Source organism: Phyllobates terribilis, unplaced genomic scaffold (assembly GCF_046119375.1).
Source record: "Phyllobates terribilis strain yellow unplaced genomic scaffold, ASM4611937v1 Scaffold_7__3_contigs__length_470593459, whole genome shotgun sequence".
Classification (NCBI taxonomy): Eukaryota; Metazoa; Chordata; class Amphibia; order Anura; family Dendrobatidae; genus Phyllobates; species Phyllobates terribilis.
In genome coordinates, this window is record NW_027362767.1 from 394,575,862 (window position 1) to 394,631,889 (window position 56,028).

Genomic DNA, 56,028 nt, shown 5'->3' on the forward strand with positions numbered 1-56,028 from the left:
CTCCAATTCTATACAGAGATTTTTAACAGAATCCAACAGAAAATCATTTTCCGTCAGATTCCAGAGGTATGGAGGTATCCTCCCATAGAGAGAATACTTATAAATGAGAACCTCTGTTAGGCCAGGTTCTCATATTCAGAATTTGGCCAGTATTTTTCATAAGTATTTGGAAGCCAAACAAGGAGTGGGTGAAAAATGTGGACGTTGTGCTCATGTTTCTATAATACTTTTGTTCCACTTCTGATTTTGGCTTACAAATACTGATGTAAAATACTGACCAAACACAAACTCTGATGAATGCCACTAAGGCCACATTCACACATTCAGTAAGTCACTAAATGAAGGTTGCGAAGCACAGAAAAGTGCCATCTAGAGTGGGGCAGACTGTTTGAAATTCATCAGCTTCATCGAATTTTTCTCAAAAATTTCTGATTAGCAATGAACAAATTTGCCGCAAATAGCAATACTGAAAAATTGTGTGTGTATCACTGTTGAGTTCTCCTAGGTGTATATGAATCACAGAGCATTCAAATTTGCGGGGACCTGCAAAATTCAAGAAATTAATTCTGAAGTCGATCCCCTGCAGATCAGTCCGCTAATCTTTGTCTCTATGACGTACGTTACCTTTGATTACAATGAGATCACACCCACCAATAGGTCATGCGGTAAACTTTTAATATAAAGTAGGTTTTTCATTTAAAATAATATCCTTTTATAACAAACATCTCTTAATCTTAATTTAATACTATGGTTAATGGAAAAGCAAATAAGGAATGGTTTCCTAGGAACACGTCCGTCATCTGGGAGTCACATACATCTGGTAGGTTCTTGGTAGCATTCCATTTTTATTTGGTTCTGGGGTGATTTCAATATCCTTGGGATCTACTACTGAGTTTAGGTTAAATCTTTGTAATATGGTTATAAGAAAGATAAATATTTCCATCCGTGCCAGACTCTCTCCAATGCAATTTCTTTTGCCTGTGAAAAGGGGATACATAAAAGGATAAATAATCAATCTGACATTTATGTTATATATTGATACATACTTTAAAGGCCTGAACCTCGCATCAATAATTTGCATTAGAAAGTGTAATACTCCTGATAGCTTATCACATTGTGATACTTGCACCAATTGCAGCTTCAGATCCAAGGCTTTGATGTTTAAAGGGGATCTACCAGGGCAAGATGATTTTCTTAAGCAGGCAATGACCATGTAGAGCAGTTTTAACCAAGAATAATTATACTTTTCTTCCCAAAATTCATTGGACTTGTGTAAAAAGAAAAAAATCCAAAACTTAAAGTTGTATGCAAATTAGGTTCACATTGCACTTGCTTTACCCAGAGTTCGTCTGCCCATCTCTGCCACCCCCCCCCCCACTTGATTCATAGTGCAGGTGTTACTTGAGTGGGCACTGTCCTGAGTGAGCACTGCTGAAATCCTGCACATCAGAGCTGTCAATCACAGAGAACCTACAGTACACTGACAAACACTGTTATACACTCTTCTCATTGAACCATTTGATCATTGCAGACAATCAATATTATTATGATGGTGAAATTGGGAATTCATGGAAAACAATGGTATATCAACTTATGTAACAGTAATCATAAACATTACCTAATGAGAAAGGCACAAACGCCTCGTTCTTCCGGAAGCTGCCATCATCATTCAGAAAGTTTGTGGGATCAAATTTTTCTGGGTTCTTAAAACATTTGTGATCTTTTAATACAGATGTTAACGTAGGGAAAACTATGGTGTCCTGCAAACATGGATATGAGAAAATTAATTTTGCAGCTCAAATAAAAGAACAATTATCAACACCAGTATCGTATAGAGTTTCCTTTCACTTGATGCTACTGCTCATTTTCCTGTCAATTTGTCAACATGTGGCTCATGTTTTTCTTACTTTGACCTTCATAAAACATTTTTCTTTGGATTTAAGTCAGACTCATGGCAAAAATAAAATAAATGTTGCTAAAAAATGCCACACATCCCACACCCCACATTGTGCTCGCAGTTCTCTTGCTTCTGACCTTGGGAATGTGGTATCCTCGAAATGTTGTGTCCTCAACTGTTGCCCGTATCAGTCCCAATGGTGCAATGTCCGCAAACCTCAGAGTTTCATGTATAACGGCATCAATGTAAGGCATCTGGACTCTATCTTCTCCAGAAGGACATTGATTCTGACCAATCACACGATCGATCTCCTCGTGAATCTTACCTTTATGGGCACATATTACAATTCATGCTCTAACGGGATAACCAAGATATAAAATTTCTCCATTGTCTATTATTGCTATGATATACAGTGGCATGTAAAAGTTTGGGCACCCCTGGTCAAAGTTAGTGTTATTGTGAACAGTTAAGCAAGTTGAAGATGAAATGATCTCTAAAAGGCCTGAAGTTACAGATGACACATTTCCTTTGTATTTTAGGCAAAAAATATATATTTTTTAATCTTTTACATTTTAAAAATGACAAAAAAGGAAAATGGACCAATGCAAAAGTTTGGGCATCCTGCATGGTTAGTACCTAGTAGCACCCCCTTTTGAAAGTATCACAGCTTGTAAAAGCTTTTTGTAGCAAGACAAGAGTCTTTCAATTCTTGTTTGGGGGATTTTCATCCATTATTCCTTGGAAAATCCTTCCAGTTCTGTGAGATTCCTTGGTCATCTTGCATGCACTGCTATTTTGAGGTCTAGCCACAGATTTTCATTGATGTTCAGAAGAGGGGACTGTGAGGGCCATTGTAAAACCTTCAGTTTGCACCTTTTGAGGTAGCCTATTGTGGATTTTGATGTTTGTTTAGGATCATTAACCATTTGTAGAAGCCATCCTCTTTTCAACTTCAGCTTTTGTACAGATGGTGTTATGTTTGCATCAAGAATTTGTTGAAATTTCATTGAATCCATTGTTCCCTCTACCTGTGAAATATCCCCTGTACCATCGGCTGCAACACAACCCCAAAGCATGACTGATCCACCCCATGCTTAATAGTTGGCGAGATGCTATTTTCCTGAAATTTGGTGGCCTTTTTTCTCCACACATACCTTTGATCATTGTGGCCAAAGACTTCTATTTTAACCTTTTCGGTCGACAGAACTTGTTTCCAAAATGTATCAAGCTTGTTTAGATGTTCTTTTGCATACTTCTGATGCTGAATTTTATGGTGAGGCTGCAGGAGAGGTTTTCTTCTGATGACTCTTCCATGAAGGTCATATTTATGCAGGTGTCTCTGAACAGTAGAACAATGAAACACAAAGCTAGAGTCTGCTAAATCTTTCTGTAGGTCTTTTGAGGTTAAGCAGGGGTTCAGATTTGCCTCTCTAGAAATCGTACGAACAGCTCTCACTGAAATTTTGCTTGGTCTTCCAGACCTTATCTTGACCTTCACTGTTCCTGTTAACTGCCATTTCTTAATTACATTTCAAACTGAGGAAAGGGCAACTTGAAAATACTTTGCTATCTTCTTTTAGCCTTCTCCTGCTTTATGGGCCTCCACCATTTTCATTTTCAGAGTGCTAGGCAGCTGCTTAGAATAACCCATGGCTGCTATTTTTTTGGCATAAAGTTAGAGGAGGCTTGGTTTTTATAATGCTGGGAAATTTTCCTCACCTGGCATTTCCTAACGATGGTAGTGAACAAGCCATAACCCTAACAGGCTAATTAAGGTCAGAAATCTTGGTCAAAATTATCAAAGCACACAAATCACCAAGGGTGCCCAAACTTTGGCATAGGCCCATTTCCCTTATTGTAAGTTTTTAAAATGAAAAAAAAAAGACAATATATATATGTATTTGCCTAAAATACAACTGAAATATGTCATCTTTAACAATATGCCTTTTAGAGATCATTTCATCTTCAACTTGCTTAACTGTTCACAATAACAGTGATTTTGACCAGGGGTGCCCAAACTTTTACATGCCACTGTATGTATTATTGTGAAGCATTGTAGGATTATACTGTAGAAAATGTAGGAAATAACCAGAAATTATGAATTTAAGAAATACACATTCCCAGTGTTCCATTATGCTGGAGTCCACAAGTACTAAACAGTTCCTGTTGATTGGAGGGCTCAATGACCATTATCAATGGCATCAGGTAATTGAATACAATATCTACTTGGATTTCAGGATTTATATGTTAACAGTGTTATCATCCAAGATAATTAAGAAGGGGTTACTACAAAATCCCCTCAGTTTTTCCATTCTGCAAATGGAGGCTTGAACTAAAGTTCAACTAAAATAGTTTTCTGCTGGTAGAAATGTAAGATGATTGGAAGAGCTATGGCTCTAAAGTTTGGGACTGTAAGGAAAATAATTTAGAACCTATAGTTTTTACTATACTTTTTTAACCCACATGAGTTTAATTTATTAAATTCCTACTTGTTTTAAGGATCCCTCACTTAAAAATAAATTGATCATAAAGTGTCAACCTGGTCTGCTGGAACCAAAGCTGTTTATGGAGGGGAAACCCTGCAGTGAGTTATTATTGAAAGAAAATATGGCATTACACAATGCCCATTCCAATGAATGGATAGTGCAATGACAGTGCGCTCTGTTGCTGGCTTGTAAATTCTCATCAGAACTGGTGAGAGAGTGCATTGTCACTGTTAACTGAGAAGAACAGTGCACAAACATCCAACTGACCACACGTCAGAATTGACAACCAGCACATGCTCATTATATCAAGGATCAGCCCAGCCCCTGAAATGGACTTTACTAATGACATTTTATTGCAGGGAGGGGCCCCCCTGATGATGACTCATTTGAGTATCTCAGCATTCACTGAATGAAGCATCATCAAAGAGGAAGTAGTAGGTAAAAAAAAATCAGTGTAGTGAGGGAAGGATAGGAAATTTTTAATTAAAGTATATTAGAAAAAAGATTAGGTTAGGACATTAAATAGATAGATATTTAGGAGTAAAAAAAAAATAAGTTTCAGACCACCCATTTAATGCTGGGCATGACAAATCCTACAGGGTATGAGACTCTCCTATTAAGACTACCTATCTTCTCCCTGCATAAAATCAGATATTCACACAAGCTTTAACAACCCTCTGTTAAGATACAAAGAAGTGCTTACCTTCCACCTCTGGGTATTTTAGAAGATAGAGTAAACCATATCTCAAGACTGTACTTGTTGTATCTGTGCCAGCAAAAAAAAGGTCCATGACTGTGCCAAATAAATTATCAGAGTGGAATTCTGTATTTGGATTGCTCTTTTCCTGCAAGGTCATAGAGTATTTGTAATTATCAGTATACCTTTGGCATTGTGATTGGTCATTTTTTTAAAATCAAATTGAATATATCACCTCCTCCATCTTTATTAAGAAGTAGTCAATGAAATCCCGAGGACAATTTGGATCAAGTGTTGCTTTATGATTTTCCAAGGCCTCAAAGACAAAGGCTTTCAGTTTCTCAATATGTGTGAATATCTTTTGGTGGGGTCCGGGAATAAAGCTGAAAATCTTGGGGAAGAGACTGAGAAGCTGAAAAAATAAAATGAGGAAAACAGAAGGGTCAGCATGTTTATTCTGATTTACTACCATTTTTGAGGTTAGATATTTTGTAATCCTTTGCTACAGTAGAGAAAAGAGCCGGTACAAAGAGTGTTGTCAAATATTAACTTACCATTCCCCAAAAGGAAGACATAAGAAGGACCATTTCTTTTAGTAAGGTAACAAGTGTCTTAAATTTGACATCTTCATAGTCAAAACGTTCTCCAAACACAATAGAGCAGATAACATTGGAGACAGCCAAGGTCAGCACGTGTGTTGGGTCAAAGGGGGTGCCTGCAAGGAGATGTCCATATGTTGAATCAACGACCTAGGAATGCAGATGTATTCCTCTTTACCTTCACTGTTGGTTTGACATCTACTGAGATGTTTTGCACAAGATAACCAGTATAAAAAACATAATCTCAAGGTACTTTGTCATAGGATGTCTATGCTTTATGTATTACCATCCAGAGGTGGTGATGTGGAGTGCAGCAAGTCAAGTATTTTTTGTAGCACGTTATGATATTGTGTTAAACTTCCTTATATATGAGGTACATTAACCTTATATTTTGGGTCCCAGTGTTTGTTGCAAGCTCACGACAGCATCTTCCAATAACAGCAGCTCTGTTTAAGCTCTGTTAGCCTCTTAAATGCTGCTGTCAATCTCTGAAATGATCACAATAATAAGGCTGATGGACTCACTGTGTATTCATCTGGTGGTGTCCATCTTTATACATCCTTTTAGTGCAATAAAGGGTGGCCTAAAAAGATAGGATTAAGTCAGAACAGAGGCCACACAGAGTCGAAAGTGACTTAGTCTGCCACATTATAGTGTATGGTTTTATCTGGGGGTTCGTATAATTCATATTCTTTTTCAAATTTAGATAAGAAAAAGCAGACATAATTGCTCAGTGTTGAGCACAGGTTAAATATGAAATTTACCTTAAAAGAAATAAAAAAAAATGTTGTGTACGCCAAAATGCTACCAATAAAAAATGGCAACTAATTTGCACGAAAAACACAAATCTCTGTCGACAGAAAAATAGGGGGTGTGATGCTGAATCACTTCTCTTGGACAAACCGTGAGTCGGGATAGTCAAAGAGTCAGAGGTCAAAAGCCAGGAGGGCAAGTCATAAACAGAAGGAAGAGACAAAGGCATAGTCAGGTCATGGTCAAAGGTCAAAATACCAGGAGGATAACGGACCAGAACAAAAACAGACTGATGGTCAGAACGAGGTCCAACATCAAGCAACGAAAGATTAATAGTGATGAGCGAATATGTTCAAAATCCGATTTCCAAACTTAAGTTCGACATGAATGTGGCACATTCAGATTTGGGATTGGAAAGTTGAGCAAAATTTCTTAAATTCGGGAAAATCAGTAACGTGTATGATGAGCGGGGAGACGTAGCAGATGAGTGGGGGGGGCTGGTGATAGTTCAGAACAGTTTAGATCAGCAGCAAATTATTTTTTTTCCTGTAGGCAGTAACTTTAAGTCAGGAAAGCGCGGCTAGCCAATCAGAGCGCAGGAAGCATCCACAGTGTCCCAGACAAGGGCTTCTGCAATTGGCTGCTGAAATCACATGTCCTCCCTATATAAAAAGCGACCATGTTCCCTTGTTCCCAGCGCCATTTTATTCATGTCACTCGTGTTAGAGGCTGCTCCGGCACCCAGCTCCTGTGTAATGAGAGATATTAGCTAGATAGATGGGCGCTTCTATGGAAGTCAGATAATGTAGTCCTGTGCTATGCACCTGTTCAATCGACCTTGCAGCCCTTTTTTTTTGTTTTTGTGCAATTTCTGAGATTCTGACAAAGAGCAGGGTCTATGGCTCAGAACAGTGTTGTGCACCAGTTGTACTGTCTTGTCTCCATGCAGGGGTATACCTTCAATCTATTTTTTCACTTGCTAAGGTGATAAAGCAAGCAAGCAAGCCCTTGTAGGCCACTTTTTGATTTTGTGGGGTTGAAATTCAGCTCTCTGCAGAGGTTGTCAGTGAAGAGCTTAAAAAACTTTTTGTTTCATTTGCTAATGTGATAGTGCAATCTGTGTTGGCCCAGTTTGTCTTTTTTTTGGTGCGTGAACTTCAGCTGCATGCACAGTAAAACAAATATTTTTTCTGTTGGCATACAGAGTCCACCAAAGATTTTTTTGTGTCGCAGACGTGTTACACTCCGCTATATGCCACTTAGTGCTTGTAGTAGCGGTGAACTCTGCTATACGTCAGCTACTACGTTAGTGGTGGTGAACTTCAGCTGTTTTCAGAGTAATAAAATGTATTTTTTCTGTTGCTAGTCAGAGCCCCCAAAAGATTTTTTAGTGTCACAAACGTGATACACTTTGCTAAAAGCCACATACTATTTTAGTGGTGGTGAAATTCAGCTGTATTCAGAGTAAATAAATAATTTTTTTTACTGTGACTAACGTGATACAGCAGGCTAGATCTGAGTTTGAAAGATCTTGGATATTCTATGATATACAGGCCTCATCCACAGTCAAAAAATACTTTCTTTGATTTCTAACGTTATACAGCAGGGGTTATCTCAGATTGAATTAGTTTGGATAATATCTCGTATTTTATACATACCTCATCCACAATAAGAAAATACTTTCTTCTGTTACTAATGTCATACACTGTCATCTCAGGGTGCCAAGGGAGGGTGGTTCACTGCGATTCAGGGGGGTTGGCGATACCAGAAAAACTGTTAGTGAAGGTGTTAGTGAAGTCGAGGAACAAATGGAAGAGGAAGAGGTGATGGGCAAGCAACAGTCAGAACATGAAGAGGATAATCATCCCCTCTCTGTTCATGTTTGGTGGGAGGGGACGGAGGAAACAAGCATCAGAATTACCCAGCCACCAACACTGCATGGGCTTGAACCTCATGAAAGAGCCTGACATATGAATGTGTGTAGAACGAGCTAAAAAGCTTGTAACAGAACTTCAACATGACGTTTCAAGGATGGAGCGAGACTGCCATCTACTGGCCAGAGACAGTCAAGCAGAACCAAAATACACAAAGGAAGTTGCAGGCAGGGGAGATTCAGAGGCTGGACCCGATCAGGTGACTTCCAGGAAGGAGTTCAGAGAGATAAGAGGCCAGCGCGCCAAACCTGAGGGGTCTTTGGCGCCAAGCAGCAGAGAGGAGCAGACGTGCTCCCTGCGTCCTGAGAAACCCCGTGTGACAGGCCAAATCCAGAGGCCTGAGAGGTGCTCCAGCCGGGCACCGGTAAAAGAGCTCCGGATCCCTCACAGTTGTGACTCGAGTGCTGTGCCTGCTGAGGATACTAGGAACCTGATCGCTGTGCTGAGTGAGTTCGCGGAACCCGACGTCGGCCGCCGACAGACGAGGCCTGGACCCCCCTATCCAAGGCTCGAGAGACTGCCCCCAACAGCCAAGCAGAGAGGAGCTGCATACGTGAGCAGGGCCGTCACTTCCACTGCTCACCCACGGTACCGGGGGCAATTGGGTTTAAGTACTCAGGTTGGGAGGGGGACGGTTGGGGCTAAAGTAGCACAACGTGATTTAATTGAATTCATCCGGAAAGAGACTCACGGCCTAGCGGGAATAACAGGTGACCCCCGCTAGGGCCAAATTCACGGTTAAAGAACTTGTGTGGTGCTTCTCATGCTTGAGGGCATCACCTTATTTTAAGAGACTGCGCCTTATTTTAAGAGACTGCGCCTTACTTTAAGAGACTGCGCCTTATTTTGAGAAATTTCGTATTTTTCTGATATTTCAAACCACTGTTCATTACCCTTGTTGCTAATCCCTTGTTTCAGTATACCTGTTGTATAAAACTGTTTACAAACATTTCTGACTGTTCTCGCCTTGTGTCTCTGTGCGTTGCATTCCGGCACCTGCATTACATTTGGCGTAGTCGGCAGGATGCAACATTCAGACGCAGAGATGGCGGATCAGTCTATGGCTGGGTCCGGCCGGAGCCATATACCCCTGGGGGCTATGCTCAGCCATCTTCCCAAGTTTACAGGGGATGGCATGTCACTTTGGGACTGGGCAGAAAGACTGAGAAGTATGCTACGTATGTATCCCCTTGACCCTCTAGCCCAGGCGGAGTTGGCCCTCCTAACCCTTGATGGAGAGGCCCGACAGACTGTGATGTACCGCCCACCTATGGACCGTGACACCGTGGATAAAGTGATAAAAATTCTAGAGGACATGCACGGTGACACTACAGATTTGGGACACTTGCGCTTACGGTTGTTTCAGCGGGTCCAAGGGGAAAATGAGACAGTAAATCAGTATCTTAATGCATTACAGGAAGTGACGGCCCATATCACTAAGAAAACTCGAGATGGGAACCGAGGACTGGGACCATTGGATGAGGTGTTGCGTGACCAACTGATTGCTGGCTTGAAAGACCCTTCCCTGAGGCAGATCCTGAAGGAGCGGCTGCGACTGAGCCCTGATATGGGCTTCCTGGAGGTAGGGGCTGAAGCTAGAGTCCTGGAGAGAGAAGTTCCTGTTCTCAAAGCCACAGTTAGAAGTCATGAGGCAATTGCTCCTGGATTCACCAACCAAGAGCCTGATTGGGTACGGGAAATACGTCAGGAAATTCGAGACATTCGGGGTGAGCTGAATTCTATTAGGAAGACTCCTACTGCCCCCTTGCCGACGGACCGTACTGCTCAACGCGGACGGAGACCAGAACGAGAAAGACGTTCCTATCCGGCCCCAGCACGACATGTACCCGACCTATCGGCAGAACGAGGACCGGAGTGCTGGACCTGCGGAGGTAGGGGGCATATCTCCAAAGACTGTCCCAACCGAGAAAGGAGGAGGAGGGGACAGCCGTTAAAGTAAAATGCCCCACGGTTGTGGAGCATACCGTGGGGTCTCGAGCTTCAGAGAGTAGAAGAGGGAGCTCTGAAGACATTGTCTCCGAGAGGCCCATTATCTGGGCTGAATTCAATGGGCAGCGGATCCGTTGTTTGATGGACACCGGGTCTCAAGTGACCACTATGCCTGAGACGTACTTCCAAAGTCACTTTCCTGAAGTCGCTCGTTCCTGCCGGGAACCCACTGTCAAACTGGTGGCGGCTAATCAACTACCTATCCCAGTAGCGGGAGTAGTATGGATGTCTGTGCGGGCATGTGGAAAGGACCTCGGTCGAAAAGGGATTGTACTGACCACCGGGCCCGGAGGCGATGGGCCCATTGTAACCCTGGGCATGAATGTGCTGAAAGAAGTCGGACAGTTCCTGGCTGAGGGCTGTAGCAAAAACAACTGGACCCGCGCCACTCGAGACCCAGCTAACAAGAGAGTGTTCCAGCACCTCGTGCGGGTCAGTCAGATTCAAAAGTTGCCCACTACCTCCCAGTACCTTGGTAAGGTATCGATACCGCCCGAAGCCACAATAACACTGCCGGTGGGACAGACTGTACTCACTTTGCCGGTGCTGGCACATGTGTCCTTAGAGGGCGTAGACATTCAAGTTGAACCAATGGAGGGAGAAGAAGCGCCCTCTGGACTCCTGATTGCTCGAACTCTGGCCACCGTGCGGCACGGTCGAGTACCCGTGCGCTGCATTAATTTAAGTGGCACCAGTTTACAGTTGTTGCCCCGACAAGAGGTGGCGCGAGTGTGCGTAATGCCGGAGGCCCTTACTAGAGCTGACGCTATAGGGCTGGCACCTGTGGAAGGAAAACCATGGACCCTAGAGGTGTCCCTCAATAGCCAGGAACATGGAAGAGAACCGTTGGCTGGACGCCACCTCCTGGAAGAAATGGAAGCTAACCTGACTGAGTTTTCTGCTGGACAAGTGAGGCAGATCGAACAACTTCTACAGCGATATCAGGGAGTGTTTGCACAGCATGAAGATGATTTCGGGTGCACTCGGGACATTCAGCACGAAATACCCACCGGAAATACTGCTCCCATCCGAGAGAGATATCGGCAGATCCCGCCTCAAATGTACCAGGAGGTGAAAGAGCTATTGGCCCACATGTTGCGGAACGGTGTGATCCGTGAAAGCCAGAGCCCCTGGGCGGCTCTGATCGTGCTGGTCCGAAAGAAGGACGGTACCCTGAGATTCTGCGTAGACTATCGGAAGCTGAATGCCTGTACAGTACGGGACTCCTATCCACTCCCCCGAATCGAAGAGTCTCTATCTGCACTAGGGAGCGCCAAATTCTTCTCCTCCCTCGACCTGGCCAGTGGCTATTGGCAGGTCCCAGTAGCTGAGAAGGATCGTCCGAAGACAGCTTTTGTTCTCCCTATGGGCCTGTTTGAGTTCAATCGAATGCCGTTCGGACTAACAAATGCGCCAGGAACCTTCCAATGGCTGATGGAGAGATGCTTGGGGGACCTCAACTTTGAAGCCACTTTAATATATCTGGACGATATAATTATCTATTCCGCAACGTTTGAGGATCATCTCCGCCGATTGGAACAAGTGTTAGAATGGCTACAAAGGCACGGCCTGAAAATTAAGCCTCGTAAGTGTCGTCTCTTCAAACGAGAAATTGAATATCTGGGGCACACTGTGTCCAGTGCAGGGGTGCACCCCACTGCGGAGAAAGTAGCTGCCGTGCAGAAGTGGCCCACGCCCGCCAATCTAAGGGAACTAAGGGCATTCCTGGGGCTCGCTGGATACTACCGCAGATTCATTAAAGACTTCGCTAAGATTGCGAACCCGCTCAATGAATTGCTGAGAGGAACAGCCGGGGGAGCCAAGCGGCAGCCCATTCAGTGGGGCCCATGACAAGAAGAGGCATTCCGAGCATTGAAAATGGCGCTAACAGATGCCCCGATTCTGGCCTACGCTGACTTTTCGCAGCCGTTCATGTTGTACACTGATGGAAGCTTGCATGGGCTGGGAGCAGTGCTGGCTCAAGTACAAGGAGGGAAAGAGCGAGTGATCGCGTATGCCAGCAGGTCACTCCGAGATATGGAGAAGAATCCGGACAACTACAGTTCGTTTAAGCTGGAGCTACTAGCACTGGTGTGGGCCATGACCGAGAAGTTTGCTGAGTACCTGTCAGGGTCAGAAGTGCAAGTGCGGACAGATAACAACCCTTTGGCCCACTTGGAGAACGCCAAACTGGGCGCGTTAGAACAGCGGTGGGTCGCAAGGATGTCCAAATTCCAGTATAAAATCGCCTATCGGTCCAAGGCCCTGAACACACATGCAGATGCCCTGTCCCGGGTCACTCAGGCGGGGCCTTAGAAGGACAGAGATGAGGAGCTCGAAGGCGACGAGATCCCGGATTTCAGCCAGTTCGCCGCTGCTGTGGTCGACGCCCAAGAGACCAGAGGGGAGCCGCGGCCCACTCAGATTCTGGGACGTTCAAGAGACGAATGGATACATCTGCAGCAATCCGACCCGGAGCTAGCAAAGTTGAGAGAATGGGTCGCCCTTAATCAGAGACCCGACCAGGAAACCAGAGCCGCTTCACTTCCAACTACCCTACAAATCCTAGGCCAGTGGGAGAGGCTCCTCCTGAAGGATGGCTTGCTATGCCGAAGAATCCAGCTGCCTCGAGAGTTTGATGTTACCTGGCAAGTGGTAGTTCCAGGAGCACTAGTAACACAGCTAGCCCAAGAAGCTCATAGAAGAGGTGCTCACTTCGGAGTAGAAAAGACCTTCCGGTGGTTGCAACGGCTGGTGTATTGGCCTCAACTGCGACAAGAAGTCGAGGGGGTCTGCCGAACATGTCGCCAGTGTGAGTTGAACAAGCCCCCGGAGCAAAGAGCTCCCATTCAGACCATCCGAACTTCTGCCCCCTTGGAAGTCTTGATGATTGACTACTTGATGGTAGGAACTTCATACAACGGTTATGGACACTGTTTAGTCATGACTGATCACTTCATCAAGTTTGCAGTAGTGACGCCCACTAAAGATCAGACGGCAGAAGCCGCAGCCAAGGCCATCTGTCAAGATTTCATCCGGATTTATGGGTGCCCGAAGCGAATACATTCTGACCAGGGGGCCTGCTTCCAAGGACGAGTGATGGATGAGCTATACCGCATCTATGGGATCGACCGTTCCCGGACAACGCCCTACCACCCGCAAGGGAACGGGGCTTGCGAGCGCTTTAACCGAACCCTGTTGCAAATGTTGCGAACACTGGAAGCGGACAAAAAGATGAAGTGGCCCGAATTCGTGTCCGAGCTGGTGTGGGTGTATAATAATCGAGTTCATGCAACCACCGGCTACACCCCCTACATGTTGCTGTTTGGAAGAAGTGGCCGAGAAATCACTGAACTGGAGCTAGACTCAGAAGACCCCGGTCCGGGCAGTAGCCCAAGTACCTGGATTCGAGAACACCAGCGTCGACTCCATACCGTGAGAAGACTGGTTGCTCAGAAGTTTCAGGAAGTAGAGCATGCAGTTCGGCCCCCGACCACAGGTGGATCGCTTCAGCCAGGAGACCGAGTGCTGGTGAGGGCTAAACGATTTGGGAGTAAGCTGGACCATCGTTGGGAGGCAATACCATATCGGGTGGTGAAGAAGGTTCACCCAGACAACCCCGTCTACGAGGTTAGGCCCGAAGGGGATGACACCGCGACATCCAGGGTGTTGCACCGTAATATGTTGCGACCTTGCTCCTCTGAAGCAGAAGTCTGTAACAGGGCTGGGCCCTCAGACGTGTTGGCTGAAGTGCCACATACAGGAACCTTGGGGGATGAAGAAGGGTGGGCCACAATGCAGTTGGGCCCGTCAGAACCGTTGGTGCCACTCCCGAGTGGAAGTCAGAATGAGTCAGGAAATGATTTGCAATCCCCAGTAGTTGATTCCTCGGATCTCCCGGAGTCTCCTCCGCAAGAAGAGCCCCGCAGAACTGAGCGGGCTAATGCCGGAATTCCTCCTAACCGGTATGCTCAGGAAGAGTTTATCTGGTCTCGAATCCAACAGAAAACGCAGGAGTGTGCCCAACTCCTGTCTGAGCTTGCACTGCCTGGAAGGAGACATCAATTCTGCGAGGAGTCCACTCGCCCGAGGACTGGCGAGCAAAAAGGAGGGAGGAATGTAGAAGAGCTAAAAAGCTTGTAACAGAACTTCAACATGACGTTTCAAGGATGGAGCGAGACTGCCATCTACTGGCCAGAGACAGTCAAGCGGAACCAAAATACACAAAGGAAGTTGCAGGCAGGGGATATTCAGAGGCTTGACCCGATCAGGTGACTTCCAGGAAGGAGTTCAGAGAGATAAGAGGCCAGCGCGCCAAACCTGAGGGGTCTTTGGCGCCAAGCAGCAGAGAGGAGCAGACGTGCTCCCTGCGTCCTGAGAAACCCCGTGTGACAGGCCAAATCCAGAGGCCTGAGAGGTGCTCCAGCCGGGCACCGGTAAAAGAGCTCCGGATCCCTCACAGTTGTGACTCGAGTGCTGTGCCTGCTGAGGATACTAGGAACCTGATCGCTGTGCTGAGTGAGTTCGCGGAACCCGACGTCGGCCGCCGACAGACTAGGCCTGGACCCCCCTATCCAAGGCTCGAGAGACTGCCCCCAACAGCCAAGCAGAGAGGAGCTGCATACGTGAGCAGGGCCGTCACTTCCACTGCTCACCCACGGTACCGGGGGCAATTGGGTTTAAGTACTCAGGTTGGGAGGGGGACGGTTGGGGCTAAAGTAGCACAACGTGATTTAATTGAATTCATCCGGAAAGAGACTCACGGCCTAGCGGGAATAACCGGTGACCCCCGCTAGGGCCAAATTCACGGTTAAAGAACTTGTGTGGTGCTTCTCATGCTTGAGGGCATCACCTTACTTTAAGAGACTGCGCCTTATTTTAAGAGACTGCGCCTTACTTTAAGAGACTGCGCCTTATTTTAAGAGACTGCGCCTTATTTTGAGAAATTTCGTATTTTTCTGATATTTCAAACCACTGTTCATTACCCTTGTTGCTAATCCCTTGTTTCAGTATACCTGTTGTATAAAACTGTTTACAAACATTTCTGACTGTTCTCGCCTTGTGTCTCTGTGCGTTGCATTCCGGCACCTGCATTACATGTGTTCTTGCTACACTATCTGCAACATGATCCCAGTATAGTTATGATTCGAAATAGTGCTGACTACTGGGTTGCCAATCTGTTAGATCCACGTTATAAGAGTAAATTTTGCCAGATGCTTCCTGCTCTGGAAAGGGACCCGCGAATGCTGGAGTATTCAAACACGCTTTTATACAACATTAACATAGGTTTTCCCGAAGCCAGTATAGAGGAACACAGAGATCATCGCAGCTATACACTTCCAACCACCGGCATGTCAATTCGTCAACACTAGTGTTGAGCGAACATGCTCGACACTGCTCGGTACTCGCCCGAGCATCACGCTACTCGGGATTTTCGGCGAGCACCGAGCATTTCCGGGTTACTCGGGCGGGAGCTCGGGTCTCCGCCCTGCATGTTTGGCGCTCTTTACAGAGCCAATGAACATGCAGGGATTGCCAGCCAGTCACTGTAATGCCGCAGCCATGTTGGTTGTGGGCATTACAGTGATTGGCTGGCCTCACAGCGTCACCTCGAGTATTTAAAACTGGGCGCCGCCATCTTGGACACAGTCGCTCAGGATCAGACAGTGTAGGGACAGCGCTGCTGATTTAGGGAGAGCTATAAACTGCGAAATAGTTAATGTAGGGTCTGTAAAGGCTGCCAGATCAAACAAACAGTCCTTCTCAGGACTAATATCCATCCCAGATATCAGGCAGGCAGGCTGTATAGGAGACGCAGTGGTTATACCAGCAAACGCTGCATTACAGTACTGTGTGCGGCTCCTGTTGCTGAAATTGCTGGACTTAGCTCCAGGTCTCAGGGGACAGGAAAAATCCTTTTTTTTTTCATCTAAATCCTCTTTTTTTTTTCCTCCTTCACACTGTACAAATACCCGTCTTATTAACCTTTTGGTGTCTCTGATTTTTCAGACACAAATATATCTGTTGAAAATAGTCAGGTGTAGGCTAGAGAAACAGAAGTGTTGTTTTGCACTTCCACGGTTCAAACCTCTGTATTATCCACTTTTGTGCCATTTGTATCTAAAAAAAAAACAGTTTGAGTGTGTCGCTCACTGTTCAGCCGCAAATCTATATATTTAAAAAAGTCTGGTATACCCCAGTAAACAATAACTGTGGTTTTGCCATCCCACGGTAAAAAATCTCTATTATTCAGGTTTTGGTATATTTTCCGTAAAGAAAAACAGTAGTGTCTCCTGACTGTTGTGACACAAAAATATATCTGTTGAAAATAGTCTGGTGTAGGTTCGACAAATCTCAGTGTGGTTTGGCAGTTCCATGGGTCAAATCTCTGTACTATCCAGTTTTGGGCCTTTGGTATCTAAAAAAAAAACAGTTTGAGTGTGTCGCTCACTGTTCAGCCGCAAATCTATTTATTTAAAAAAGTCTGGTATACCCCAGTAAACAATAACTGTGGTTTTGCCATCCCACGGTAAAAAATCTCTATCATTCAGGTTTTGGTATTTTTTACGTAAAGAAAAACAGTAATAGTTTCTCCCTGATTGTTCAGATTGTTTAAAAGAGTTGGGTGTAGGCCAGAGAAATAGAACTGTGGTTTTCCTCTTCCACGGTTCTAATCTACTTTTTATTACCCTTTTTCCATTAATAGTGCAAGTGTAAGCTATTTTACTTCCTTTACAATGGGCGAGGTGCATGGCAAGGGACGTGGAAGTGGACGTTCTGGTGATGGTTCGTGCAGAGGACAGGGCCGTGGCCAAGGTGAAAATGTGCCACAACCAACAGTCACATCTTCTCGCTCCCACTTCTTGACCGAATTACTAGGGAAGCACAGAACAACACCAGTATTGAGAACTGATCAGTGTGAACAGGTTATTAATTGGATAGCAGATAATACTTCCAGTTACCTGGGCACCACCACCTCCGGTCTGTCTTCCACATGGTAAACTCTTAGTAGCCGTGAGTCTCGACCGCATACTCCTCCTCACCCTGATGCTCCTTCCTCCCACCATGCCGAGAGTCGTCAGAGAGCAATTGATCCCACACTTGGACACTCTGAAGAGCTGTTCACTGGTCCATTTCCATATTTGTGCCCCTCGACTGGTACGCTTGAAGTGGTGGAAGAGGAGATCCCATGTAGCAATGCTCAAATATTTGAACAGCCACGGCCACAGGAAGTCGACGCTGGCAATTTGTCACAAGAGGTGGACAATGACGAGACACAATTGCCAGGAAGTGAGGAGGAGCATCGTGGTGAGCAAGTGGAAAAGGAGGAGGTGGTGGATGATCTAGTAACTGATCCAACGTGGCAGGAGGACATGCAGAGTGAGGCCAGCAGCACACAGGGGGAGGGAGGCAGAGTACCCCAACATGAAGGAAGAAGCAGTGTGGTGGCCGCAGACAGAAAGCGGGCAACCGTTCCCCGTAACACCAACACGAGGGACGTTGCCAGTACAAGCGGTAGGTCTTCCAGAGTCTGGAATTTTTTTAAAGACTCTGCTGATAACCCCAAAAAGGCCATATGTTCCACCTGCCATGCCAGCATCAGCAGGGGTGACAAAACTACCAGCCTGACCACCACCAGCATGATCAGGCACATGGCAGCAAAGCACCCGACTTTGTGGGGCGAAACCCAGGGTCCACGACCTGTGTCAGCGGGTGTCACCACTGCTTCTTCCACTGTTGTGCATGCAATAGAACCCCCTGTTGTGTGTGCAAGGCAATCCCCTGTCCATACAGCATGAAAAGATGCCCCTTCCTCTGAGTCATCACTTGTTATGGCAGTTTCTCAAGAAACAGCATCAAAGTCCACGTCCACGTCCCACCGCAGCGTTCAATTGTCCATATTCCAAAACTTTGAACGAAAGTGGAAATTCGCAGCTAACGCCCCACAGGCCACAGTCCTAAATTCGCACATTTCACGACTGCTTGCGTTGAAAATGCTGCCTTTTAGGCTGGTGGAGACGGAATCCTTCCGCAATCTTATGGCGGTGGCCGTCCCTCGGTACTCGGTCCCCAGCCGACACTATTTTGCCCGGTGTGCCATCCCCGCACTACACAAGCACGTGTCCCAAAGCATCTGCCGTGCCCTCAACAACGCAGTTCCTGGGAGAATCCACCTGACAACGGACACGTGGACAAGTGCTTGTGGCCAGGGATGGTAGATCTCTCTGACGGCACACTGGGTAAACATAGTGGAAGCCGGGACCCAGTTGGACCTTGGGACGGAACAAGTCCTCCCCACACCGAGGATTGTGGGCCCTATATCAGTCATAGTTGCCCCCACAGTTTATACCTCCTGTGCATCATCCTCCTCCTCCTCATGTTCAGCCTCCATCTCAGATATCACCACATCAGTTACAAGCTGGAAGCACTGCAGTACTGCCTCCGCAAAGCGGCAACAGGCTGTGCTGAAACTCATAAGCTTAGGTGATAAACCTCACACTGCTTGTGAGTTGTGAACAGCTGTGAAAGAGCAGGCCGATCTGTGGCTGAGACCGCTGAACCTACATCCAGGCATGGTCGTGTGTGACAATGGCCGTAACCTAGTGGCGGCTCTGAGGCGAGGTGAGATCACACACGTACCATGCCTGGCTCATGTGCTTTACCTCGTGGTTCAGAGGTTTCTTAAATCGTACCCCGAGTTGCCAGATCTGCTCGTGAAAGTACGCCGCCTGTCAGCTCATTTTCGCAAGTCGGCAACAGCTTCCGCCGCCCTTGCTGTGTTGCAGCAGCGTTTGCAGCTTCCGGCACACCGACTGGTGTGTGATGTCCCCATACGTTGGAACTCTACCCTCCACATGTTGCAAAGGATTTGTGAGCAGAAGAGAGCAGTTGTGGAGTACCAGATGCAACAAGGCCGTCGATATTCAGGTCAGACTCCACACATAAGACCTCAGGAGTGGACCTGGATGTCTGACATATGTACCATCCTGACAAACTTTGAGGAGGTCACCAAGATGGTGAGTGGTGATGACGCCATCATTAGTGTCAGCATCCCACTTGTCTGTCTTTTGCAACGCTCTCTGCAGAGAATTAAAGAGGAGGCATTGCAGCCAGAGTATGATGAGATGGATCAAGAAGCCGTAGTGGGCGATTACACACAGCCCAGCCTCATCTCATCCCAAGGTGCATTGGGGGACAATGAGGGAGAGGAGGAGGAGGAGGAGGAAGAACAGGAGCTGCTATCTTGCGCTGTAGACGGTAGTACCTGTACAAGTGTCATACCGTCGGTTCAGCGTGGGTGGCCTGAGGACAGGGGGGAGGAGGAGGAGGAAGAGGAGGAGGAGGAGGAGAGCATGGTCAGTCGTCATCTTGGTGAGGACACGGAAATCTTGCCCATTACAAGTCTGGCAGGCATGGCTGACTTTATGTTACGCTGCCTTAACTGTGACCCTCGCGTTGTCAAAATGTTGGGTGACAGTCATTACTGGTTGGTGACACTTTTAGACCCCCGCTACAAGGAGAACTTTCACTCTCTTATTCCTGAGGTGGAGAGGTCTACAAAAATGGGGCAGTACCAGATGGCCCTTCCTGCAGAACTCTTAAAAAAATTCCCATCTGAACACGCTAGCGGCAGAGGTCACAGTTCGCTGCCCAACCAAGGCGTACAGGCGAGAGAGATGCAACTCCAATCCAGCAGAGGCAGGGCAACACTGTCAACGCTCTGGGACAGATTTCTGACACCGGCCCAGCTTACAGGCCCTGAGGCGCGGGGTACTCTCACAAGGAGTGGAAAGTTTCAAAAGATGGTGAGGGAGTACCTTGCCGACCGTACCAGCGTCCTCCGTGAGTCCTCTGTGCCTTTTAATTATTGGGCATCCAAGCTGGACACTTGGAGTGAACTCGCTCTGTACGCCTTGGAGGTCCTGGCCTGCCCTGCCGCTAGCGTGTTACCGGAGCGTGTTTTTAGTGCCGCTGGGGGAATTATAACTGATAAGGGCACTTGCCTGTCAACTGACAATGCTGACAAGCTGACCCTTATCAAAATGAACAAGGGCTGGATTGGGCCAGACTTCTCATCACCACCAAATGACAGCAGAGTAACAAAGTCAAATCCACTGTGTTATTTCGGGAGGTGTATTCACATGCACCGCTTCACACCCACACATGGATATACGCTTCCTCATTTCGGCTATTTTATGTTCTTCTCCTTATCCTCAGCCTCCACCACCACTATATCACCAGGGTGCCAGCATTGCAAGTTGCTCCGTCCTAATTTTTGGAAGCTTTTGCTTGGAAGGCATAAGCAAATCCTATGGGAGACCCACTCCCCAATAATGGGACTTATGTTTGTAATATGCTGTACTGCATGGTTCTTGTAAGGGGCATTGCAAGTTGCTCCGTCCTAATTTATGGAAGCTTTTGCTTGGAAGGTATAAGCAAATACTATGGGATACCCACTCCCCAATAATGGGACTTATGTTTGTAATATGCTGTACTGCATGGCTTTTGTAAGGGGCATTGCAAGTTGCTCCCTCCTTATTTTTGGAAGCTTTTGCTTGGAAGGCATAAGCAAATACTATGGGAGACCCACTCCCCAATAATGGGACTTATGTTTGTAATATGCTGTACTGCATGGTTCTTGTAAGGGGCATTACAAGTTGCTCCATCCTAATTTTTGGAAGCTTTTGCTTGGAAGGCATAAGCAAATCCTATGGGAGACCCACTCCCCAATAATGGGACTTATGTTTGTAATATGCTGTACTGCATGGTTCTTGTAAGGGGCATTGCAAGTTGCTCCATCCTAATTTTTGGAAGCTTTTGCTTGGAAGGCATAAGCAAATTCTATGGGAGACCCACTCTCCAAAAATGGGACTTATGTTTGTAATATGCTGTACTGCATGGTTCTTGCAAGGGGCATTGCAAGTTGCTCCGTTCTAATTTTTGGAAGCTTTTGCTTGGAAGGCATAAGCAAATACTATGGGAGACCCACTCCCCAATAATGGGACTTATGTTTGTAATATGCTGTACTGCATGGCTCTTGTAAGGGGCATTGCAGTTCCTCATAATTTTTGGAAAGCCTTCCATTCACTGCTTAGGCCAACAGTGCACAGGAGACCCAGTTGCTATAAATGGAAAAAAGGATTAGTTAAGGCCCTCTGACCTCCATGTCATTTCCAAGGGGCATTGGAGTGCCTCCAAATTTTTGGTATTCATTGCATTCACTGTATGCCCTATAACGGTGTAGCCGAACCACTCCTTTTGTTACAGAAACATATCCTACAAGACATATCTGGTTGACTGGCCTGATATTGATGTGAATGGTCCCTGTTCCTCCTGCTCTTTCTCATTTGCCACTACCTCATCCATCATTTATCACCTGAAGCTTTGTTTTAACGGGAGTCATACAACTTGGATAGTAGCAGGAAAACATCCAGCAATCCTCAGAGGAAGTAGGATATGCGCCAAAACGCTGACCACCTTAGGCCTAGCCGCTACTACATACATGCGCTTGCATTCCAACAAAACAAAGCAGATGCTAACTTCTATCATCCTCATCATGCTCCTCACCTTGGCACTCTCAAGAAGCCAGGGCCCACCGGAGGAGTCTGGTTGTCTGGTGGGCTCGGCCAATGCTGCCCTAAAGCAGGCCAGGCTAAGAAAAGTGTGGGAAAGGTTACCGGGACAAATAGGGGTGGCTGGGGACCGAGTATGGACACCCGGCCGCCCCCCTGGAGGCTGGGGAGCAAGAGGGGACATCCGGCCACCGGGCGGCTGGGGACTGAGTATGGATACCAGGCCGCCGATGCAGCCATGGCATGGTGGCCAGATTCCGCCTCCACATGCCTAAAAGGCCCAATTTAAAGTGCAAGCAAGCAGTATGGTATTGCAGCCTGGGGGTGGGTGGGTGGCAGGCGGCATACTTGCTGGCATTGCAAGGAATGGGAGAGGTACAATTGAACACTGCCTTGGGACAAGGACTTGAATGGGGATAGTTGCAAGTCTGCAACGACAGATGCAGGGTGGGAGGCATCTTCGCATGTACCATGAACAGGGGTTTGGCATGCACACACTACAGCGGAATAGGCTCTCCTTCCCACTAAATGCACTGGGGAGGGCACAGGTAATGTTTTGGTATACGCGCTTAATCTTATGTATAAGGTACACCAGGACAATTAGGGGCGGCTGGGGATTGAGTATGGATACCTCGCTGCCGAAGCAGCCTTGAGGTAGTGGCCAGCTTCGGCCTCCTCCAAATTAAAAGGCCCCATTTCAAGTGCAAGCTAGCAGTATGACATTGCAGTCTGGGGGTGGGTGGGTGGCAGGCTGCACACTTACACTTGCATTAAAAGAAAACAAAGCAGATGCTAACTTCTGTCATCATCATCATGCTCCTCACCTTGGCACTCTCAACTTCCCTGATGGAGAAGCCAGGGCCCACCGGAGGAGTCTGGTTCTCTGGTGGGCTCGTCCAATGCTGCCCTAAAGCAGGCCGGGCTAAGAAAAGTGTGTGGGGGGATGTTCCAAGGAGAAATAGGGGCGGCTGGGGACCGTTTATGGACACCCGGCTGCCCCCAGGCGGCTGGGAACCGTGTGTGGACACCCGGCCATGGGGCGGCTGGGGACAGAGCATGGACACCCGGCCACCGGGCGGCTGGGGACTGAGTATGGATTCCAAGCCGCCAACGCAGCCATGACGTGGTGGTCAGATTCCGCCTCCACATGCCTAAAAGGCCCAATTTCAAGTGCAAGCAAGCAGTATAGTATTGCAGCCTGGGGGTCGGTGGGTGGCAGGCTGCATACTTGCGCTTGTATTGCAAGGAATGGGGGAGGTACAATTTAACACTGCCCTGGGACTAGAACTTGCATGGGGATAGTTGCAAGGCTGCATCTTCTGATGCGGCAAGGATCACTTATGATGGGCACACTTTTAGACAGTGACCTGGGTGTCAGAGATGCTTCCAGTGGTCTTCCCCATGCTGTTCCCATGTCTTTTTAGCACTTTATGCATGTGTCACACAGCACATGGCCAGATAAGGTTGTAAAATGTTAAAATGACATTTCCCGGTGAATGCATTTGTCACAGTTGAAAGCAATACAAAAGTGCAAAAACGCATAAAAAATGCTACTTTTGAACATAGCCCAAGGTGTGGAGGAGTATTTTTGTGTTTGGTTATTTATTTTACCTTATACACAAGTCTTTACCCTGGAAAAGAAATTCCTTATCATATTTCACAGGAAAAAAGTTTGTTTCGTTTTTGAACGTTTTATTGTGAGCCCGTAAAAGTAGCTTAATACCTCTGACCACGTTGTTGACAGCAGTGACCTGGGGGTCAGAAATGCTTCCTGGGGCAATCCCCATGTTGTCCCCATGTTATTTGAGCACTGTCACTATCGTTTTGGGCACTTGTTAGGCTTTTAAAAGACTGCCGAAGGTGCCACCGCAAAAATGCTCGAGTCTCCCATAAACTAACATTGGGCTTGTTGCTCGGGTCGAGCACCCGAGTATCACGGCGAGCTCGGCTCGAGCTTCGAGCACCCGAGCATTTTAGTGCTTGATCAACACTAGTCAACACCAAAATATTAGCAACAGCAGTAGTATAAGTGGCAGAAGCAATTTGAATGAATTTCTCATTTCACACTTTTTTTAGACTAGCTCGTGCACCTGCACAACAGAGTACAAGTCTGACACGTGGTGGACGACTGGAGAGGATGGTGCACTCCTGATTGAGTCTCCATTTGCTGGGTTGGCTATAGTGGAAGAGGTTTCTGTCTCCATTAAACTACTTCTACTCTGGTGCAACTCTGGTGCAATTGATGCCACTTTGGTGGTGCTAGGCCCTAATTTAGGGAAATGTAAACACTTCTGATTGAGTCTCCATCTACTGGGTTGGCTTTAGGGGAAGACGTGTCATTCCTAATTCTACTGTACTGAAATTGATGCCACTTTGCTGGTGTCTGCCACTAATTTTTCGAAATGTGGAGAATCCGGATTGGTTCTCCATCTATTGGGTTTGGCTGTAGTGGAAGAGGTTTCTGTCTCCATTAAACCACTTCTACTATAGTTAAATTGATGCCACTTTGTTGGTGTTAGGCCCTAATTTAGGGAAATGTGAACACTCCTGGTTAGGTCTCCATCTCCTGGGTTGGTCGTAGTGGAAGAGGTTTTTGTCTCCATCTATTTGTATAGTTATACAGTAGTGAAATTAATTATTTGGTGCAGATATTGTTCTCCACAAAGGGGTACACAAACATGATTAACTCAAAATTGGTTTTAAATAAACAACCATCTGCCGCCCCATTAAACGCATCTGCTGCTTTTTCCTCCTCCTCTTTTACCGTGCCAAGTATTGTCACGCAGGTCTCCGACCACAGAACCTACAGTTGTATACTAGCTCCAGTCAGGCTAAGTGAAAAAACATCAGCTGTAACAGAAGCTGACATGCCTGCTGTGTGTGTTTCTCAATACACCATAACATCTCCACCTGCACCTCACTCAAGGTCCAGCAGTTTGTCCGTTTCACCGAACTCCGCCCTCTCTCAGCACTGCAGCCATACCTCGGTCCTGCAGATGTGGTCACATAAAAGATTATTTCCTCCTACACATGACAAAGCTAAGAGGTTGAACTCCACCATCTCCAATCTGTAAGCCACGGAAATGGTGGTCTTAGGCCCTAAATTTTTTTAAATGTGAACAATTCTGATTGTGTCTCCATCTGCTGGGTTGGCTGTGGTGGAAGCAGTGTCGATCCACATTATACTACTTAAATTCTAGTGCAATTGATGCCACTTTGGTGGTGTTAGGCCCTAACTTAGAGAAATGTAAACACTTATGATTGAGTCTAGATCTACTGAGTTGGCTTTAGGGGAAGACATGTCGTTCCTAATTCTACAATTTCTACTGTACTGAAATTGATGCCACTTTGCTGGTGTCTGCCACTAATTTTTAGAAATGTGGAGAATCCTGATTGGGTCTCCATCTATTGGCTTTGGCTGTAGTGGAAGAGTTGTCGGTCGCCATACTAGTTCTACTGTAGTGAAATTAATTCTTTGGTGAAGATATTGTTGTCACAGGGGTACACAAGATATAATCGAAATTGGTTTTCTTAGTACTGTGATATAAAACTAAGCAGGCTATATTTCATCTTAAAATTTTTCGGTGCTGATATTGTTCTCCATACAGGGGTACATATTAGTAATGAGAGAGCACTAAATGTGCTCAGCTTAGTGGTTCAGTGGTTTCTCAAAACCTACCCAGATCTGCTTGTGAAAATACAACGTGTGTGTGTGCCCATTTCAGAAAGTCAGCTATAGCTTCCGCCACCATAGCGGTACTTCAGCAGCATATGCTGCTTCCAGCTCACCGAATGTTGTGTTATGTCACAACATGTTGGTAATCAACGTTGCAAATGTTGGGAAGGATTTGTGAGCAGCAGAAGGCAGTTGTTGAGTACCAGCTTCAACACGCCCATCGGCATTCAGATCAGCCTCCGCACATAAGAACGGATGAGTGGGAATGGATGTCTGAGATCTGTGCCATCCTTAAAAACTTTGAGGACTCCACCAAGATGGTGAGCAGCGATGATGCCATAATTAGTGTCACCATCCCCCTTCTCTGTGTACTGAAATGCTCGGTGCTCACAGTTAAAGAGGAGGCATTGCAGGCGGAGCAAGGATCTATGCAGCACAGCCTCATCTCATCTCAATGCGGATTGGGTGATAATGAGGAGGTGGTGGAGGAGGAGGAGAACATGGACAGTTGTCCTATTGGGGAGGAAAGGGAAGTCTTGACTGTCTTGGTAGACTTGATACCCCTTTTTCAGTCTTTGGGAAAGCTGTATGAGTTTCGCTTTATGACCTTAAGTGGCCTAAACCGTGGCTTTGCTTATGCATGTTATTTCTCAAAACGCATTGCAGATCAGACCATTGTCCAACTCTGCAGTGATTAAATTGAAGGTGTAAAAAAAGATCTTCGTCTGTGACTAAGCACCACCGAGAAGTGTGAGCTGATATTGGATAGGCTGCCATTGCTTATGCAACAAGCTGCATTAGAGGACTTCCTGGGAGAAATGACAGCCGGAGTAGATACGGTTTCCCTCTATGCCTGTCCTTTCACCGAGCTAAAGAATATGGCTGTGGTGAAATACAACTCTCACCGAGAAGCAGTGTCAGACTGAAGACCATTGGGCCCACCAGAGGATTTGATTCTGAGAGACCACCTTTCTTCCCCACTAAAGAATCCCATAGCAGCTGCAAGGTTTGCATTATGAACTCTCCTGAAGGAGAAGCCAGGGCCCACCGGAGGAGTCTTCAGCTCTCTGGTGGGCCTGTCCAAACCTGCCGAGAAGCAGCCCTGGCTAAGAAAAGTGTGTGGAAAGGTTACTGGACACTCTAAGGCTGCTTTTTTTTGCTGTGGCCTGGCTCCAGTGAGATGTATTGTCGTTGGCCACATTCACTTGTCCACGTGTTTGTGGTTAGGCGGTCCTTCCCACTAAGTGTACTGAGGAGGGCACGGGTAATGTTCTTGGACCCATGCTTGTGGGAGACAGGGATGACACCGTGAGAAATAGTGGGGGCTGGGGACCAAGTATGGACAGTATAAATGTAAGAAGAAACTGGCTTCCAGGAAAAAATTTCCCACAAAATATATATATTTTTTTATTGATAGAAATATAGTTCCGATCAGTTCAGGAAATGAGCTAAAAATTCAATGGATAAATCACATCATCGAATCCAGCTACGCATTTCGAGCATGATACTATGCGCTTTGTCAAAGTGGCCGCCGCCATGCGGTTATGAAAAGCTTCTGCCTCCACGAGCCTTAAAAGCAACATTTCAAGTGCAACCAGCTGTCCAGAAATGTGGCAGTTTAGTAATGCGGACTGTGGGTGGGTGGGTGGCTGACTGCATACTTGCGCTTGCATTCCAACTAACAGAAAATTAAGGAGATGGATTGCCTGATCATCATCAAACCTGAAAGGTTTGCGCTATGAACTCTCCTGATGGAGAAGCCAGGGCCCACCGGAGGAGTCTCCGGTTCTCTGCTGGGCCAGTCCAACCCTGCCGAGAAGCATCCCTGGCTAAGAAAAGTGTGTGGGAAGGTTCCCGGACACTATGGCTGCTTTTTTTTTTCTACTGTGGACTGGCTCCAGCTATCCATAAGATTGCAATCTATAAGATCCCTTCACTGGCTCCCAATTGCCCAGTGTATCCAGTTCTAACTACTAACACTGACATACAAAGCCATCCCTAACATTTCTTCTCCATACATCTCTGAACTAATTTGCCGATATATTCCCTTACGTAATCTCCAGTCCTCCTAAGACCTCCTTCTTTCCACACTTATTTGTTCCCCACCCAATCACCTCCAATACTTCTACCAAATATTCCCCATCCTCTGGAAATCTGTGCCTCAACACGTCCGATTAGCCACCACATTCTGATCCTTCAGACACAACCTAAAAACCCATCTCTTCAAGACAGCCTACAGCCTGCCATTGCCTCACTGCCACCTCACCTCAACACCACCGGAGCTAATGCAACTCCACGACCTACTGTCTCCTTCCACACAATCCTGCAGAATGTAAGGCCGCAAGTGCAGAGTCTATAAGACTTAAGATACAATATGGCACCTTGGCAAAGCCCGGTTATGTTCTCCCTCTGATATCTAACAAAAAGACACAGGTCATGCTGGAGAAACTTGCACCTACTGCCCCTCAGTGTCTTCAGCTCCTTTGTGAGAAACTAACATTTGCTCAGCCAGTCTGCCAAATAAAATTCCTGAGGTACGGAAATTGTGGATGGCTTTGCTTCAGGTACTGGGTGCTAATACCAAACCGTGGTGTGCCATTCACTGGATATTCCTGGCTGGTTGGAGACAAGCTCATCCCCACAGAAAAGTACCAGTAAGCTAAGGAGATGGTGGCCTTCACCATCATGAAGGAGTCTGCTCGTTGTCTAGTAGTCTGGCTTTTATACTAAAGATCCTGATCATTTTTATAGTTTTAAGGGAGCACGCAGAGACCGTGGTTTCTGCAGCAGAGGATCCAGGCCAGGATAGTGGCAGAGAAATTGCTGTACCATTAGGTTGAGGACGCGAGCCATGCAAGGTACGTGTCTGAGGCTGCCCCAGTGTAGAGCTGCCACCAGGTTTGCACAGTTATTGCACATGGCTTTACCTTGCTCCAGGTTCAGTGGAGACAGTCAATGCTCAAACTCAGCCTGGAGAGCTGTCCACAACTTTTCAGCTGTATGACTGCGATCTCCAAGGCATATTAATTTTAACACTGCCTGAATGCGGTGATACCTGGCTGCGCAGTAAAGGAGGTGTGACGGATTCCCTCTGCACTGTTGGAACGTGTGTCTCAGTAAGGCAGAGGTTGAGGGCGCAGGTGGAGGCCGTAGAGGAGGTGAAGGATGCAGAAGTACTGGAGAAAGTGTTAAATACAGAGGTTTGTCCCGCAAGCCATGGGGATTCCAACATTTGCTGTATAGTGAAACCTTGGTGTCTAGTGGTTTAGTTCTCCATCCCCTGGTGTGTAGTGGTTTAGTTTTCCAACCCCAGCTGTTAAATAGGTTAGTTTTCCAACCCCTATTTTCTATTAGTTTAGTTCTCCATGTTCTGGTGTGTATTTATTTCCTTCTCCAACCCATACATGCCCACCCTCAGAGTTTAACATCTAGCGATGAGGGTTTGGATTCTTCTCAGACCCTACCCCCTCAGGGCCTGGATCAACTGAAAAAAAATTTGGGCATCGCTACACATGCTTTCCCCCTCTTGAGTCTGTGAAGCTTTGGATCAGACATCTGATGCCCCAGAATAGAATGTGTGAACAGCTCTGCAGACTTGCCCATCTGTGCTTCCCCATAGTCAGTTAGCCGGTTGGAGAGCTGTGACGTGGGTGAAAACAAGGGTAATTGCGGTGCCACCTCTGAGGACTGTACTGTGTGTGATGTTAAGGTGGAGGAAGAGAAGCAGAGGCCACTTGATGCAGCGCTTGTCATCTACTGGACCACATGTTCTTCCTGCCCCTCATCTACAAGGCGTACTGCTGTGCGACTGCCAAAGAAAGGGAGTACAGTCCAGTAACAGAAGTTTTCAAAATGCTGCACAATTGCTCACTGCAGCAAAACAAACCTACTTCTCATCTCTCATATCATATGTGTCTCACAACCCTAAACAGCTATACAGAGCTTTCAAGTCCCTCCTCTGTCCACCACCTCCCCCTCCATCTCCTCTCATCTCAGCTGAAGACTTAGCCTCATTCTTCAAGCAGAATATTGACAACATAGGGCAAAGCTTTTGCTTAAAGTCCCAACAGCCCCTTCTCATTACGAGTCAACTTTCCTACTCCACAACCAGCTTCTCTGCCATCACAGAAGATCATCTTTACTCTCCAAATCACATCATCACATCTCACCAACTGTGAACTTGACCTAATACCATCCCACTTCATTCCAAACCGTACCACAGTCTTTATCCCAAGCCTAACCCTCCTCTTCTCCCTGTCACTAACAACTGGCGTCTTCCCCTCATGATTCAAACATACCTCAATCACACCCATCCTCCAAAAGCCCTCCCTTGACCCATCCTATGTTTAGCTGTCGCCCCATCTCACTTCTCCCCTATGCCTCCAAACTCCTGGATCAAACGCATCTATTTTGAACTGATCTCCCTCCTCTTCTTCTGCTCCCTCTTTGATTGCTTACAATCAGGTTTCCGACCTCACCATTCCACTGAAACTGCCCTTACTAAAGTCACCAACGACCTACTAACTGCCAAATCCAAGCCAGACAACTCTGTCTTTCTCCTCCTAGACCTGTCATCTACCTTCGACACAGTAGACCATAACCTCTTACTACAGAGTCTCATCTTTCGACATCACAGACTTGGCCCTGTCTTAGATCTTTTCATACTTAACCGACAGGACATTCAGTGTCTCCCACTCACACACCACTTCCTCATCTCGCCCCCTATGTGTTGGTGACCCCTAAAGTTCAGATTTAGGACCCAAGCTCTTCTCCATTTACACCTTTGGCCTGGGACAGCTTATGGTCTCATGGTTTTCAGAATCAACTCTATGCTGGATGACACGCAGATCTACCTCTCTGGACCTGATATCACCTCCTTACTAACCAGAATCCAACAATGTGTGTCTTGTATTTCACCTTTCTTCTCTGATAGATTTGTAAAAATGAACATGGATAAAACAGAATGCATCATCTTTCCACCATCTCATTAACCTCCCCCCAACTGATTTATGCATCAAAGTGAATGGCTGCCCACTCTCCCCAGTCCCTCGAGCTTGACTCTGATCTGTCCTTCAAATGTCAGATTCAAGCCCTTTCCACTTGCTGCTGACTCCAACTCCAAAGTATCTCAGGGATCCGCACATTCCTCAACCATGAATGTAGAAAAACACCAGTGCATGCCCTCATCATCTCCCGCCTCGACTACTACAAGCTCCTGCTCTGTGGCCTCCCTTCTACCACTCTCGCACCCCACCAATCTATCCTAAACTCTGCTGGCCGATTAATCCACCTGTCACCCCGTTATTCCCAGGCTTCTCCTCTCTGTCAATCCCTGGGCTGGCTCCCTGTTGCCCAGAGACTCCAATTGTAAAGCCTAACTTTGGCATACCAAGCCATCGAAAACCTGTCTCCTCCACACATGTGTGACTTAATCTCCCTCTACTAGCTACCTTCACGCAACCTCCCATCCTTCCAAGGTCTCAATCTCTACTTCCCTCTTATCTCTTCTTGTCACGATTGCATACAAGATTTGTCCTGTGCATCTCTGCTACTGTGTAACTCTGTACCTTAACACATCAGACTCTCGCGTACCATGCAAACTTTGAAAAGGAAACTGAAGAACCACTTGTTGTGACAAGTGTACAATCTGCCGCAATCCTCGCTCCAGCATACCGCTGCACAACAAGCTGTACCCTCACCTATTGTATCCTCACCCATCCCTTGTAGATTGTTTGTGCGCCCTCGCGGGCAGGGCTCTCTCTCCTCTTGTACCAGTCGGTGACCTCTTTTCACATGTAGCGTACATGGAATAAATGTCGCTGTAATAGCAATAATAATTATAGTACTTTTACTCTGGGTCAATTGATGGCACTTTCCAGGTGTCCACCCCAAATTTGTTGTGTTTTGGCAGCTTTTAGGCCAGTTTTAAGGTGTTCAGCGTTCGGCAACGTTCAAGGATCATTCGACGAAAAAAATTGGCGAATATTTAAATTTGGCGATCGTTATCCGAATCGAATATTGAAACATTTGCTCATCTCTAATCATTAAGCAAAACACCAAGCACAAAGACAAAAAAACACACTTAGCAAAAGCCACATCTGGCAAAGGTCTGGGAGTAACAGCCCAGCTATGTAGCAGAGCAATCACCAGTCTCAGATTGGACGGCAAAGCTGTCAGACAAAACATCAACAGCTCAGCACGCCCCTCCATTAGACTGGACACTGAGCTCAGCATGCCCCTCTAACAGATTGGATGACGGAGCCATCAGTAACAGCATCCCAGAGACACGGAAGGGTGGAATCATGATAGGGCGTTTTCCAATCCCAGATATTTCGAAGGCTCTGGAATTTGGGCTCCCCTTTCCCCCAAATAAAATAGAGAGAAATCTGAGCTCCCAAATCTAAATGTCTCTTCAATTTCTGAGCGGTGCAGTTTCCAAAACAGTGTCACTTGGGTTTGTATGTTCTGTTACCTCAGGGGGCTCTGTTAAAGGCACCCACATTCAATTCAAATAAAATGTACATTACAAAGGCCAAACTCACAACTTTCTGAGCATGTGCCCAAACAGTAGTGTAAAACTACATACGGTGTGTTTGGTAGAAAGTGCATAACAAATTGTAAAAATGAAAAAAATGGGGCAGAGAATTTTTTAGTAGAGCAATTAAATTGTTATGTTCTTTTTTTCATTCCAGGCTTTATCAGGGCCCCGAAGGGGTATCAAATGTCCTGACAGCAGTTTGGAATAATTTGAGGGGTGATACTTCTAAAATGGTACAACTTCTGGGAGTTTCCCAATATAGAGGCCCTCCAAACTGAACAGTTCCATAAAATTAGGATTTCTAAATTTCCTTAAAAAACAAAACACTAAAAATGGTTGCTAGTATTAATTCTTAACATCCTAACTAAATTAAAAAAAAGCTTGATAAATGTAGCTGATATACAGTAAGCGAAATGTTATTTATAAAAATTTTTGGTGTGGCGCGACAACATAAAATCAAGGCTATAAAGATTCAAAGTTTGAAAATGATACATTTTTCTAAACGTTCATCAAAATTTGGTATATTTTCATAAATGTCCGAATTGCTGAGATATGCAATATGTTTAAGCAGGTGTCAAAGTGAAATGTCAGAATTTAAAAATGGGGCTTAGTTTTTAAGACGAAAATTTGCTCTGCTAGTAAGACAAAGTGTAATGTAACGGTAGTTTGATATCCCAGGGCTAGGGGCTCCTTCTCTATCCCTAAAGCTAGGGGCACCATAGCTATCCAGCTCTGCGGATTACTTCTAATGGTGAGGATGCCGGGGCCACATACCTTGCTGAGCTCTTGAATCAGCCCTTATCTGTACCCTTCCCCAGCCAAGGGAGTAGTTGTACAGTATATAAGAATGCACCAACCAAACAAGGGTAAATGTACAGGGATAAATGAAAATACCAATCATACAAATATGTACTCAAAACAACAGAGCGGAACACCGGGAAGTAAAAGGAATGAACATCAAAATAGGAGAGGATGAGGATATGCAAAACAGACAAATCACCAAGCAACAGTCCTAGATCAACAGTCCAAACTCCTCTTCAACAAACACCTCCAACTCCACATCAGTCAGTATGAAACCAACAATGGCATCCCTAATAGCCAGAGGCGAGTATATATAGGAGCTAAAAAAATGCATGTAAAAAAGCATTCATAAATACAGATGTGCGAATGTTTCAATATTCAATTCGGATTACAATAGCCAAATTTGCAATATTCGCCGATTTATTCGTCAAATGATCGCAGAACGTTACCGAACGCAATAGGATTCAATGGGAGGACAAAAAAAATGCATACGCAACACCTTAGAACCAGTCCAAAAGCTGCCAAAACACATCAAATTAGGGCTAGACACCTGGAAAGTTCCATCAATTGACCCAGAGTACTAGTACTATAATTATTATTACTATTACAGCGACATTTATTTCGTGGCATGTTACATGTCAAAAGGGGTCACCGACTGGTACAAGAGGAGAGAGGACCCTGCCTGCTAAGGTGCACAAACAATCTATAAGGGATGGGTGAGGATACAGTAGGTCAGGGTACAGCAAGTTGTGCAAAGGTATGCTGGAGCGAGGGTTACCATAGATTGCACGCTTGTCACAAGAAGTGGGTGTTCAGCTTCCTCTTCAAGGTTTCCACGGTAGGCAACAGTCTGATGTGTTGGGGTACAGCATTATCACAGTAGGGGAGATGCATGGGCCAAATCTGTCGAGAGCCTAAATCAATTTAAGCTTCCAGGAGCTCACAACTGAGGAGAGTAACCGATGCACCGATTAACATGAAAGCGTAAGGCTTCTTTTCAATGACTGCAGGAGTGGAAAGAATCAGACGCTGCGGTCTTCTGACTCTTCTCTGTCACGGTAAACTGGTGACACCTTGCAAGCTTCAGCATAATGTTCACAAGGTAGACAGCAGCGGTGGTCGGTCTCCTAGACAACGAGCTAACTCCTTTATGATGATAGAGGACAACATCAGTAAGTAGTTTGCATGTTCTCCCCGTGTTTGCGGGGGCGGTTTCCTCCAGGTTCTTCGGTTACCTCCTCAGTAAAAAAGCAGGCATACAGGAGTGTTCACAAATCAAAAAATTAGGGCCTGACACCACCATTTCCGTGGCCAACTGATTGGAGATGGTGGATTTCCACCTCTTAGCTTTGTCATGTGTGGGAGGAAACAATCTTTCACGTGACCACAAATGTGGGACCGAAGGCTGGCTGCGGTGCTGAGAGAGGGCGGAGTATGGTGAAACGGACAAACTGCTGGACTGTGAGTGAGGTGCAGGGGGACATGTTACGGTGGATTGAGAAACGTGTGGTGTGCTCGGTGAAACAAACACAGCATGCATGTCCACTTCTGTTACAGCTGACCGACTCTCACTCAGCCTGACTGGAGCAGGTAGAGTAGCAGAGGTTCTGCAGTGGGAGACCTGTGTGCCAATACTTGGCATGGTAACAGAGGAGGAGGAAGAAGCAGCAGATGCGGTTGATGGGGCAGTTGATGGTTGTTGAAGTCCGCTCGTCCGCATTTTATCGCAGTGAGATTGCGAGAGTAACTCATGTCAATTGCGCATGTGAAAGTTCATGCATGTAGTAGTCAAATTATTGCACTTTTTCCCTCTACTGAGTTTTTTTCTTGCAAAGTGTGCAGATATCGTGAGTTTGCTCATCCTTTGTGGTCTCAAAAAAGGCCCAGTCTAGGCAACCCTTGCCACCCCTGCGAGCTGCAGACCCGTGACTGCTGCTGGCCACAGCCATGGTTGTGGCTAAGGATGCAGTGCTCCTCATGCTTGCATTACTACGTGTCTGCACCATAGGGTGTAATGTAACCTCCTCGTTTTCCTCCTCTACCTCCACATGACCTACTCAGCTGCGTGACTCTGGGTTCACACCAAGTAGGATCTTCAACCTCATCATCATCCAATATGTTATCCCATTCCTCATCCTCAGAGTGACCCCTCTCCTCTTGTTGCCCTGACAGCACAGTACAGTCCGCATGAGCCTCAGGTATCTGAGTCTCATAGGAATCACCTCCCTCCCTGGTGGTTAACGTCTGGTGACGAGGGTATGGGACCTGCTCAGATCCTACTCCGTCCTGCCCCAAATCAAACGTAAATAAATTTGAGGCATCGGTGCAGAGGCTTTCCTCCTCTTCTTGTCTCTGTGAATGTTTGGAGTACACTTCTGATGCCCATGGTATAGAATGGGTGAACAGTTCTACAGACTCGCTCATGTTTGGTTCGCTACAGTCAGTTGGGCGCAAGGACAGTTATGACACGGGGAGAAGCAAGGGTAATTGGGGTGCCACCTCTGTGGATTGCACTCTGTGTGATGTTGAGGTGGAGGAAGAAGAGGAGAGGCCAATTGAAGCAGTGTTTGCCATCCACTGGAGCACCTGCTCTTTCTGGCCCTTATCAACAAGGCGTATCGCTGTGCGGTGGCCAAAGAAAGTGAGTGTAGTAGCCCATCTATTAACAAAAGTTGTCAGTTGTCTTTGGATTGGACATGATGGTGTTGGTTCACCAGTGCTTTCACTAACATTACAACCTATCCCACGTATACCTTGAACACCAAGCCTATTCCCCTTCCACCAAGACCTCTTTTTTTCCTACTCATGTTGCTCAGATACTGTAGTAGGAGCACGCTATTAGCAAAACAAAATTAGATTTTTTTACTCTGCAACAGCTCTGGACACAACTGAATTTCAGCGGCACTAAATGACAAGGTAAGTGTGGTAGGTCGAATCTCTCGGCCACTTCTGGAAGTAGACTTTGGAACCCGGGTTTTCTTTGCAGGCTTTATTAAACAGCATAAAGCTTTGCACTTGAGCAAAATAAACACAGCCTTACTTGGCAAAACAACAAAACAAAAGATTAACTGTAGCACAGTCCATATATGTGTGTGCGGTTCACCCATACGGGTTATGTCCAGCCTTCAGCTCCCTCCTGAGCTATGGCTGTCCAGTCTGGAGACCTTGCCCCTCCAAACACAACCCAGAGAAAAAAAAAACAGGGATGAACATTTAAACGTTGCTCAGCCACACCCTGAGGTGGAGGTATGGGAATCCCATCTCTATGTCATTCCCCTAAAACCACGCCCTTTAAGTGAGTTAAACCACCAGCATATAACATGCTGGCAGAAAGTTTATTGGTTTCAGTTCACACAGGCTAGCAACCTGTGTGACACATACCTCCCCTCATAAATCATACCAGTGACTCTGTCACATAAGATATGGCTTGCTGTATAACGTTACTAACCAAACAAAGTATTTTTTTTTTTTACTGTGGATGAGGCCTGTATAACATAGGAGATTTTCTCCAAACTATTTCAAACTGAGATATTCCAGCTGTATAACGTTAGGAACCAAAGTATTTTTTTTACTGTGGATGACTCCTGTATAACATAGGAGATATTCTCCAAACTATTTCAAAGTCAGATCTAGGCTGCTGTATAACATTAGCAACAGCAAAAAAATAGATTTTTTTGACTCTGCATAAACTCTGAAAACAGCAAAATTTCACCGTCACTAAAAGCACTAGGTGGCTTTTAGCAGAGAGTAACACAAAACAATCTTTGGTGGACTGAGGCTAGTAACAGAAAAAAAATATTTGTTTTACTGTGCATAAAGCTGAAGTTCATCTACAAATAAAAATGACAAACAGGGCCAACACAGCTTGCACTGCAAATGAAAAAAAAAAGTTTTTTGAGCTCTGCACTCAGAAGCTCTGCACTGACAAGCTCTGCAGATAGCGGAGTTTCAACCCCACAAAAACAAAAAGTGGCCTACAAGGGCTTGCTTGCTTTATCACATTAGCAAGTGCAAAAATAGATTGAGGGTCTGCATGGAGCACAGACAGTACAACTGATGCACAGCACTGTTCTGAGCCATAGACCCTGCTCTTTTCTGTGAGAATGTCAGTAATTGCACAAAAAACAAAACAAAAAAACTGCAAGGTTGATTTCACAGGTACACAGCACAGGACTTATCTTCACTATTTGACTTCCACAGAAGCGCCCATCTATCTAGCTAATATCTCTCATTACACAGGAGCTGGGTGCAGGAGCAGCATCTAACACGAGTGACATGCATAAAATGGCACTGAGGGAACATGGCCGGTTTGTGTGTGGAGAGGACATGTGATTTCAGCAGCCAATTGCAGAAGCCCTTGTGTCTGGGACACTGATGATGTTTCCTGCGCTCTGATTGGCTAGCCGCGCTTTCCTGACTTAAAGTTACCGCCAACAGGAGAAAAAATAAAACAGCGCGCCGCTGATTTGACCTGTTCTGAGCTTTCACCAGCCTCCCCACCCATCTGCCACATCTCCCCGCTCATCATACACAAGCTCTATGGTAGCAAAACTGTAAAAAACACAGTAGTTCCCCCGCAATCACATAACCGCGTAAATTTGCCAAACGGTACCGATTTTCCCGAATTTAACAAATTTTGCTCACCTTTCCGATCACGAATCCGAATGTGCCACATTTGTGTCAAACTTAACATTTGAGATCGGATTTCGAACATATTCGCTCATCACTATTCATAAACAAAATGAAAAAAATGCAAGGAAGCTAATTTAGTTGCAAAAAACCTGCAACATCAAAAAGTCACCAAATACTCATCGTGGGAACAAAGCCTTAGACATTAAAAGTAAAGAAAAAAAAATCAACGTATTTGGTATCGCTGCATCCATAAAAGTTCAATCAGAAAACAAAACTATTATATGGGAAATCCCTTATAAAGCGAAAATAAATCAAAACACTAGTATTGCTTTATTTTAGTCGCACACTCTAAAAACAATATACAGTGAAAAGCCATCAAAAATGTATATGTATCTTAAAATGGTACCAATAAAACATCTGTCCTTCAAATAAAAAACAAGCCCTCATACAGGTTTAAAAACTTAAAAAAAATCACTTGTTTCAGAAAACAGAAAATTGTAACAAATTAGATTTTTTTTACAAATGAAAAAAACACTAAGCCCCAAAAGCTTATTTTTTTCCTCACCATTTCACTGCGCTGCAAAGAAACAAGCCCTAATATAGCTATTTCGAAGGGAAAAAAAAAGTTATGGATCTTGGAAAAGGGGTTAAGACTAGTGATGGGCAAGTACTAAACTGCTCGGGTCACGGAAATTGGAATGCTCGGGTGCTCGACCTATGGGAAACTTAAGCATTTTTCTGGCGACTTTCCCCAGCGGTCTGCAGAGGGCAAAAAAATTGCCCAAATCGATGGGAACAGTGCTCAAATGGCATGAGAACAGCTTGGGGAAGACCCCTGGAAGACCTCCCTCCCCCTTTGTGCTGCTGTCCTTGCTCTGTATGTTCCCCTGCCAGGTTGGGTCAGTTACTATATCATCCACCACCTCATCTTCCACTTCCGCACCCTGGTCCTCCTCCTGACTTTCTGGCAATTGTGTCTCATCATCGTCCACCCCTTGTGACAGTTTCCCACTGTCGCCTTCATGTGACCGTGGCTGCTCCAATATTTGGGCATCGCTACATGAGATCTCCTCTTGTCCTCTACATGGAAAAGTGAACAGCTCTTCGGAGTGTCCAACTGTGGGATCAGTTGTCTCCGGGCATTCGGCATGGTGGGAGGAAGGAGGATCAGGGTGAGGAATATGCAGTCCAGACTCACGGCTACTGAGACTTGACCATGTGGAAGACAGGGTAGTGGTGGTGGTGGCTTGGTGACTAGAAGCATTATCTTCTATCCAACCAATAACCTTTACAAACTGCTCTGTGTTCAATAGTGGTGTTCTGCGGTCCTCTATTAATTGGGACAGGAAGATCGAGCGAGAAGATGTGGGTGTTTGTTGTGGCACAATTTCAGCTAGCTCACGGCCTCGGCCTCGTCCTCTGCATGCACCATCCTGACCATCATGTCCACTTCCCCGTCTTTTGCCACGCGCCTTGCCTGTTTTAAATGGAGGGCAATATTTTCCAAGTTCACTACAAATGGCTGGATTTGAACTGCAGCGTTATGTGATCCGTGTGACGGACAAACCACAGTTTTAAATAGCTGGCCTGTAGGAAACTATTTTTAACATTAAACTGGTGTCAATAACTTCGCTAACACACTGCAACAAAATTTCAATGGAGGCCAGAAATGGCAGAATTTTCAGAGCACTTATATGTGATCCGTGTGACGGACAAACCAGTGTTTTAAATAGATGGATTTTTAGCGCTGTAATATGGAAAGGATCTGGCTGTATTCTGCAGTGCCAACAAGCAAATGGAGCAAAAAAACGGTGTTCTCTGGATTGCTTTTTAAGCAAATAATCAGGATTCCCTGGCCCCTGATACCTGGGGCTATTTCTAGAAATACTTGTAAAAGCACCAGCAGCAGACAGAACTGGAATGGACCTTCTTGCTATATGCACTGCAGTCTGCCACATACACTGGCTGCCTGCCTAGCACTGATAGCTCTGCAGCTGGATTAATCTTCAGAAGTACTGTTTGTTGAGATGGATATGTTTCTCTAATATAGTTTGGTCCACCTACACTAACTAAGAAACAAGCAATCTCTCCCTAGCTCAGCAGCACCTCTCCTTACACTGTCTGATTCCGGGGAAGACTGTGAAAAGCAAGTTGGCGCCAGGTCTGATATAGACCTGATAATGCTGTGCGGCCAGCCAATCACTGTAATGCCACAACCACCACACCATGGCTACGGCAATACAGTGCATGGCAGTCAATCCCTGCATGTTCATTGGCTCTCTAAAGAGCGCCAAACATGCAGGGAGGGGACCCGAATTCCCACCGAGCAACCCCGGAAATACTCGGCGAGCTCCGTGCATCTCGAGCAGTGAGATGCTCGGGCGAGTACCGAGCAGTAGAGAGCATGCTCGCTCATCACTAGTTAAGACCAATCACTAGCATGCTCTCAAAGGTTTATTTCTACTTTTTGTTGGCTCACCTCCAGTTTTCTCAATCTCTTCCATCAGGCATCGAGCTTCCTCTTGTATACGTTCTTCAATGTTTCTCTTCCCCATTCCAAGATTTCTAAGAGTGGTAAGAGTGAACCTGCGTAACTGTTTCCATCTCTCACCATTGGTGAATAACACTCCTGAGATTATAAAACAATATATAATTAATAACAAAAAAATGTGTTTCTTTAAAATTAATAACCACCTCCTAATATCATGGGGGATCCAACATTCTCTAATTGATTTTTTTTTTCATAATAAATATATTATATAATTTTATTTATTTATTTTTTTTTTAGGAGTTATGAGCAAAATTGAATTTCTTTAAAATTTCCCAAAATTTAGTGGATTCAGGCAAATTCAAATTTTATCTATAAAATTACAATTGGCTTCTATTTTGCTGGATTGTAAGTGCTAGAAATGGGTTAAAAAAATTAACTCTTATACTGGCCTCTGAGTATAAGATTTTTTTTTTTGTATCCCGAGTCACATCAAATGTATTCGATGTGAGTGAATCTCCCCACTGAATTAAGCAAATCTGACCAATTTGAATTTGAGAATCAATCAAAATTTTAGCAGATTTTTGTGCTTTTTTATACAGTGCTGTAAAACTCTTGCACATTTATAGATCTAAGAAAATCCAGGCTTTTTAACATTATTGAATTAGACAAACCCTCATACTGTGATTTGGTTACTCGAAATCTGATTGTCTCTCAGGTAGATCTGTTACTCACCGCAATCATTGGTGAGCAAGTTAGTCATTTCAAAATGTCCTCTCCTAATGAACATATCTCCATTCTCTATCAAAGCTTCTTTCACACAATCATGGCCGACAAGGACCACTGCAGGTAAGTGGGACAGGTAGATGGTGAACACCGGACCATAGGTCTCACTCAGCTGGAAGACACACAATAAAAATTAACTATATTCAAATCATTTATGCACTATACACCCATTTAGAAAGTTCAAGGTGGGCAATATCTCCAGTTCAAGACCAGGGCAAATTTTTTTTTTTCGTACATGTGGTTTTAAAATAGTGTTATCTTCTGGAGCACTCTACTGCTCTGTCTCCTGTCTTCCTGCTCTAAACTGAGCACTCTCCCATGCTGTTGGCAGACACAGATTTTCATTATGCAATGTGGGAAAAGTGTAGAGGTACTGAAGCTTGTCGAATCAAGCAATCCGATGCTTGCAGGTTGTAAAGTATAAAACGGCTGCAAATTTTAATAAGCAGTAAATTGCAAAAATGCTCAGTTTTACCAGCACTATCCTACAACATCCATCTATGAAGATGAGAATAACCCTCCGAGTCAAAGTCTAGATAGAGGTATTACTGGATGTGACATATGAGCAATCCAGGTTCAGCTGCACATTACTTACTCAAAATGACATTTCCAGTTTGAAAAATCTCTCCAAAGTGCCAAGCATTAGGTTTACTTGATGTTCACTACTGATTGTTTTTAAGTGTACTGTTTAACACATATATATATATATATATATATATATATATATATACAGTACAGACCAAAAGTTTGGACACACCTTCTCATTTAAAGATTTTTCTGTATTTTCATAACTATGAAAATTGTACATTCACACTGAAGGCATCAAAACTATGAATTAACACATGTGGAATTATATACTTAACAAAAAAGTGTGAAACAACTGAAAATATGTCTTATATTCTAGGTTCTTCAAAGTAGCCACCTTTTGCTTTGATGACTGCTTTGCACACTCTTGGCATTCTCTTGATGAGCTTCAAGAGGTAGTCACCGGAAGTGGTCTTTCAACAATCTTGAAGAGTTCCCAGAGATGCTTAGCACTTGTTGGCCCTTTGCCTTCATTCTGCGGTCCAGCTCTCCCCAAACCATCTCAATTGGGTTCAGGTCTGGTGACTGTGGAGGCCAGGTCATCTGGCGTAGCACCCCATCACTCTCCTGCTTGGTCAAACAGCCCTTTCACAGCCTGGAGGTGTGTTTGGGGTCATTGTCCTGTTGAAAAATAAATGATGGTCCAACTAAATGCAAACCGGATGGAATTGCATGCCGCTGTAAGATGCTGTGGTAACCATGCTGGTTCAGTATGCCTTCAATTTTGAATAAATCCCCAACAGTGTCACCAGCAAAGCAACCCCACACCATCACACTTCCTCCTCCATGCTTCACGGTGGGAACCAGGCATGTAGAGTCCATCCGTTCACCTTTTCTGCGTCGCACAAAGACACGGTGGTTGGAACCAAAGATCTCAAATTTGGACTCATCAGACCAACGCACAGATTTCCACTGGTCTAATGTCCATTCCTTGTGTTCTTTAGCCCAAACAAGTCTCTTCTGCTTGTTGCCTGTCCTTAGCAGTGGTTTCCTAGCAGCTATTTTACCATGAAGGCCTGCTGCACAAAGTCTCCTCTTAACAGTTGTTGTAGAGATGTGTCTGCTGCTAGAACTCTGTGTGGCATTGACCTGGTCTCTAATCTGAGCTGCTGTTAACCTGCGATTTCTGAGGCTGGTGACTCGGATAAACTTATCTTCAGAAGCAGAGGTGACTCTTGGTCTTCCTTTCCTGGGGTGGTCCTCATGTGAGCCAGTTTCTTTGTAGTGCTTGATGGTTTTTGCAACTGCAGTTGGGGACACATTCAAAGTTTGCCCAATTTTTCGGACTGACTGACCTTCATTTCTAAAAGTAATGATGGCCACTCGTTTTTCTTTACTTAACTGCCATAATACAAATTCTAACAGTCTATTCAGTAGGACTATCAGCTGTGTATCCACCAGACTTCTGAACAACACAACTGATGGTCCCAACCCCATTTATAAGGCAAGAAATCGCACTTATTAAACCTGACAGGGCACACCTGTGAAGTGAAAACCATTTCCGGTGACTACCTCTTGAAGCTCATCAAGAGAATGCCAAGAGTGTGCAAAGCAGTCATCAAAGCAAAAGGTGGCTGCTTTGAAGAACCTAGAATATAAGACATATTTTCAGTTGTTTCACACTTTTTTGTTAAGTATATAATTCCACATGTGTTAATTCATAGTTTTGATGCCTTCAGTGTGAATGTACAATTTTCAATGTCATGGAAATACAGAAAAAATCTTTAAATGAGAAGGTGTGTCCAAACTTTTGGTCTGTACTGTATATATATATATATATATATATATATCTTATGCTGAATTACTATATTTTTTTGCATTTTAAAGCACTTCTAAAAGTTTTCTATGATATATTTTTACATTATTTATTAGTTCCCCAGGGGGACTTGAACATGCTGTCCTTTTATCACATAAATAACCTGACCTACTTGTGTAGTGCAGAGTATTATCTAGCCTGTCAGTGTATGGACTCGTGCAGATGAGTGTATTTTCTGTCCGAGTGCAACCCCACAAAACATCAGATCACACTCGGACCACTCGGTATTTCTATTGGGCAATGCACATGTCCATTTATTTCCTCGGATAGAGTCTGTTCGAGGGAGACAAATCGCCAAATGCCCGAATTTGATCCGATGTTCAGATCGCACTCATCTATGCAAGTCAATAAGTTTGTGGAAATCATCAGACTGCTCTTGGATGGCATCTGAGTTTAGTCCGATGTCTGAAGCCTCACAGAATTTTTTTTCTCCATCTTCTCATCCGAGTGAATTGGATGGCACCATTCTGACACTCTGATAAAACTCTGATCAGAGTGTGATTTGCATAATCAGCCCGATTCTCTAGAATCAGAGAATCTACAGCAGTCTTCACCTGCCCTTATACTGACAAGTTGCTTAATACATAGTGCGGCTTGCACAATGTATTAGGTTTTGATCTATTGCACACCAGAGGTAATTGTTAGGCCTTCAGATATTATGGCAACCATTTGCTCACCCTGACAGCACTGCAGGGAGCCAATGGAGTGACAGAGGGCGCAATCTCCCTCTGTGACACTCCTTACAGACTGCAGCTTATAAAGACTTTTTTGAGCTGCTGCAAACACTGAGAACACTCTATTAATTCTCACTATATCTTTGCTATCAGGGGAAATTGAATGTTGTTTGGCAGTTCGAGCTCCAGGATCACAATCCCATGGTTAATAGTAACTGCCTTTTTATGTCCTAAAAGAAAGTGGCAAGTCCTATATGACATGAAAATCAGCGGCAGTCATACTATTGGGGTATAATCTGTCAATTGTAACAACAGATACACAACTAAATTTAACTTTAAAAAACATATATTATCTCATTTCATTGAAACCTTCTGAGCACAAAGGCTGCCGAGAAAAACTTTGCAAAGAAGCAAAATTCTGGACCAACATGACATCCATGAGAAGAAAAAGATGGTGAAACCATTACCACCTGGAGCCACATTGGGGCTCGAAAAGGTAAGGGGGCCTAGCTTCACATCTAAAGTAGAAAAATAAATTGTAGCAGACACAAACCGCTGCATTACACATAGGCATACATCTCATTACAGGATAGAGCTCAGACAGATGGAGCTGGTTGGGTGCATCTATCAATAATTTTTGGGAACCCAGACTCACCTTCATCAGAGACTTGGGCATTTCTTTAGTGCTCACATGCAGCATGGTGCCCAGTAAGGGCAGTGGTGGGGGACCAGGAGGCAAATTTTTCATTTTTAGATTCCTCCTCCATGTGAAGAAATACAGGACGAGGCTGATCAAGACGACGAGGAGAAGAGTACCGAATACTCCCAGCTCCATTGTGGTCTGTAACCTGAGCACAGGGAGAGACATTTATGTTTACAAAGTTTAAACTTTACACTTTCCTGTCCTCTGTGCGAGTTCTGCACACAGGATCTCAGCACACAGACAAGAGGTTTAAATCTCTCCCTATAAGGACTAACACAAGGAGTGAGATGTGGAGTGCACCTAAACATATCATTCTCTCATTCATATCATTCTCTCCTTGTGGAAGAAAAAGGTCTTAAACACCATCTATATCTAATAAAAACACAACTGCATCTAAAAAAAAGAAAAAAAAAATCAATGTTATTCACATACCCCGACTCCGCATCTTCCCCACCAGCCTTCCCTCTACTCCCCTGCACATCTTACTACAATGGTAACTCAGGAGCACCTCTGATATAACAAGCTTAGATCCTTGTAGTCCGACTCAGGCGAAGACATGCCTCCTGGGTTTTTAGGTGGTTAAATATGTTTAGCATAACACTATGGTCACACTATCAGTATTCGATCAGTATTTGTAAGCCAAAACTAGATGAGGAACTAGCAGGGAAAAGGTATAATAGAAAGAACTGCACCAATTCTGCATTTTTGACCCACTTCTAGTTTTTGCTAACAAATACTGAGGAAAAATACTGACCAAATACTTATAGCGGGGCCGTAGCCTTACACTAGCATCCCCCTGAAATAGGTACTTTGTGCCTCCTGACAAACTCAGCTCAGCCTGTGAGCGCTGCTGCAACTAGTGCCAAGTATGTCTTCAGGCAATCCAGCCCCGCTGTTTCTCTCGGCTATGCAGCACATATCCTAAAGTGAATCTCCTGTCAAAATGTATATATATACAGTACAGACCAAAAGTTTGGACACACCTTCTCATTTAAAGATTTTTCTGCATTTTCATGAGTTTGAAAATTGTACATTCACACTGAAGGCATCAAAACTATGAATTAACACATGTGGAATTATATACTTAACAAAAAAGTGTGAAACAACTGAAAATATGTCTTATATTCTATCTTCTTCAAAGTAGCCACCTTTTGCTTTGATGACTGCTTTGCACACTCTTGGCATTCTCTTGATGAGCTTCAAGAGGTAGTCACCGGAAATGGTCTTCCAACATTCTTGAAGGAGTTGCCAAAGATGCTTAGCTCTTGTTGGCCCTTTTGCCTTCACTCTGCGGTCCAGCTCACCCCAAACTATCTCGATTGGGTTCAGGTCTGGTGACTGTAGAGGCCACGTCATCTGGCGTAGCACCACATCACTCTCCTTCTTGGTCAAATAGCCCACACACAGCCTGGAGGTGTGTTTAGGGTCATTGTCCTGTTCAAAAAATAAATGATGGTCCAACTAAACGCAAACCGGATGGGATAGCATGCCACTGCAAGATGCTGTGGTAGCCATGCTGGTTCAGTATGCCTTCAAATTTGAATAAATCCCCAACAGTGTCACCAGCAAAGCACCCCCACACCATCACACCTCCTCCTCTGTGTTTCACAGTGAGAACCAGGCATGTAGAGTGCATCCGTTCACCTTTTCAGCGTCTCACAAAAACACAGTGATTGGAACCAAAGATCTCAAATTTGGACTCATCAGACCAAATCACAGATTTCCACTGGTCTAATGTCCATTCCTTGTGTTCTTTAGCCCAAACAAGTCTCTTCTGATTGTTGCTTGTCCTTAGCAGTGGTTTCCTAGCAGCTATTTTACCATGAATGCCTGCTGCACAAAGTCTCCCCTTAACAGTTGTTGCAGAGATGTGTTTGCTGCTAAAACTCTGTTTGGCATTGACCTGGTCTCTAATCTGATCTGCTGTTAACCTGCGATTTCTGAGGCTGGTGACTCGGATAAACTTATCCTCAGAAGCAGAGGTGACTCTTGGTCTTCCTTTCCTGGGGCGGTTCTCATGTGAGCCAGTTTCTTTGTAGCGCTTGATGGTTTTTGCAACTGCACTTGGGGACACATTCAAAGTTTGCCCAATTTTTCAGACTGACTGACCTTCATTTCTTAAAGTAATGATGGCCACTCATTTTTCTTTACTTAGCTGCTCTTTTCTTGCCATAATACAAATTCTAACAGTCTATTCAGTAGGACTATCAGCTGTGTATCAACCTTACTTCTGCACAACACAACTGATGGTCCCAACCCCATTTATAAGGTAAGAAATCCCACTTATTAAACCTGACAGGGCACACCTGTGAAGTGAAAACCATTTCCGGTGACTACCTCTTGAAGCTCATCAAGAGAATGCCAAAATTGTGCAAAGCAGTCATCAAAGCAAAAGGTGGCTACTTTGAAGAACCTAGAATATAAGACATATTTTCAGTTGTTTCACACCTTTTTGTTAAGTATATAATTCCACATGTGTTAATTCATAGTTTTGACGCATTCAGTGTGAATGTACAATTTTCAAAGTCATGAAAATGCAGAAAAATCTTTAAATGAGAAGGTGTGTCCAAACTTTTGGTCTGTACTGTATATAACCAGCAGTGGGAGTTATATGTACAGAGACTACTGCTGTTGGGATTACACAGGCATTCACAGCAGCAGACATTGATGCTTCTTTTACTGCACTGCCCTGGACTACAACTCCCAGCAAACTTTGTTCCTCTTTACTTGATCAAATAGTTAGAGATAGCTGGAGACAGAGAGATGTACAGGTGCTTCTCACAAAATTAGAATATCATCAAAAAGTTCATTTATTTCAGTTTCTCAATACAAAAAGTGAAACTCATATATAATATAGTCATAATAAACAGAGTGATCTATTTCAAGTGTTTATTTCTGTTAATGTTGATGATTATGGCTTACAGCCAATGAAAACACAAGAGTCATTATCTCAGTAAATTAGAATAATTAACAAAAACCACCTGCAAAGGCTTTCTAAGCATTTAAAAAGGTCCCTTCGTCTGATTCAGTAGGCTCCACAATCATGGGGAAGACTGCTGACTTGACAGATGTCCAGAAGCCAGTCATTGACACACTCCACGAGGAGGGTAAGCCACCAAAGGTCCTTTGCTAAAAAAGCTGGCTGTTCACAGAGTGCTGTATCCAAGAATATTATTAGATTCACAAGGAGTGGACTGCTGCTGGAGTCATAGCTTCAAGAGCCACCACACACAGACATATCCAGGACATGGACTACAAGTGGCGTATTCCTTGTGTCAAGCCACTCATGACCAATAGACAACACCAGAAGCGTCTTACCTGGGCCAAGGAGAAAAAAACCTGGACTGATGCTCAGTAGTCCAAGGTGTTGTTTTCATATGAAAGAAAATTTTGCATTTCATTTGGAAATCAAGGTCCCAGAGTCTGGAGGAAGAATGGAGAGGCACACAATCCAAGCTGCTTGAGGTCTAGTGTGAAGTTTCCACAATCAGTGATGGTTTGGGGAGCCATGTCATCTGCTGGTGTAGGTCCACTGTGTTTTATCAAGACCAAAGTCAGCGCAACCGTCTACCAGGAAATTTTAGAGCACTACATGCTTCCCTCTGCCGACAAGCTTTTTGGAGATGGAAATGTCATTCTCCAGCAGGACTTGGCCCCTGTCCACACTGCCAAAAGTACCAATACCTGGTTTAAAAATAACAGTATCACTGTGATTGATTGGCCAGAAAACTCGCCTGACCTTAACACCATAGAGAATCTACGGGGTATTGTCAAGAGGAAGATGAGAGACACCAGAACCAACAATGCAGACGAGATGAAGGCTGCTATTAAAGCAACCTGGGCTTCCATAACACCTCAGCAGTGCCACAGGCTGATCGTCTCCATGCCACGCCACATTGATGCAGTAATTGATGCAAAAGGAGCCCTGACCAAGTATTGAGGGCATTTACTGAACATACATTTCAGTAGGACAACATTTCGGATTTTAAAAACATTTTTCAAGCTGTTGTTATAAAGTATTCTAATTTTCTGAGATAATGACTTTTGTGTTTTCATTGGCTGTAAGCCATAATCATCAACATTATTAACAGAAATAAACACTTGAAATAGATCACTCTGTGTGTAATGACTCTATATAATATATGAGTTTCACTTTTTGTATTGAAGAACTGAAATAAATTAACTTTTTGATATTCTAATTTTGTGAGAAGCACTTGTATATGATCCTCCATTACAGACTGCTGAGAGTCTGATCTTGGAGAGCAGGGGACAGAGGCATAGAGTAACTGCTAATAGCTCAGCCATTCATTGTGTGAGGGGAGAAGATAACCCTGCAGCTGAACCTTATCTACAGACCAGCCAGGCTACCAGGAGATGTCCACAGCCGCCTGGCTTATCTAAGGGAACAAGTCTACAATCCATCCCCTGTGCTCCAAGCATTTAGATCCTATGCAAGGATGATGGACTGTTCTGCTGTATTCCTGCCGCTGAAGACAACAATCGTGCTATGTATACAGTGTCATGCGGTTTTACGTGTAATGTGAATAGTATGTGAGTCAGCTATATTGTAGTATGGTAATGTAGAATTCGAGTAGGACATAATGCAGGGTGAGCACAGGGTTAGACTTGGGGTAGTATAAGTACTGTCATATAGTTAAGTGGCTTAGGAATGGTATAGAACACAAGATAAGGATAATAAGTTTAGTCTATAGAATAGGATATAGTTAATGGATTGAATTAGCCCAGTGGGTGGGGGCTACAGTAGTGTTAGAGAAAAGTGGGCACTTCCTGATAGAGGGTCAGATAGTGAAGTACCGTGACAAAGTAAAGTTCAGGTGCAGTGGGCTGCTAGGGCCAGCGTATGGCAATCGTTCGAGGCAGTGGGAGGCCATACTGATATCTCTTGTGAATATTCCTGCAGCATCCGGAGCCTAGGGTTCGGTCCAGGTACTAGGGAGAGTGCCTGGTCTTCTGACATACAGAGGTCCGTGGATATGGAATTGCGTGAAGGGCTGGTGGCCAGGAAATTCCGGAGACTGATGGAGTCAGTTGGCTTAGGAATAGTCCAGGACGAACGAGTGGTAGAGCTGAAGCTACATTGTACTAAAGAAGTAAGAAATGTAGTGCTGTGCCCTATCTCACATGCCACCACCTGATAAGCTTGAACTGATCAGTAAACGTTTGCTTGTTGCAATGGACTTGAAGTCTCCTGAATTTTGTGCGACGGGTCCCGAGGATGGAGGCATGGAGACAGCAGCGGCCTGCGGCCTACAAGAGCGTGTGACGCTCCCCACACCTGACAGAGCATTGGTTTTCCTGTAAAGTGACAGAGTGTAATTGGATAGTAGCTCAGCCAGGACTACTGCTGGATCTTTGTGTGACCCCAGACCTGCTACATCAAGGAGTGAGTAGCTACTGCTGTACTTGTGGCTTCATTTTTGAGGAGTTAATAAAAAACTGTTGCTGAGGAGATATGACAAGGACTTGTGGTTCTACTGCTAAGAGGTTCATGAGTGAACTGTTAATGGAGGGAATTTGCTTTAGTAGTGACATTAAAGTGCATTTAGGCTGTGTGCCAATTATGCGTTTTTCAATCGTTTTTGCCGCGGAATTTCCACAGTGAAAATGCTTAAAAAACGCTTGGTAATACGTGCTCCATGGTCCCCAATGATAATCCGCATGTGCTACGCACATGCTGCGGAAATTTCTGCTGCGGATTATCATTGCGGAAAAATATGCAGCATGTCCATTAATTTTGCGGACGCGCAGTGTAATCGCCGCCATTGACTTACATTGGACCGTGTGACATCCGCATCACTGCATCTGCACATGCGGATATCACACGGTTCAATGTGCGGATGGTACCCAGGAGACTCTCCTCCAGACCTGGGTACTATAGAACCTGTTAAAAAAGAATTTAAAATAAAAAATAAAGATTATACTTACCTTCCGATGTCCTCCCGGTGTTTTCTCCCCTCCGTCTGGTCAGCTGTATGGGTCGCGGTCTTGTGAAGGACCTGCCATGACGTCATTGAGTCATGTGACCTGACACATGACTCAATGACGTCACTGCAGGTCCTTCACACCACCGCGAGCCGCCCAAGACATCGGACGCAGCGGGAGCACATCAGAAGGTAAGCATAATCTTTTTTATTTTTTTTTTATTTTTTACCATTCCTATTCTTTTTTTTCAACTAACTTGGTCACACTACTATAAATTCATGCCGGTTGCATGGATTTATATAGTGTGAACAAGTTGTCAAGCACTTTTCCAAGTGATGCTAAAATCGCCTGGAAAAGCGCTTGATAACCCGAATGCAGAAATGCATGCAAAAACGCTTGACAGACGCTTCTACCTGGCGGGAAAAACGCATGTAAAATCAGCATGTGTTTTTCCTGCCAGGGAGAAGCGGAAAAAATATGCAGCATTTCTGCATTGTGGGAACATAGCCTAACACAGCAAAAAAATGGAACACAGTATTTACCTGCCCAGGTCACAGAACTAATGCTCTCTCGGGATGCAGCAAAACCACTTACTAAAGATGGTGGCAACACGTGCAAAACACTGATGAGACAATCACTCACAGTCTACCAGTTCATGGAGGGGGAAATTGCTTGCTATTAAAATTGCATACAAAAAAGGCTTGTATAGAGCGCTGGTCACACACAGGTAGTGCACAGTGTCTAGCTTATAGCCTATTAGTGACCCCTATTAGATTAGGCGGACTGCCCACCCTAAGGGCACATTCACACGTTCAGTATTTGGTCAGTTTTTTACATCTGTATTTATAAGCTAAAATCAGGAGAGGAACAATCAGAGGGAAAGTATAATAGAAACACGTCACCACTTCAGTATTTCTCACCCACTCCTTGCTTTGGATGACAGATACTGACCAAATACGAAACATGTGAACATGGCCTTATGGTAAGGAAAAGGATTTCCAAAACAGTAGTTTCTGAAAGAGAAAAAGGAAGCATGGAGAGAGCTTGGACTCACCTGGATCTCAGGTACAAGAGGAAGAAGAAGCGTCAGCTGCGGAGTTATAGGGTCCCTTGTTGCAGGCAGTGGCTGCAGCACACTGGGCGAGACTCTTGTGTAGTGTCTGCCGCCCTCCCCATCCGAGCAGGAAGTAACATCATACACAAGCATGCAGGGCTGTCCCTCGCAGCTGTTATAAGGCCTACTGGATAGGAGACAGTACAAATGAAACCATTACAATCACATCCTAAACATTCTACATTTTGCTAATTCTCCCTTTGTTTTATCGCATTTTTCTATAAGGCTTTCTTCCAACATGTGGTTTTCTGTAGTATTTTGTTTTAATCTCCTAGATTTTCATGCGTGTTTTGTGGCATTGAGCCTATATGAAAAAAGAAAAAGAGGCTGCATTTAAGAAAAAAAAAAAGCCCCCCCCCCCCCCCCCCCAAGAAAAAATGTACCAAAAGTATGACAAAATAGCACATAAAAAAAGAAAAAACAATATTTGCAGTGCAATTCATAGTTTCAGGATGACTTACAGCCAATAAGGGGAAAAAATACCATAGCAAATGGCACAAAAACTCTGCATTTTTTGCAAAATATAAAGAGGAAGTTATCACAATTTTTAAAGTCAGTTTTGGCTACGTTGCCTTTATCTGCACCAAGTTTATCAAAGTGTTTGTTACATTTAGCTCATGTTTAGATATTGCACTTCTAGTGTTAAAACTTTTTTTTTTTCAAATTTTACTCCACATGACTAATGGAGAGAATGAGAATTTTTTCGACAAAATTTGTTTATGACAATTTATATACGCCTTTTTGCTATGTTTGTGTTACTCTTGACAAATACCTACACAAATAAGATTTAAAGTCAGATTTATAGAATGTGAGTGTTCAGTTTAATAGACGAAACCTCAGGCAGAAGCAAATTAAGAAAAAACCCTGCTAAGTAAGTAAAAAGTAACAGTGCATATAAACAATGTAGGATAATTAGTAAACATCAAAAAAGCGTAAAAGCCATCACACCGCGACAAGGTGCACCCAAAATTGGGACAGTCTTTTACTATCTCTAATATTAAAACCTTACCATGTGTCAAAAACGACATCAATGTGAATAAGGGCCGAGGAGGACCGGAGACTGACTGTGAACACCCGCAATGTGAAGCTATATAGATGCAATGCCCAGCTCAAAGAAAGGGAGGCCATGTCCTTGTTTGTGCTGCGTACAAAAAGCTCTGATGCATATGACAAGGAAACATACAAAATTCTACATACTATGACTTGTACCATTACAGCAGTGATCTATTGTGCAACATGTTCCTGTAATCTTAAATATATTGGTCTCACTTTTGGATAATTTAATCAAAGAGTTAGGGAACATGTCCTAGACGTTAGGGCGGCGCATTCCTCCTTAGATCTTGAATCACTCAGAACTTTACCCAAACACTTTAAATTGGTCTGTGACTGCGATGAAGGCATTCATCAAGTTCTTTTGGGTTCTAGAAGGGACAATATCAAAAAACGTCTTGCACAAATTGAGGCCAAATGAATTTTCAGGCTAAATACCTTGGCGCCCAATGGCCTCAATGAACACATTTGCTTTAATTCTTTTCTCTAAATCACCATCTTTACTCTTATGTATTACCATTGTCTTTTGTTCAACTGTTTTTAAACTTTCCTTTTTCCCCTTTTTTATCTCCATTGTAGTTCGGTGTGTCTGCCTTCTCATCCATTCTTCCAAGTACACATATCATCATACCTTATTGGTGGCATTTCATGTCCACTAAGAATGTACAAGTATATATTATCATTGTATATATGGCTGTATATTATTTGTCTCTTTTATATAAATTGTAAAATATTATATCCATCTCATGATACCTCACTCTCACCTTATTGCACTATCATTCGCTCGCATGTGTGTTTTGCACTGTCACTGTAGGTTTTCTAGCTTTAATACATATATTTATTTGAGTGTTTAAATCATATATTTATCTGAATGCCTTGCACTTTATTTGCATCATATCTTGCATTAATTATGTGTCATACTTTATACCTTAATCTCATTGCATTTTTGCATCGATTTTTTTCACATTGCTGCTTAAAATTGCCATCTATGATATTCTACCTATTTTGCAATTATACTACCCTATTCTTCCCATTGATTACCAGGGCAATGCAGACCTGGCGGCAGACATTTCTCATTATTTAATACCTATTGACTGGCACATCTCCGTCGCAATGTGCATTTCTCTCTGGAACACCTGCTCACTTTATGGTGGCGGGCACACATTGCGCATATGTACAATTCATTTCCGGTGAGTGGATCTCATACGGCCTCCATCCAGTTCTATTATATATTGCACAGGAGCATTCGGCAGAGTGATCTCTCCAGTGTATGGGAAAGTTGGGCAAGATCACTGCTTGCCGAAAGCTTGGCCGAATGATCATTATGCTAACAGCTATCTAAACTGTGGTGGGGGGGGGGGGGGGCTTAAATCTAAATATACAACTCTACTGAAATCACAGTCTGTAGAGCTGGTATTTCCAATGTATGACTTTATGGTCTTTGCTTGGTGGTCAACATTTGCCACTGATTAGATCATCTGTAGCATCTGTTTGTGTTCTATAATGTTGTGCTACTACCAGTGCCAAAGGCTCCACACAGTCAGGCATCTCCTGTCTGCCCATGATGTTATAACTATATTGTGCTGTTGTTGGGGTTGTCAGTGCTGGCTCTATCCAGCCAGACATCTCCTTGCCTATTCTATACTGTGTGGTTGCTGCCATGGCCACTGCCAATAGACAGCAACACCTCTCTTATTTGTCCTTTGCATTCTATATCTATACTGTATTTCTATTTGGCTCCCTACCCTGTACAGGGTAAATAAACCTGAACTTCCAAAAATGGATAATTTTGCACAGCTTTTTTACTTTGCAAATGGTAAACCTGTTGCTGCACCAAAAAGGGATAATTTTTCTTGCTACTAAAAAAATAAATATACCCCAAAAAACAGAGGTATTTTTTCAACCACCACTTGTCAAAAAAACATGGCTTCTTTCGTGTATACAACCAATGTATAAACACCAGCACAGCAGGCATCTGCCCTCCCCAACAAAAATTATTTTTTGATAATTTTTACATGCAGTAAGGCTCATTAAAGGATTGATATTGACTTTTAGGATTGTTACTTGCAATTGGTGATGCTAGACTTCAAGTACTCTTTCTCTCTGAAGACCTAGAGCCTATAAATCTCCGTATGCCAGTTTGGCACACTCTAGAAAGGGAGACATTATCCCTTATACCCAAGTCGGAGGCCTGTCATCCAGCCAAATCAGACTTCTTGGTTTGCAATGATGAGGGGCAAACACCCCAAATCACGTCTGCAAAAATAGTGTCTGGTTTGGCTTTTATCCTAAGTCATATGACAAGGATCATTAAAGGGTCGATATTAACTTTTAGATTACTTCTTCTCTGAAGAGATAATTAGCAGATACATTTTAGGGCTCTTTCACACGTCCGGATATTTTCCGTTACTGGAAAAAAAAGCACCGGAGATATCCGTGTGTATGATACATGTGGCAACGGTGTTGAAGGCTTCCCTCATGATTCTCCCCTGTCAGCGCTGCGATCATGGCCAGCAGGGGACAATATTGAGAGTGATGTTCTGCTCCCACTGCCTCCTAGTGTAAAAATAAGAATAAAATCCCTATACTTTTATCATGTCATTTATTGCAATGGTTAACAGACTATTCCATCATCAGTGGGTCACATACATCTGGTAAATTCTTGGAAGCATTCCATTTGTATTTGGTTATGGAATGATTTCTACTACTGGTTTCAGGTTAAATCTTTTGTAAAATGGAGGTTAAAAAAAAGATATAATTCTATCCATGCCAGGCCCTCTCCAATACAACTTCTTTTGACCATGACAAGGGGAAACTTCTAATTAAACATTATTTCCGTTGCAAATTGTGAAACTTGTGATAAGATTTTCACCATTTAGTTCTACCCTATATAAATGGGAGACAAGATACACAACCCAACTGTTGCATCAACTGCCTGACGAAGCTTTGATCCTTTAATGTAAAAAAGATATTTTCATACAAGTTTTGAACATACAGCATATAGTGATATTGTGCTAGAGGCAGATGCCCATTGGGCAACTCCTCAAGTTGATCATCGTGGTTTTCCCTACTACCTCCTTTCTTCAGCCCTCTGCATCAAAATATCTACTACCTCACTTCTGCCTTTATGTACAGTGCAGACCAAAAGTTTGGACACACCTTCTCATTTAAAGATTTTTCTGTATTTTCATGACTATGAAAATTGTATATTCACACTGAAAGCATCAAAACTATGAATTAACACATGTGAAATATATACTTAACAAAAAATTG

The 56,028-nt window shown here is 44.4% G+C and overlaps 1 protein-coding gene across 2 annotated transcripts; it reads right to left on the reverse strand.

Annotated features, from left to right (window-relative positions):
* Positions 1-658: 658 nt before the first annotated feature.
* On the reverse strand, positions 659-51,813 carry LOC141154974 (cytochrome P450 2C23-like). Of its 2 annotated transcripts, XM_073641556.1 has the most exons (10): positions 51,646-51,780; positions 44,601-44,793; positions 40,820-40,982; positions 40,076-40,225; positions 5,635-5,795; positions 5,316-5,492; positions 5,087-5,228; positions 2,035-2,222; positions 1,619-1,760; positions 659-978 (listed from the first exon to the last, which is right to left on the reverse strand). In XM_073641556.1, exons 2-10 carry the CDS (start codon positions 44,778-44,780, stop codon positions 797-799), a joined length of 1,485 nt encoding a protein of 494 aa, XP_073497657.1. In that variant the 5' UTR covers positions 44,781-44,793; positions 51,646-51,780; the 3' UTR covers positions 659-796. The 2 variants fall into 2 exon arrangements, with proteins under 2 accessions (XP_073497657.1, XP_073497658.1); XM_073641557.1 differs by lacking the exon at positions 44,601-44,793 and having other exon boundaries at positions 51,646-51,813.
* Between the last annotated feature and the right edge of the window lie 4,215 nt (positions 51,814-56,028).

Coding starts and splice junctions, on each gene's coding strand:
- LOC141154974 (XM_073641556.1), bottom strand. CDS start 44,780: ATGGAGCTGGGAGTATTCGGTACTCTTCTCCTCGTCGTCTTGATCAGC. Junction 5,796..40,075: donor AGAGATTGAGAAAACTGGAG/GTGAGCCAACAA, acceptor ATCTCCTTGCAG/GCACCCCCTTTGACCCAACA. Junction 5,493..5,634: donor TGTCTTCCTTTTGGGGAATG/GTAAGTTAATAT, acceptor TTATTTTTTCAG/CTTCTCAGTCTCTTCCCCAA.